General features: G+C 43.3%; 15 protein-coding genes across 15 annotated transcripts; 6 read left to right on the top strand and 9 right to left on the bottom strand.

Annotated features, from left to right (window-relative positions):
- Positions 1-17,834: 17,834 nt before the first annotated feature.
- LY79DRAFT_529392 (uncharacterized protein) lies at positions 17,835-18,960 on the bottom strand (the record flags this gene model as incomplete). The annotated part of the gene is made up of 3 exons (XM_060556109.1): positions 17,835-17,985; positions 18,106-18,582; positions 18,647-18,960. The coding sequence occupies 3 exons, from the start codon at positions 18,958-18,960 to the stop codon at positions 17,835-17,837; spliced, it is 942 nt and encodes a 313-aa protein (XP_060407337.1).
- A 1,624-nt stretch (positions 18,961-20,584) lies between these two features.
- Positions 20,585-21,905, bottom strand: LY79DRAFT_572699 (uncharacterized protein). The gene is made up of 3 exons (XM_060559396.1): positions 21,639-21,905; positions 21,242-21,546; positions 20,585-21,113 (listed from the first exon to the last, which is right to left on the bottom strand). The coding sequence occupies exons 2-3, from the start codon at positions 21,530-21,532 to the stop codon at positions 20,973-20,975; spliced, it is 432 nt and encodes a 143-aa protein (XP_060407336.1). The 5' UTR covers positions 21,533-21,546; positions 21,639-21,905; the 3' UTR covers positions 20,585-20,972.
- On the top strand, positions 21,753-22,676 carry LY79DRAFT_681804 (uncharacterized protein; the record flags this gene model as incomplete). The annotated part of the gene is made up of 2 exons (XM_060564574.1): positions 21,753-22,218; positions 22,401-22,676. Coding segments are annotated over exons 1-2 (522 nt in total), but the record flags the coding sequence as incomplete, so codon positions are not given.
- A 36-nt stretch (positions 22,677-22,712) lies between these two features.
- LY79DRAFT_654136 (uncharacterized protein) lies at positions 22,713-23,680 on the top strand (the record flags this gene model as incomplete). Its single annotated transcript, XM_060562634.1, has 1 exon — positions 22,713-23,680. One exon carries the CDS (start codon positions 22,713-22,715, stop codon positions 23,568-23,570), a length of 858 nt encoding a protein of 285 aa, XP_060407334.1. The 3' UTR covers positions 23,571-23,680.
- Positions 23,681-23,838: 158 nt separating this feature from the next.
- LY79DRAFT_644358 (uncharacterized protein) lies at positions 23,839-25,012 on the top strand (the record flags this gene model as incomplete). The annotated part of the gene is made up of 5 exons (XM_060562418.1): positions 23,839-24,164; positions 24,302-24,399; positions 24,514-24,567; positions 24,677-24,704; positions 24,845-25,012. The coding sequence occupies exons 1-5, from the start codon at positions 23,949-23,951 to the stop codon at positions 25,010-25,012; spliced, it is 564 nt and encodes a 187-aa protein (XP_060407333.1). The 5' UTR covers positions 23,839-23,948.
- Positions 25,013-25,569: 557 nt separating this feature from the next.
- On the bottom strand, positions 25,570-27,089 carry LY79DRAFT_572697 (uncharacterized protein). Its single transcript, XM_060559395.1, has one exon. It carries the CDS (start codon positions 26,996-26,998, stop codon positions 25,892-25,894), a length of 1,107 nt encoding a protein of 368 aa, XP_060407332.1. The 5' UTR covers positions 26,999-27,089; the 3' UTR covers positions 25,570-25,891.
- A 2,527-nt stretch (positions 27,090-29,616) lies between these two features.
- Positions 29,617-31,584, bottom strand: LY79DRAFT_112421 (uncharacterized protein). The gene is made up of 3 exons (XM_060550712.1): positions 31,386-31,584; positions 30,730-31,319; positions 29,617-30,628 (listed from the first exon to the last, which is right to left on the bottom strand). The coding sequence occupies exons 1-3, from the start codon at positions 31,407-31,409 to the stop codon at positions 29,914-29,916; spliced, it is 1,329 nt and encodes a 442-aa protein (XP_060407331.1). The 5' UTR covers positions 31,410-31,584; the 3' UTR covers positions 29,617-29,913.
- Positions 31,585-33,073: 1,489 nt separating this feature from the next.
- On the bottom strand, positions 33,074-34,875 carry LY79DRAFT_708193 (uncharacterized protein; the record flags this gene model as incomplete). The annotated part of the gene is made up of 2 exons (XM_060565072.1): positions 33,074-34,134; positions 34,191-34,875. The coding sequence occupies 2 exons, from the start codon at positions 34,873-34,875 to the stop codon at positions 33,074-33,076; spliced, it is 1,746 nt and encodes a 581-aa protein (XP_060407330.1).
- A 1,143-nt stretch (positions 34,876-36,018) lies between these two features.
- On the bottom strand, positions 36,019-36,804 carry LY79DRAFT_572680 (uncharacterized protein). The gene has a single exon (XM_060559394.1). It carries the CDS (start codon positions 36,622-36,624, stop codon positions 36,289-36,291), a length of 336 nt encoding a protein of 111 aa, XP_060407329.1. The 5' UTR covers positions 36,625-36,804; the 3' UTR covers positions 36,019-36,288.
- A 669-nt stretch (positions 36,805-37,473) lies between these two features.
- LY79DRAFT_595092 (uncharacterized protein) lies at positions 37,474-38,610 on the top strand (the record flags this gene model as incomplete). Its single annotated transcript, XM_060561749.1, has 1 exon — positions 37,474-38,610. The coding sequence occupies one exon, from the start codon at positions 37,474-37,476 to the stop codon at positions 38,608-38,610; it is 1,137 nt and encodes a 378-aa protein (XP_060407328.1).
- A 137-nt stretch (positions 38,611-38,747) lies between these two features.
- Positions 38,748-39,545, bottom strand: LY79DRAFT_595091 (uncharacterized protein; the record flags this gene model as incomplete). Its single annotated transcript, XM_060561748.1, has 2 exons — positions 38,748-39,307; positions 39,416-39,545. The coding sequence occupies 2 exons, from the start codon at positions 39,543-39,545 to the stop codon at positions 38,748-38,750; spliced, it is 690 nt and encodes a 229-aa protein (XP_060407327.1).
- A 470-nt stretch (positions 39,546-40,015) lies between these two features.
- On the bottom strand, positions 40,016-40,626 carry LY79DRAFT_674942 (uncharacterized protein; the record flags this gene model as incomplete). The annotated part of the gene is made up of 2 exons (XM_060564381.1): positions 40,016-40,389; positions 40,500-40,626. The coding sequence occupies 2 exons, from the start codon at positions 40,624-40,626 to the stop codon at positions 40,016-40,018; spliced, it is 501 nt and encodes a 166-aa protein (XP_060407326.1).
- Positions 40,627-41,313: 687 nt separating this feature from the next.
- Positions 41,314-42,383, top strand: LY79DRAFT_572675 (uncharacterized protein). The gene has a single exon (XM_060559393.1). The coding sequence runs from the start codon at positions 41,539-41,541 to the stop codon at positions 42,256-42,258; it is 720 nt and encodes a 239-aa protein (XP_060407325.1). The 5' UTR covers positions 41,314-41,538; the 3' UTR covers positions 42,259-42,383.
- Positions 42,384-44,232: 1,849 nt separating this feature from the next.
- On the top strand, positions 44,233-47,008 carry LY79DRAFT_112329 (uncharacterized protein). The gene is made up of 2 exons (XM_060550711.1): positions 44,233-45,260; positions 45,343-47,008. The coding sequence occupies exons 1-2, from the start codon at positions 44,529-44,531 to the stop codon at positions 46,867-46,869; spliced, it is 2,259 nt and encodes a 752-aa protein (XP_060407324.1). The 5' UTR covers positions 44,233-44,528; the 3' UTR covers positions 46,870-47,008.
- A 5,436-nt stretch (positions 47,009-52,444) lies between these two features.
- Positions 52,445-53,718, bottom strand: LY79DRAFT_572672 (uncharacterized protein). Its single transcript, XM_060559392.1, has 5 exons — positions 53,370-53,718; positions 53,175-53,287; positions 53,050-53,109; positions 52,608-52,988; positions 52,445-52,511 (listed from the first exon to the last, which is right to left on the bottom strand). The coding sequence occupies exons 1-5, from the start codon at positions 53,466-53,468 to the stop codon at positions 52,457-52,459; spliced, it is 708 nt and encodes a 235-aa protein (XP_060407323.1). The 5' UTR covers positions 53,469-53,718; the 3' UTR covers positions 52,445-52,456.
- Between the last annotated feature and the right edge of the window lie 5,010 nt (positions 53,719-58,728).

The raw sequence follows: 58,728 nt of genomic DNA, 5'->3' as shown, positions 1-58,728 counted from the left end.
GGATTTGTAGGCAATAAGTTAGTTATTTAACTAACTAACCTATAATAATTATCCTTCTTTTCTTTATGTATAATAGAGAACTACAGTTACCTCTATTATTTATTAATTACTACTAATATATATATTTAACTATATTAACCTATCCCTTAGTGTTACTAATGATAATAAATATAAGTTAATACTAAGTTAATTAATATATTATATAATAAGTATAATTTATTAATATATTTAACTATACTAAAGTTATTATAAATAACTATCTATATAATAAGTAATAATATTATAACTTACTTTATAATAACTAACTAAAGTATAACTATTAATATAATAATTAACTATAATATAACTATTAATAATATAACTAACTATATAATAAGTAACTTTAAAATAACTTATAATATAATAAATAACTAAATTATAACTAACTATAAAATAACTAATAATAGTAGTATTAAGATAGTTTATTATAACTAATATAGTATATAGTCTTATATACTAAGTAAAATATAAGTAAAAGTAAAAATTATATAACTAATTAAGAAAAAAGTAAAAATAGACTATTTTTTACTACTCTAAATAGTATATATACTTGTCTTACTATAAGTAAATAACTTATAAACAAGTATATTAATTATATATTATAACTATAGAATATAAATATATACTATAACTATTAGTATAAGCTATTTCTAGAAGATATAACTATATACTATACCTATAAACTATTTATATAAACTATAACTATAAAGTATAACTATAAAGTATACTTATAAAGTTTAATTAATAATAACTATTAAATATAACTATAATCTATAACTATAATCTATAACTATAAACTATAACTATAGAGTATAACTTTAAAGTATAACTATAGTCTATAACTAGAAATAATAAGTATAATAGTATAAAAATAAACTTATAGATATAAAAGTATACTTATATAAGTTATAGTTTATAGTTATATATAAGTATACTTATTATAAGTATAATAAATAATTATATAGTCTATAGTTATATAAAGATAATAATAATTTTATAAGTTATTTATATAATATAATTATATATATTAATACTATAAACTTAATTAATATTTATATAATTAATACTTAATATATATATTAATTCTCTTAAGTGTTATATACTATATATACCTATAAGACTTCTTTTCTAAGTACTTCTTTTTTTTATTAGTATATTATATTAAGTATTTGGTAAGTAATAGGCACTTAGCCTATACTAATTAACTAGGTATAGCCTATAATACTATATAACTTTATAAAATTATAACTTTAATTTTATAAAGAACTTTAGTATAACTTATTTATAGTAGTATATAATATATAATATAACTATATATAATTTATAATATACTTTAGGTTTTATACTTTATAAAGTATAACTTATAAGCTATAACTTATAAGTATAATATAAAATATTTATATTTAATTATATTATTTAATTATACTTAGTAAAGTAGTTTAAATTATAAATACTATAATACTTAAGATCTTTAGATGTATAGCTTTTTACTTTTTAATTCTTAAGGTTTTATTATACTTATTAATACTACTATATTATTGGTAAATTATACTTATTACTAACTAGAAATTAGTTTTTTCTATAGATATAGTCTTTTTTTTTAAAGAATATATAAGAATAGTAAAATATAAATACTTTTAAATATTTTACTCTTATACTATATAATATAATACTATAATATAAGATAAAGATATTATAATAAGTAAATATTATTTTATATATTTAATTATACTTTAATATAGTAATTAATAAATAGTAAAGAATATAGTACTTATTAAGACTTTAAAGTAACTAATCTAATAGTTTTTATTATTACTACACTTAGTCTATAACTTATACTAATATATTATATAATAAAATATTATTAGTAATACTATAGAATATAGTATTAGTTAGAACTACTATAACTAATAAAAAAGTAATATAGATAAGGTTTTAAACTATAATATTAAAGAAGTAAAGTAATATTATATTACTAGTATTATTTTAAATACTCTTTATAGTAATAATCTAAAGAGTCCTAGTATTAGTAACTAAGTAACTAAGAGTAAATAGTAATATAACTACTTTTATATATATATATAAAGAAGTAATAGTATTAGTATTAATAAAATATTTTTTAATATATAAATATATATATAAACCTAGTAATATATATTTTTACTTATATATTATTAGACTACTATATAGATATATATAAAAAGAATTAATCTTGTAATTTTTCTTTGTATTTTGTATAATATACAAAATATAATACATGTATTTATATTTGTATTGTATTAAGTATAGGAAAAAATACAAATATAAATATATGTATTGTATTATACTAGAAAGAAAATACAAATACATGTATTATATTTGTATTATATTTGTATTATATTTTGTTAATCCTCTAATAATAACTAACTATATAATAACTAATATTATAATAACTAATATTATAATAACTAAGTATAATAAAATTAATAATAATATAACTTACTATATTATAACTAACTTTAAAATAGCTAACTATATAATAACTAAATATATTATAACTCACTATAAAAAAAACTAATAATAAGTGTAGTATTAAAATAGTATATTTAAAATCTTATATATTATATAGTATTCTATATAAAATAAAGTATAAGTAGAACTAAAAGTAAAATAGATAATAATAATAAAAGTAAAGATAAACTATTTTTTACTACTTTAAATAGTATATATACTTATCTTACTATAAATAGATACCTTATAAGAGATATATTAATTATATATTATAACTATAGAATATAAGTATAAACCATAACTATTAGAATACACTATTTTTAATAAATATACTTATAGAATAGAACTATAAAGTATAACTATAAAGTTTAATATAAATTAACTATAAGCTAGGACTATAAACTATAAACTATAGCCTATTATTATAAACTATAACTATAAAGTATAATTATAGTGTTTAACTATAAATAATAAGTATAAATATATAAGAATAAACTTCTAAATATAAAACTATACTTATATAAGTTATAGTCTATAGTTATATTTAAGTTTATTTACTTTTAGTATGGTATATAACTATATAGTCTATAGTTAATTAGTTATATAAAGATAATAATAATTTTATAAGTTACTTATATAATAGGTCTATATATACTAATATTATATACTAATTAAGTATTTACTTATTTAATACTTAATATATTTATTAATATCTTTAAATAATATATACTAAATATAACTATAAGACGTCTTTATTAAGTACTTTTTTATTTAATTAGTATACTATACTAAGTATTTATATATTATAATATATATTATATAGCTTAATAATGTATACTATAGTTATAAGCTTTATAACTTTATAAGATTATAACTTAAATATTATAAAGAACTTAAGTATAACTAATTTATAGTAGTAAATTATATATAGTATAGCTATATATAACTTATATTATACTTTAGGTTATATATATTAGAAAGTATAACTTATAAGCTATAACTTATAAGTATAAGATATAATATATATATTTAATAATAGAAATTAATAAGGATGCTCCTAGAATTAATATAGAGACGCTTTAGCCTTATAGATACTCTACTATTTACCTTTCTAATTAGTCTAAAAAAACAGTATCTCTTTATAAAGGCAGTAAAGATAATTACACTAATATAGCTCTTTTACTATTCTATTCTACTATTAACTAATTTATCTATATAGTTATAGAAAATAGGCTTTATAAGGAGGTCTTTTTATAGCTATAGAAAATAGACTTAACAAGAAGGGCCTTTTTTATAGCTATTAAAATAACCCTCTTATAAAGCCTATTTCCTATAGCTATAAAAATAACCCCCTTATTAAGCTTACTTTCTATAGCTATAAAAAAACCTTCCTTATTAAGCCTACTTCTTATAGCTCTAAAGGTTATCTTTTTTACTAGGTATAATAGAATTTATAGTAATAGCTATAGGTCTTAGTAATAGGTTACTAAACCTCTAGTGCTTTACTTTACTATCTAGTTTTCTAGTAGTAAAGCCATTATTATCTAGGCTTTATAAGCTTAAGTCTTATAATACACTAATACTTACTATTTAAGCCTTACCTAGTTAAGTGCTTATAGCTATTATCTTATAATTCTTAAGCTTTTATCTCTCTTAAGTAACTAGTATAAGTAAAATAGATTAAAATAATAGTAAATATACTAATTACTTATTAACTTATTATTAATATATAGCTAGTATAAATAAGCTATAGCTATTTATAGCTAAGTACTTAATATACTTAATTAAGAGTAAAGACTAACTACTATTATTAAAAAGGTTTATATAAGGATATAATAAAGAAAAAGTATAAGAAAGGTTACTATTATAAGGCCTAGATATACTAGACTTACAAATAGTTAGTAATAATATCTTTATTAATAAATAGTTATAAAGTAGTTAAAGTATTAGTATAATTATATAAAGTTAAAAAGTTTTAGACCTTATATAAGTAATAATATTATATTTCTAAGAAACTATAAAGACTATAGTTAAAAAGTACTAAAAAGAATAAAGGTATTATAAATGCCTCTTATAAAAGCTTACTAACTAACTAGTATAGTAATCTAGTAAAAAGAAATATAAGAAGCCTTTATTTTATAACTATAGACTTCTAAGGAAAAAATCTATAAGTATTTAAGTAGTAAATTAGATTAATACTATAAAGGTAGCTAATAGGCTTTATCTAAAGAGTACTATAAAGTAATAAATTAAATAAGCTTTATTAAAAGTATTTTTATAATTATAAATATAATAGTATAACTATAAAAAGAAGCTTACTAAACCTTTAGTCTAAAATAACTTTTTAATATTTATTTACTAAAAGTATATTAACCTAAAGGCCTAGAAGTAAAACTACTAGTAAAAGCTATAAAAAATATAAATATATAATAGCTAGACCTTATTATAGTACTTTACTAAGTAGTTAGTAATATACTATAACCTTAGTATAGAAGATATAAAGGACTTAAAAGCTAAGGCCTACTAGTACTTCTTTAGGTTACTTTACTTATTATAAAATAAAATAATTTAGTAAAAAGTACTTATTCTCTATATTAAGAATATAGCCTATAAAGCTAATTATTTATAGTTACTAAAGAACTAAAAATTTAGTAAAAGATTATAAAAAGATAGTAAAAAGTGCTTTATAACTACTAATAAGTACTTATAAAGGCCTATACTTTAGTAAAAGAACTAAAAAAGAAAGACCTTAAGAGACTTTAGGCTAGTAGACCTAATATACTACTAGTTAAAAAAGAACTAGTATAGTAACTAGTTATATAGTAGTTAGTTACTAAAAAGTTAACTAAAGTTTAAGTACTATTTTATTTATAACTAAAAGAAGTATTTTATAACTATATACCTAAAAAGAAAGTTTAATAGTATAAGTAATAGTAGGCTATTTAATTATTAACTAAATTAAGAAGCTACTATAGTATAGTATATTATAATAAGCCTAAGAATTTAAAAGCTTAACTTTTTAGAAAATAAGTAAGTATAAGTAATATACTTAACTAACTTATACCTTAGATAATAAAGGTACTTATTAAAATAACTATAACTAGTATAGTAATTATCTTATAAAAGGATATTAAAAAAGTTATAAAAGTATTAATAAATATATACTCTAAGGTTAAAGTATTAAAGAAATATAATATAAATATAATATAAATATAATATATGTATTTATATTTTTTTTCTAGTATAATATAATATATATATTTGTATTTATATTTTTTTAAGGCACTATATAATATAAATACAAATATATATATTATATTAGGAATTAATATATAGGCATAAGGAATTAATATATAGGCATAAGTCTTACATAGGCATAAGATATATACTCTCTAATTAGTCTAAAAAACAAATGTTAGTATAACTAAATTCTACTAGACCTATATAAGGTAGCCCTCCTTTTCCTATTCCTTCTTATAATATTTCTCTTTATAATAAAGTTAATTTATTTAACCTTAGGTTTATCTATAGTATTTACTTACTATAGCTTTATAATATATTCTATAGTATAAAATATAACTATTTTACCTTCTTACTATAGGTTATATCTTAAGAGAGTAACTAGTAATTAATTATAACTTACTACTATTATCTAGCTACTTATTATTATTTTTTCTCTCTAAAAGTAGTTATCTTAGTGTTAGCTAGTTCTATAAAGCTAGTAATCCTAAGGGGCAGTATAACCTTATAACTAAGCTTCTATTAAGCTTACTATAAGATATATAACTTTTTTTATACTATAAACTATATTACCTTAGTATAAAACTAATACTCTACCTTACTTACTATTTCCTTAAAAGGATAATAAAAACTTAGTAAACTATTTTTCTTTAACTTTCTCTAGAGTATAACCTTTCTCTTTTTATAAGTAGTCCTAATAACCTCTTTATTTTACTATATAGTAGTTTAATAGTACTTTTAACCTTATTTAATAGGTTATTAAGATTAATTAGTAGCTAATAATAGTACTTCTTTAATAATAAAAGTATATTTATTAATAGTAAGAATAATAAAGTTCTTAAGCTAATCTACTACCTTATTTACTACCTTAATAATAACTTTCTTCTTAAAGTAAAGCTTTTTTTAAACTATAGTCTTTTACTATACCTAAAGTAATAGATCTTCCTCTTCTCTTATAAGTAAAATCCTAAATCTACTAATTCCTAGTAATCTAGAATAAACCTTTAATACTCTTTTTAATTAAGTTAATACTTTTATAAAGGCTAATAGATTTAGTATTATAAAGTAATATAAATATTAATACTATAGCTAAATTATATAATATACTATTTAATATAATTAGTTTAGTAAGCCTAGGCCTATAAAAGGTACTAGTATTTAATAGTATAAGTCTTAAAAGAATAGCTATAAATAGTAAGTAATTATAGAAGCTCTTTAAGAAAGGTAATAGCTATTATATTATTATTTAGACTCTTAGTATAGTTAGTATAACTATAGTCTTAGCCTTAGGGCATCTATATATTCTTCTTATTATTGGGTAACTTAGCCTATAATAGACACTATTAATATAATAAGCTAATAAGTTAGTATCTAGGTATATAATATATACACTATTATTTAAGAGTAGTTCCTAGATTCCTTATTTACTTAGTAAGATATCTATAACACTAGAGCTTATATTAACTAAAAAAAGCTAGATAAGTATTTACTTACTATAGCTTTAATTAAGCTATTTAATAAGTAAGATATCCTATATATAGTAAAGTAGGCAAAGGATAAGCTAGACTAACTTATTAGCCTTGTCTAGACCTTTCTCTACTGTCTTTTGTTATATATAAAAACAATACTATTAATTATATAGTAGTAACTAATGCCTTATATTACTATATAATACACCTTCTTAGATTATAGAAGGCTTTCTATAGTCTAACTACTATTATAGACTTACTGCTTTTTTAGTCTTACTACTATTATAGTCTTACTAGTAATCTACTTACTAAGCTAATAGGGGTAGTTTTTATAGTTTCTGCCTTAGGGGAGAATTAAACCCCTAGGGTCTATAATACTTAGACGCTAGCTAAGGGCTATACTATTAAAGTATATAGTATAAACTAGGCTTATAACTATTATATATAAAAACAATACTATTAATTATATAGTAGTAACTAACGCCTTATATTACTATATAATATCTTTAAATATAGAAGTAATTCCTTAAAGTAATTAGTTTTAATAATACCTATAACACTAATTACTTTAAACTCTTACTCTTTTAGGCTACTAGATAGATCTACCTTAGGTCTATTTATAATACTATATTTAGCCTTATTAATAATAAAAGGCTAAAGGGTTTCTAGTTTCTTTTAGTAAGTATTTACTAACTTATAAACTAACACTTAGTCTATTACCTTACTATTATTATTATAGACTATAATAAATAAATAAAAGTTATACTAAATAAGTAGTTCCTAGGTATTTAGTAATAACTTTATATTTACTATATTAACTTTAATATTATACTTAAGGCTAAGTAAAAGTAGCTTAAAGACTATACTTATAGTAGTAATAGTAGTAGGTCTAATAATAAGGCCTATTAGCTAATAATATAAGTAATAGCCTAGCTTAGTAATAAGGACTAGGCCTATATTACTATACTAGTAAATAAGCCTTTACCTTATATATATTATAAAGTCCTAATAATATAGAAGCTTATTATTTTTACTAAGACTAAGTATACCTTTAAGAAAGCTTAAACTAAGCTTTATAAAGAGTTTATTAACTAATACCTAATCCTCTAGTACCTATATATAATATACTTACCCTTAAGAGTATAGTAGGCTTATTACTTTATTTAAAAATACTAGAATCTAGTGTTTAAGTTACCTCTAGTATAAAATTAAGTAATAATAATATTAAAGGTTATTTCTTAAATAGTCTTAGTTACTTATATTAACTTATTAATATTATATAAGATATAATTAATAACTAGAAGCTATACTTTAAGTAAATATATATAGAAGATAAAGTCTTTTAACATTAGAAGTATATAGGTCTTTACCTTAAGCTCTTTAGTAAACTTTATATACTACTTTTCTTAAAGTGTTTAGTATTAATTAAAAAGTAATACTAGCTAGTAAAAAAGGTAATACCTTTTAGTAAAAGACTATTCTTAGACCTTATTAGAAAATATAGTTTAAACTATACTATTTTAACTAAGCTTAGTATTTTATACTATTATAAGATTTTTACTAAAATACTTAATTTAGTAGCTTTTAGTAAGTAAAAAGTATACCTTTAGTAATATCTTTAAAAAATATCTTCTTTTAATTTATACTACTAAATCCTTAATCTAAAGATTATAGTATTCCTTTATAGTAAGCTAAAGAATATAGTATAGCTTATTTTATTATAACTATTTTTACTAAAAGAGAGCTACTTAACTAACTAAACCTATACTTTTAGTAAAAGCTAAAGTATAAGAAGTAAAAAGTAAGGTTATTTACCTAAAAGTAAAAATAAGTTAATACTAGCTAGGTTTATATAAGAGGAAAATTAACTAAGTTAAAGCTAGATTTTAACCTTATCTTAGTAATAAATAAAAAGCTAGTCTAGTGTTCTTAGTAGTAAAAGAATAATAAAGAATTATATAAATAAATAGCTACTTTAGCCTAGTATTTAAAGGATATAAAGTTAGTAAAAAATAGTTAGTAGTAATAATAAATCCTTATAGCTATATTATAAAAAAGTAGCTAAGTAGTAAGTATTTTAAATATAAAAAAGGTTACTTTTCTTAGGGTAAATAAGAAATAGGTATAGTAAGAGGGCTAACCTTTATAGCTATAAGAAGTAGGCTTAGTAAAAAGATTAACCTTTATAGCTATAGAAAGTAGGCCTAGTAAAAGAAGTAACCTTTATAGCTATAGAAAGTAGGCTTAATAGGGGGGCTTTTTTATAGCTATAAAAAGTAGGCCTAGTAAAAGGGGTAACCTTTATAGCTATAGGAAGTAGGCTTAATAAGAGGGCACTTTTTATAGCTATAAAGTAGGCTTAATAAGGGGGCTATTTTTATAGCTATAAAGATAGTGCTTCTTATAGAGGCTATTTCTTATAGCTATAAAAAGAACCCTCTTATAGAGCCTATTTCCTATAGCTATATAGGTTAATTAGTTAATAGTAGAAAATAATAGTAGAATAGTAGTGTTAGTGTAATTGCCCTTATTACCTTTATAAGAATATACTTTTTTTTTAAACTAATTAAAGGAATAGAAACCTTATGCCTATATAAGACTTATACCTATATATTAATTCCTTATGCCTATATATTAATTTCTATTATATTTTATATATTATATAAAATATAAAGAAAAAATATAAAATTAATTCTTTTAATATATATCTATATTATAGTCTAATAATAGATAAGTAAAACTATATTAGTAGTTATATATATATATTTATAAATAGTAATATATATTTTATTAATACTATTACTATTACTTCTCTATATATATATAAAAGTAGTTATATTATTACTTACTCTTAGTTACTTAGTTACTAATACTAAGACTTCTTTAATTATTACTATAAACAGTATTTAGAATAATATTAATAATATAATATTTCTTTACTTTTTTAATATAATAGTTTAAAACCTTATCTATATTACTTTCTTCTTAGTTATAGTAGTTATAACTAATACTATACTTTATAGTATTACTAATAGTATTTTATTATATAATATACTAGTATAAGTAATAGTTTAACTTTAATTTAATATAATATACTATATTAATACTATAACTATTATATATATAAAAGGTAATTATATTATTATTTACTATTAGTTATATAGTTATTACTCTTAAGACTTTTAACTTTAATATTATTATTATAGTACTAGTAAAAAGGTCCTAGAGTAGTAGTTATATACACCTGCCTACTTAAGTGTAGTTATTCTAATACCTTCTAGTCTTAGAATTCTATATCCTTTTACGTAGATACTATAGTAGAATATACACAGGAAGAATACATCAGCAGTATAATCACCACTAGAGTAGCCTAGCTACTAGCACATAACATTATTCTAAGACTACCCTACGGTCACAGGTTTAATTCCCCCTTATGTTACAGCAAGTAGGCTTTTGCCTAGGCTAATAGCCCTAGGGCTAGGGGATATAGGCTTAAGTAAGCAAAGGTCTTAGTAAAGCTAGCTAGGGACTAGGGTATACACTATAGACAGCGCGCTAGTGTAGTAAAGGCAAAGATAGTGTTATAGCGCTAGTAGGAAGGTCCTAGAGCAGTAGTTATATGTACCTGCCTACTTAAGTGTAGTTATTCTAAGACCTTCTAGTCTTAGAATTCTATATCCTTTTATATAGATGCTATAGTAGAATACGCATAGGAAGGATACGTTAGTAGTGTAACTACTACTAGAGTAGCCTAGCTACTAGTATATAATATTATAAAGTAATTAAGATAATATAAGTAGTATAATATTTTCTACTTCTTTAATATAATAAGTAAAACCTTTATTTTAATCTAAATTCTTTTTTTTTTAGTTATAGTAATTATAACTAATACTATATTTTATAGTATTACTAATAATATTTTATTATATAATATATTAGTATAAGTTATAGACTAAGTTTAGTATAATATAATAATAAAAACTATTAGATTAGTTACTTTAAAGTCTTAATAAGTACTATTTTCTTTATAATTAATTAACTATTATATTAAAGTATAATTAAATATATAAAATAATAGTTACTTATTAGAATATCTTTATCTTATATTATAGTATTATATTATATAGTATAAGAATAAAATATCTTAAAAGTGTTAATTTTTTATTATTCTTATATATTCTTATAAAAAAAGACTATATATAAAGAAAAAAGTAATAACTAGTTAGTAATAAGTATAATTTACTAATAATATAGTAGTATCTATAAGTATAATAAAACCTTAAGAATTAAAAAGTAAAAAGCTATAAATCTAAAGATCTTAAATATTATAGTATTTATAATTTAAACTACTTTACTAAGTATAATTAAATAGTATTATTAAATATAAAAACTATATATTATACTAATAAGTTATAGCTTATAAGTTATACTTTATAAAGTATATAACCTAGAGTATAATATAAATTATATATAGTTATATTATATATTATATACTACTATAAATAAGTTATACTAAAGTTCTTTATAAAATTAAAGTTATAATTTTATAAAGTTATATAGTGTTATAGGCTATACCTAGTTAATTAGTATAGGCTAAGTGCTTATTATTTACCTTTATAAGTGCTACTAGACAATAAGTAAAGGACTTATTATTATATACCTTTTAACTATCTAGCTAGATAGCTTAATTAGTAGTACTTACTATTATATCTACCTAATAGGTAGGCCCTATATAATAGGACACTAAAGGCTAAGATTTACTAGTAGCTAAACTACACCTACACTAGTAGGCCTATTCCTTTATATATAGCTTATAACTATAATATATACCTATTAGTTATATAAAGTATATTATAATATATAAATACTTAATATAATATACTAATAAAAGAAAAAAGTACTTAGAAAAGAAGTCTTATAGGTATATATAGTATATAACACTTAAGAGAATTAATATATATATTAAGTATTAATTATGTAAATATTAATTAAGTTTATAGTATTAATATATATAATTATATTATATAAATAACTTATAAAATTATTATTATCTTTATATAACTATAGACTATATAATTATTTACTATACTTATAATAAGTATACTTATATATAACTATAAACTATAACTTATATAAGTATACTTTTATATCTATAAGTTTATTTTTATACTATTATACTTATTATTTCTAGTTATAGACTATAGTTATACTTTAAAGTTATACTCTATAGTTATAGTTTATAGTTATAGATTATAGTTATAGATTATAGTTATATTTTATAGTTATTATTAATTAAACTTTATAAGTATACTTTATAGTTATACTTTATAGTTATAGTTTATATAAATAGTTTATAGGTATAGTATATAGTTATATTTTCTAGAAATAGCTTATACTAATAGTTATAGTATATATTTATATTCTATAGTTATAATATATAATTAATATACTTATTTATAAGGTATTAACTTATAGTAAGACAAGTATATATACTATTTAGAGTAGTAAAAAATAGTCTATTTTTACTTTTTTCTTAATTATTTATTTTATTTTTACTTCTACTTATATTCTACTTAATATATAAGACTATATACTTTATTAGTTATAATAAACTATATTAATACTACTATTATTAGTTATTTTATAGTTAGTTAAAATTTAGTTATTTATTATATTATAAGTTATTTTAAAGTTACTTAATATATAGTTAGTTATATTATTAATAGTTATATTATAGTTAGTTATTATATAGTTAGTTATACTTTAGTTAGTTATTATAAAGTAAGTTATAATATTAATAGTTATTATATAAATAGTTATTTATAATAACTTTAGTATAGTTAAATATATTAATAAATTATCTATATAATACTATATATTAATTAATTTAGTATTAACTTATATTTATTATTTATATTATACTTAATAGTTATTACTAAATCTTAGTTTTTAAGTATATAGTATTTTAAGTAAAATATATAAATAATACTATACTATAAGTAAAAATTAAGTAATATTATGTATAATTAATTTACTAATTTTAATTATTTTTATTTTTTATGTTGTATAGTTGTATATTATATAGAATATAATATAAATATAATATAATATAAATATAAATACATATATTATCTTTTATATATAATATAATATAAATATATATATTGTATTTATATTTTATTATATTATAATTATATTATATTTTTATATTATATTATATTTTGTATTTTTTTTAAACTCTCTAGTTATATCTATAGTTAAAGTCTTTACTAAAGACTTTTAGGACTTTTTAATTAATAAGGCTAAAGTATAAGTAAAAATATAGGTAGTAATTTAGTAAGCTCTTTAGCCTAATAAATTTATAACTATTAATATTAGAAATCTTAATTCTATAGCGCTAAGGTATTAACCTTAGCTTTATTCTTAGACCTATAGTAGTAGTTATAACTATAGTTTAAAATATTAAAGTTATAAAAAAAATATAAATATAGCTAAGGTAGTAGTAATAGTTATAACTATAGTTTTTACTAAGGCTATTAAGGCTTTTAATATTAATACTATAATTACTTTTATACTAAGGGTACTTATTAGTTTTATAAAGTAATAAATTATATTATTACTAATTATAAGTATACTTATTACTATATTACTTATAGTATTTATTACTATAAGACCTTTTACTAGTATTTTAGAGAAATAAATAATTCTAAGACCTTTATAAAGGTTAGTATTCTTAATAAAGAATATAATAAAAGGTAGCTAGATAATAAGACTATTTTCTATTATATCTTAACTTATCTAAAGTCCTTTAAATACCTTATTAATATAGTTTACTATATAGTATAAGAAATCTTCCTAGACTTAAAAAGAGAGGTTTAAGCCTATTAAGCCTACTTTACTATATAACCTTTATTAAATAGGTCTATAAATCTTAACCTTATAAAAAAGGTTACTTTTATAAATAACTATTTAAAGTCCTTCTCTTTCTTTACTACTATAACCTAGGCTAAGAATCTATATACTACTAAGAAGATAAAGACACCTACCTATAGGTAAAAGTATTATAATATATAATACTAGTATAAGCCTTAACTTATTAACTTACTTAATATCTAGTTTTCTAATCCCTTAGCTACTAATTAAGTTATTAAGCTTAATAATAATAAAAAGGTCTAGGACCTTTCTTTACCTATAGCTAAAGACCTTTACTTAACTAATAATACACTAGTAAAAAGATTTATATCTTAAGGTAGTTAAAACATTATATTAAAGCTTCTTTATAAGTAGACTAATAATAAAATATTAGTTCTAGAGATCTTTCTAATGCATAAAGACGTCGAGGAACGTGTTAGCAGCAGCGCAGTAAGCCTGACCCCATTGCCCGACGATGCCGCTATGGGAGGAACACAGGATAAAAAAGTCCAAGTCGGAGAGCAACGCTCATGCAAATTCTACGTGCCCTGTGGGTAGCACAGCCGTTGTCTAGTCTGAAAACGTCATCTGACTTGTCGAAACGTCCTGTAGGCAGCGACAGAGATTAGTAATCGCCCTTCGGTCTAAGTGAAATATAGTATGGTTTCTTACCTTACGCACCATAGCCAGGTTGATAACTCCAGCGATCAGACGTGCCGCCGTCCTCACAGCCCTTTCTACATCTACAGCGTTACATACGCTCCCTTCTACCAGCTAAACCTCGCAGTCTTGCTAGGCAAGCTTCTCTAAGAAGTCTCGATGCCCAGCACCAGCTTTGGCAGATCAAGACAGGAAAAGCAGGTGACGGGCACCGTGCTCATCCATCCAAGTTGAAACAGCCAAGCCCAGGCCACCAAGGCCGCCGACCAACAGATAGCTCTAATCAGGACACAAAAAGGGCGTTAGCTTAGTCTTGACGCACTGTATAATACAGTGGTCTACCGGCATTCTAAATACAATCTTGCTAATATAACGTCTAGTCTTGATAAAGTTGAATACGTCCTACACCCTATTAGCTCTAAAGGTATCTGCTATTATTATAGGACAAAGGACACCTAACTAAATCTAGGTTATATAACGTTATAGGGCCCTAGACTAAGGTAAGTATATATAATGTATAAGAGAAATAGCTAAGTTATTGTTTATAAGATTAGGCCTAGAAGTCACTTACTATATAGCTTTCTTAGGATAAATATAAAAGATCTACTATAAATTAAAGCTAGTAAAAGTCTAGTTAGCTTTAAAAAGCTCTATTGCTAGCTTTAATTGTTAACAAAAATCTTATTTTCTAATCTTAATTATAGTTCTAAAATTGGCAACGCACTTCTACAACGCGCGTAGAAGGTCCCTAGATAAAGAATAATATTAACGCCTCTGTTATTAGTTATACACATAAAATAGCCTAGGAATAAAGTGTCTTAGGAGCTAAAGATATATAAGCTTAGGATGCTATAATTCTTAATAAGATGCTAAGTCTTGTCTTTACTACTGACAGTAAAGTATATCTTTATTTAAGTTAGAAATTAAAGTGTAATAATTAAAGGTATAAAACAAAAATAAAACTAGAAGCCTTTAATTAGAGAATAAGGAGTTAAATAATTAAATTTTATAAAGGAGTATAGAGAGGCTAGAGTAGAGTAAATATAAACCTTAGCACTAATCCTTTATGTAATTTAAATAGCTACTAGGCTAATACTACTGTAGGCAGAATAAATAAGAATTATCTATTATTAATAAAACATCTAGGAATTAGTAAATCTAGCTTTATAACTAAGTGTTTAGTAGTATAGCCTTACCTGTTCCTTTCTTAAGTTTACTTAATTAATAAGCGCTATTAATGTAGTTATATAAACAGAGGGCAATATAGCCCCCTCTTCAGGGGTCAAGTTGTTGTTAATCCTGATATATAAGGATTATTGTAGTAAGATATATATTAATATAAAGTACCTACTTAAAAGGTAAATTACCTAGTCTTTAATTAAGTAATCCTAGACTCTAGGGCCTATACCTACAATTACGCTGCAAGCTTCTGTACTAATTTCCTAGAGGACTATACTTAAGAACACTGAGAGAGATAACCAAGTCCTATAACTAGTGTTAGCACAACTTAGATCCTTAAAATAGATAGTAGGTAAAGATACCCTAAAATTCAAGCCTTTATTGTTTTAGTCTACACTAACACCTGACCTTTGCCTAGATCCTGTGGGTTCTTGTCGCTCTATCGGATTGTATGCAGTAGACCTGATGTCTTGAGGACTAGCTGCTTCTACGAATGCTTGCTGTAACTATTATTTGCAAAAGAATCTGGCATTGTTTGCTAGTGAAGTCAAGGTATAAACACCTTACTATTAACAATTGCCTATATATAGTCCAGGTCTATTGAATGGATCTCTGACTTGACTGACTGGGTGAAGGAGAGAACCTTTACTAGAAAATCAGTTGTGATAGATTTTAGTGTGTGTAGTTGAGGGAGCATCGGGTGCTCTGCGTTTGGAGGTGGGGATATTGCCGCATGTTGCGTTTGCGCTAGTATTGGCAGTGAGGCAAGGATTGGTGACGGGGGCTTTATGTGATGGGATGTGGCGGAATGTAATGGGATGCAGTAGAGCACAACATGTGTAATGTAGTCTCTTGACTCTTTACTAAAGCCTTGCTTACGTAGGTGCTGCCTCTTGTACTTAATAGAACTTATATATTACGTATTTCGTTATCTTATATAAAGTAAGTACCTCTTTTATCCTATGAGTCCTACACCCCACATGCGATTTCAATGTTGGAGATGGCAGATCTGCGCTGGAGGGTTTGTTAGTACCTTGACCATGGATGTGAACAGGAATGCATCTAGCCTTCCCTGAACGGCTTTCCCTGGGAGAGGTTGCGCCCTCTGGTCCAAGGCGGTCAAGTGCAGTGATGATATTATTCAAGATAATAGCTTGTGCCGTTATGTCCACACCATGTCTGCCTATAATAGCAGCTGGTTGGGTCTGAGTGCGTATTATTCCAGTAATCTTGATAATAGGCGGGAGGGTTGAGAGACCTCCATCTGTTGATGGTTCTGGAGGGCTGGGAAGAAAACCGAGGGACCAGCTTGGAGGGAATTTGGAAAGCTGTAGAGGAGTAGAAATCAAGTTGGTCACGAGGTGCGGGTCGTTCTTCAAATAGATGGCGGAGAACAGATGAGAATGATGCTAAGAGTCTCGAAGAGAGCTGCTCCCTCTTACTTCTTGTTGCAGATAACATCATAGCGTCGCTACCTTAGCATTCTGACCAAGAGAACGTGGTGCGTAGTTCGCCACTTCGCCTAGGTGGATGCCGCCTCACAAAGGCCAGCGACGTAGTTAGTGGAAGGTTATTAGGGCGTAAAGTCTTGGACAAGACATCGCTCAAGGGCCAGCCGCGGTCTACAAGCAGGATCAAAGGATGTGAGGACCATCCTCATTGAGACGTTCCGAGCGGAATGGCAGTGTTTCCTGCAGTCGGCATCCCACACAAGCTGTAACTTCTGCTAACGTACTCATCTAGACACCAGGCCAAGGTTACTAATAAACTAGAAAAGATGGCTGTAGATGCTCCAAATACAAGGGTTCTAGGAGCAGTAACTGCTATTACTAACATTGAATAGTATCAAGAGGCGAGGATCCATTTTCGAAACCAAGGCCAGTATGTTTGCTTGGACCACAACACAAGATGCTCAAGGAAAGCTGCGATTTGGTGGATACCAAGTGTCGAGTTTGTGTCTCCGAAGCGCTTCCCCAACCAAAGAATCTGCCACTCGCTGGGTTAGCTTTGGCCGCCAAAATATGGGTATGAAAGTTCTTGCCCCGGATAAGGCAGGAGAAAACGCACCGTACGAGAAGACATAGTCCGCTCTGGCTGATTGAAAGAGTCCCCAGACTGGCTGGATTCTAGAAGCTCGGGAGACGTGGCGACGTAGATCCAGTCATGGCCTTGGATGACGACCCCTGGGAGCGCCCCCAGCTCCGACAATGCTAGCTGAACGTTTCTCTCGACATCATCTACTGTGGGAGAGCGAATGCCTTGTTGCACAAGTCGCTCGGGGGCTGTTCGGCGCAGCTCGTGACGGAGCATTTTCCATTGTGAAGCCTGCCAGACGCCAATCTGCAGCATTGCCCCATCCAAGTCGTGCCCGGGTCTCTTGGTCTCCAGACCGACGGAGATGGGGTGGGGACAAAGGGCACCGTACGATGTGTGGTTCAGGCTCGAACTCGGTAGCCTTTGGCGCAAAGCCAGCACCTTGCTAGTGATGCCGACCATTGTCGCATCGGCTGCAGGATCGAGGTAGATGCAGAAGTCAACTCGTTTTGCTGGTATGCCAGCCGGCACGTAGTCCTTGATGATGGAAGCGGTGGTGCTGCAGGGCAATGCCAGTCAGACAAAGATCAAAGGTCAAAGAGAGGGGACAAGACGAAGCTTACCACAAACTAAAGTCACAAAGATGTGCACCATGCTCCTCGGGATCATCCCCCCGCAAAACACTGGTCAAGAGAAGATTGTGAACTTCGGTATTCCAGACGGGCTCATCATGATCCTTCTCAAAGCAGCGGCGAGCATTATTTGCAATTCGTTGGGCTTCAATAGGCGTTAGCCTGCTTGCGGGTTGACCTGCCGAGGCAAAGACGCCGTCGTCGAGATCAAAGTCACGGAGAAATGACTCTAAAGAAGGGAGATCTCGACTGGCAGACGACAGGATGTTTCTGCAACGCTCGAGCGAGAGTATAGTAGAAAGCATGCCCTGCGTGGCGATGGGATGGGCGGGGTTGGTAGGAGGGCCAGAGAACTGGCGCTTAACAATTCCCTCGTTTCCCAGAGGGAGCTTGATGAACTTGATACGAGCAGACGACGATGACGTTCCAGACACTGAGTCGGAGCGGCGACTAGCAGTGGATGACTTGGTCGGCGAAGAGACTGGAGAAGTTTGGTAGCTTGATGGTCGTCCCCCCAAGTGTGCTGCCCTGGGCGTCATGTCGACATCTCGTTCGTAGTCATCGGGTACATCACTGTCGTCGGTGATATGAACTGTTCTTCGCTTCTTGGCAGGCGTTGTGCTCGACTGGGATTCCATCCAATGATGCTCGGGATTTGCTGAACGATGTGTCTCGTAGGGATCGGTGGGATGGAGAGAGTCGAGATGGAGTCGGCGACGCTTGCAGCTAGGGTGATGATGGAAGTCGGCAAGGACTTTGTGGTAGAACTGGACAGACGATCTCTCCAAGGGATCGAAGGTTCGATCGGGGAGTATAGTGGGCTGTTCGGGATCGTAGATTTGAACGAGGTCTCGGTCTTGAGCGGGTTCGTCGTGTGAGGCGTGATCGCGGTCGCATTCGCAGTGACAGTCAGGGGTACAGTCGTCTGTTAGTGATTCCGCCCAGGAAGCAATGGAATCCCACATAGCCAGCAAATGTTTGTAGGCAGTCGTCTTTGCAAGCAGTGACAAGGCAGAATGTGGTGAAGTGACATGTTGGATGTGGACTGATGATGCATGCAAACGAATGGAGGTAGGACGTCCGTTGCCTGAGTAACAAAAGAGGCTGATTGGGAGGCACTGGTCAGTGCTCAGCACGAGCTGACGTAAGTACTCGCATATGGTCTGTGCTGAACCCTCACCAGCCACGCGGGCAGCCAGCCACAGGCCACAGCCACGCCTTCTCGTGTGCTGAAGTCAACCTACACCTAGTGGCGCTGTCAGAGACGTGGCGCTTCCGCCGTTGTCATCCTCAAGTGGGTATGATCATGTACACGAGTCATTCGTCCATTTCGTTACCTTAAACGTTCATCCTGAGCCACTTTTATCTGTTTCTCTCTGTTCTACCATACGCCACCAGCTGGGATAGATGGCGGACGCATGGCGTAGCCTTGGGTGCACAAAGCACACCAATGAGATTGGCTAAAGGCGGCAGGTGTTGATCAAACACATGGCTTACCGGTACTAGGTATGTCGGTAGTACCGTATCCTCTGACTTAACTGAAAAACCGCACAGACCGCAGGCTGCTGAAAAGGGGCTGGCGTGGTGGCAGAAACAGGGATCTAGATGTGGCAAATACAGGGAGTCATTTACGTCAGCAGTAAGTTAGGCGGCAAGGGTTAGGGTTACATGGGTGGGTGTGTGTAGAAATAGATTGACCGCTTTCTATAAGGGGTCTAGCGTATGGTCTATGCGGTTTTTCAGTTAAGTCAGAGGATACGGTAGGTAGAGCCCAGCCACATGGCCCCACTCCTTTCGCGAACGATTTTGGTGCAAAGCGTTCGTCAGAGAGGCTCCGTGCGCAATCCATGAGCCACATGATCAGGGGAACATCAGTACCTAGCTAGGTACCTAGGTACCTAGGCGAGGACCGGTACCTCATGCCATAACATCATCTTGTGTTGTGCGTGCAATGAGGTGCGTCTGGCTGCTGCAACCGACCAAGATTGTCATCAAGCGATTCTGGAAGTGCCTGAACATTCCATTCCAGCGTCGTCTTTACGCCTCGGCCGCACAAATTTTCAATTCCACCTACACTCTAACAATGCCCTGTTGCCCTTTAATCTTGGAATTGATCAGCCTCATACATCTGCTCGGGCCGCTCGATTGACACCTGCATCCCATCTGTGTCGGATATGCCATAAAACACGAGAACCACAATGCCAGATTTCACAGTCAATACAACGGAGCGACGCAGACCCAAGCCATTGAAGAGAGGCCTCCCGACCCACCAAGCGACACGACTTCCTCGTCGTTCTGCAAGACCAATGGCTGCATGCTAGACTGAAACGGCCATGGCCGCGACGTGGGCTATAGGACGATCCATGTGTTCTGCAACGTCCGTGATGGCGAGGGGGCCTTGAGACGTCGACAGGAATGCCACAAGCTTCATTGCTTCGTCTTTGGTCCATAGATTGACCTATGCGTGGAAGGTAAGTCAGCTTCTTCCCTCAATGTCATGTGTGGTTTTTCGGTGCAGCAAGGTTTTCTTTGTTCTTTGTGTCTTGGAAGGACTCCCATGGGATGCATGTTATGGGAATGGCTTACTGGCTCGGGGGGAGGAGTAGCGGGAAGCGAATGATTGTCGTCGTCTGCGTTGTCGTTGTTGTTGTCGTTGGGTGCCTGGGATTGGGACCTGCTTTGGCAGAAATGGTATGAGCTAGGCGGCCGGCTGCCAGCTCTCAGCTGGGATTCTGCGTCGGCTCCGAGGAGCGGTGACTGTGAATCGATTCCAAAGGAAGGCGAGCGTGATGTTCCGATGTTGGACAGGCGGATGGGAGGAGAGCTGTAGGCAATAGCAGATAATGACGGCGGAGGCGGGGGCGGGGGTGACGACATCCTTTAGTTGTTGTCTAGAAGATGGCTGTTAGTCTATGTAAGTAGATGAAAGAGTCTATGTGTGTCTGAATGGACGGTTCGAGAGAATCGGCGCATGTATACTCACATTGACTGGGAGGGTGAGTCTTGGTGATGTTGGCGGGATGCGACTTGGAAGGTGAGTGAGTGTTGCGACGAGTGAGTGGTGAGCTGAGTGAGTGAGAGGTCAGCTAGGGTTGAGTCAAGAAGGAAGTGAGTGAGTGAGCCGGTGAGTGAGGTTTGGCCGAACAGGACATGCAGCCACGTGATGAGGCCTGCCTTCCTGAAATGTCAAGTTGTTGGCTGCTGAGTGAGGGCGGGCTAGGATACATAGTACGCACTAAATTCTACGCACGGTAGAAACCTCTGATGCCGTCCTCTTTCTACGCCCTCGTCCTGGGCAAGTGTAGCTTCCCTATTTCATGAAAGTCGGCCAGCAGAAGAAGAACCAACCTCCCCCGCCAGTGTCCGCCGTTGTCCGTTTTCTTTTCCCGTTTTTCGTTTTCTTTTTCTTCGTGTCGTCCTCCCGTCTGTCCGGTTTCGTCTGTTCTGTTCTGTTCGGTTACGCCTTGTCTCTTTGGTTCTGTCGGTCCGTCTGTTGTGTTTGTATCTCTCCCTTCTTCAAGATGAGTGGGAACGGTCGTCTCCCAACCGAGGGCGGAATGAATGTAAGCGTTGCTTTAGTCATTGAATATTGCCGACGTCCTGCATTATGGATCTCAACTTGCTCTATCTCAATCCATGTCTGGCTTCAATGCGCATCTAGCTGTTTGATATATGAACGCTGCATTCTTTCTGAAAACTAAAAGCTATTGTGATACCCAAACATGGATCTGATCATGCTTTCTAGGACTACATCAACGAGTACCCGTTCCTCCAGCACCCGACCACGGCCAATGAAAACCAATGGGCAGCAGGGGCAGCAGCAGCAGCCATCTCGGGGCACCAGGCGGCCGCCCTCATTCACCACACGCGGAACCACGCCCACGGAATCACCCAGTCCCTGAAAGAGCAGGGCGTCACGCCCACAAAGTCGCAGAACCAGGTCCAGGTACACCTGGCATTCCTGAGGGACGCCTACGAGAACGCCCAGTGGCACCACCCGTCCTATCCCCCGACCCAGAGCCCCCCACCCGTGGACGTCTTGACGCCACTGGTCACAATGACCAACCTCTGCCGCCAGCACGCGCCGGGGCAGTCCCCGTACCATCTCCTCTGGGGCCCCCAGGGCTCCGTTCTCCAGGCAATCCGAGCCCGCCCCCATGGCCGCCTCACAAGGGCGACGGCCTCTGACGGCCTCCGGCGCCTGCGCCAAGCTTTCCAGCTGCCGGAGCCACCGAGCCGCCGTCGCAAGACCCTGGCTGCCGCCGTCGCTGCCGCCATCGCCAGCACCACCACGCCCGACCCTGAGGTCCCCCGCGGGGCTTCTATGGCGGTCCCAGCTTTGGGTGAAGTCTCTCCCCCTCTCCCATTGTCCCCGAGGCCCGCCGCCGAGAAGAAGGAGAAGCCAGCCGCCGCCGCCCGTCGTCAGACCCCCTCCCCCCCTCCCATGCCCGAGGACGGCAACGAGTCCGATGACAGCGCCACCGGCATTGTCATGCAGCTCTTCTCGCGGCCCAACCTCCCCCTGGCGCCATCATCGCGCAAGTTCAAGGCCATCAGGGCCGAGGGGCTGGCCGCCCACACAAATGAAGAGAAGAAGCGCAAAGCCGCTAAAACCCGCCAGTTAAATAAGGAGAAGAAGGAAGCCGCCATGCTGGCTAAGAAGAAGGGGGAAGAAGAAGAAGAAGAAGAAGAAGAAGAAGAAGAAGAAGAAGAAGAAGAAGAAGAAGACGAAGAAAAAAGCCTGGATCTTGAGACCAAGAAAGAGATCGCCGATGACATTGCCACAGCGGCCGCAAGGGCTGCATCTAGGGTGGCCAAGAGGAAATGGGGCCATCTGCTTCAACCAACGCGCCGAGGGGTCGTGACCCGGCGGGTCAAGGCCAAGGCTAATGAGGCCGTGATGAAGACCATTTAATATTTTTAAATGTGTTCTTCTGGCTGTTCTTTCTCTGTTCTGGGGCTTTTCTTTTCTTGAAGGATGTTGAAGTTTGTGCTGGGGTGGTGGTTTTTTTTTTTTTTTGAGGCTGGGAGCGAGCTTGTTGTTGCTGGTTTTATTTGCTTTAATACTTTTTATTTACTTATTATTTTCTGCTTCTAATTGATATACCTGGCTCTGGCAAGAAGATGATAGAGCGTAAAGCACAGTGACTAAGAAGAAAGCCGTTCTCCGCAATCTTAAGGTAGGTAGATTCTCCAAGGTTACCAGTCAGTTTTATTGCTTTCTTCTACTTTCGACTCCCATAATCTTTCTCGTCTATTCATCTATTTGCCAACAACCATCCCACCCTCCGCCATGGCCAGTAACCCAAAAGACCAGTCCCAACCCCGTCGACGACGAACTACAGAGGACAGAGTTCGGAATGCATTGAACAACGGCGTGACGCCTTCCTTTTTCCGCTGGGTCATGCAGGCGCACCCCCGGTCCGGCCTCCTACCTGACGATGCTACGATGGATTCAAAAGATGCGACAGACATCGAGACCTCCCAAGATATTCGTGGCACCAGGGCTGTGAGTCATTCCTCGGGCATGATCAGACCCTAGAAGTCCTGTTCTATTTCTTCCTCCATTTCTATTCTTCACAACATGCCTTTTTCTTTTCTTCCCCTCGTTCTACAAGCTTATACTAACAGAATATATGGTTACAGGACCACCCCTTTGATATACCAGATGACGAGGATGAAGAATGGCAACAAGGCTTGACTGCTAGCGACCTGGAGGGTGCCAAAAAGGACATTCTTCCGAGGTTCGCCCCCGAACAGTGGTTGGACGACGGTGCAATCACACTCCTTCTCCAGGAGGTAGTCAAGAGCAACAACCGTTGCGGTATCTTCAATACATACCAACAAGCTTCAATTAGCTATAATGCGAACGACCCCAACAAGCTCTATCGGACCAAGCGCCGGATGGACTTGTTTGACAAGCCTATGTTCGCTGCGCCGCTGTGCCAAGACAACCACTGGGTCCTGTTTGTCTGCTTTCTTCCCGGGGGCGAGGTCCATTACTATGACTCCTTGTACAAGGATAGTTACAAGGAACGCGCGTGGCAGAGTATGCGCCGATTGCTGGATCTCGTCTTTGACGGAAGCATTAATTTCTCCCCTCCCGTGGTGAAGCATGTAAGGATACCCCACAATCCACAACTAACAAAATGTATCTATGCGTTACTGACAAAATGATGTCTTATATAGGCCCCTCAGCAGCGAAACGGTTATGACTGTGGTCTCCATGTTATCCGCAACGCCGAGATGGCTACGCGCCCCGCCGGCGTCGACGCCGACCTCCCCGCCCCACCCGTTGAGCCGGACTTGCTCCGAGCGCACTACCGCAAGATGGTCGAGGACATGACCGTTGGTTGAACGATGTCTCTTGTTTCTGCGCGTATCTTTTGTTATCTTAGATACGATGGACGTAGCCGATGCGTCAATAGTTGTCTTTGCTTTTTTGTTTTCTTTCTTCCTTTTTGTTCTACGAGTTGTTCTGCTGCCCTGACTAGAGAGTCAGTGGCCGAATGAAACAAAGTCATTCACTATCGTTTTCTGACCCGACCCTGGATGCGTGACAGCATCTTATTATCTGTGTGCTCAAGCACATAACAACTTCTCCCTCTACTTATTTTTTGTCATAATGCACTTATTTAGTCACAAAAAGTCATAGGGAAAACGGTTTAACTATCTACGTTCTAGGCTACCTATTTAGGCTTATAGATATATATGTCTAAATCGTAGATCTAGGCGGTAGGTCTAGATTAACAGGATGTTCTAGCACTAGTCAGATCCCTCAAAGGCTACGCGAGGTCGTGAAGGCATTGCGACATTTTTCTTAGCACACACTGTTAGTATAGGGCGGCGTATGCTTTTCCTACTTGTAAAAGTGACTCTATGACAATGCACGAATTGCCAGGACAATTGTTTGGACGAAGAAAGCGCTTCCGACAAGCAAAAATGATATTTTGGTGAGTTACTCCACTTGTCATGACCTGTCTGCCTTGGACTGCCTAACACTGCGACAGAGGCTTCGATTGGTGTACTGATGTTGCTAATCTTCGCGGTTGCTCTCATTGGAGCGCGTTTAGTAGTTCAAAAACTCCGAAAGCAAATCCCGTTGCAGAAAAATGCTTGATAGAGACTATCTGTGTATAGGTAACATGACCCATTGTGACGCCAGACCTCCCTTCAGCACTTAGGTAGAGTCCAAATTCAGCAAGAAGCAGCCACAGGATGTTGTCAGACTACGAGTTACTGACAACTCGGGTTTCTAGAGAACCTAGCCTCTAGCGCAGCCAGACGTCTACTCAGCATCCGTCTCTCTGGCACATTACCCACTGCCATGGTGTATTCCTTCACAGTGATGGAGAAGGAATCTTCCCAGTCGATTGTGGCCGGATGAAAGTGAGAAGAGTATTGAAAAGCTTGATCTGAATCGAGCAGGTGGTCCAGGAAGGGCAGCAGAGCGTTGGCGCTAGCAACCATTAGAGCGGTAATGCCGTGCGTGCCGTGTTGCCCAGTGGCCCAGTCGGCGCCCCAATCGACTAGAAGCGCTGCTGTATCGAGTTGGCGGTGGGCTAAGGCGATGTGTAAGGCTGGCGCCCACGGTAGATCGGTTGTGGCCTGCACCGGCCTGTTCTGGAAGTGGACCTTGAGATGTTGTGTGGGACAAACGCAAGGTTGGATGGCGGGAAGATTGATGGGGTCCATGCCGCCTCCAACAGAGAGTTCTTTGCCCAAATGTGGCCATAGAACCGATTGCGTCAAGGCGGCGAGGTTCCGGCGTTTGAGAAGCCAACGGACGACTTGGGTGTTGCCATTGCGGGCAGCGACGTGAAGCGGAGCCTCCAGGGCATGCCCGACGGCGAGATTGGGAGGCCAGGGCCAGTGATGGCGGCAGGCGGTGCTGGGGACGAGGAAGTAGGACCAGATGTGCTTGGGTTCAAGGTATCGAACTCGGGAAAGGAGCTTTGTTGCTAGACGCGGCGGCTGCAGGGCTGCCCACAACACCACAGGGGCCGCGGCGTCCCTGATCTCTTGTTCGCAACGGCCTAGATGATTACTGATGACATGGTCAGCTATGCAGAGGCCTGATTCTTTGTCTGACTGTGTCTCCGCCCCTGATTGCTCTTGGCTTGTGACGGTATTCGTGTTCTCAAAGAGGCCAGGACCGCCGTAGACAAGAAACCCAGGGTCTCGGATTCTGCGACTATCGTGATCAATCGCGAGGCGGAGCATGCGTGGTGTTGTCAAGGTCGAAACAGCTTTTGAGGTGAGGCAGAGGGCCCTCATCGTTGCAAAATCATCGGTCTCGTGTACAATCAACCGGAAGATGTCGCAGGGGAAAACGGGCCCCATGGTTGGTTGAGTTGGGCCAAGCGAACTGACAATTGGCAGAAGCGGATGAAGATTTCAATCAAGGAATAAGCAAAAGGATGGGAATCAGAAGTTGAGGAAGGTGGTCGTCTGTTTACAACTTTCCTTCAACTGTTGGCGAGGTCCACGTGACCTCCTCTAGCTCGGTACGGTCAGCCAGCATACTAACACCACCACTGCCACTAACACCACCACGACTACAAACACCACCACTACTACAGTGAAATGTAGGAAGTCTGGGCTCACCTATTGAAGATGGCACATTGTGTGGTGAGCCCAGACTTCTTACATGTCACTGTACTAACACCACCACCGCCACTAACACCAGACTTTTTCCTCTATACACATCACAGATACCAGAATCATGGCGATTTCTTACCCGCCGTAGTCAGGAAGGTATTGCGCTACTATGGGCTAGTAATTGTACACTTGGAGCGAGACGGGACGCCATGCGGGCGGGATATGTCACATTCCAGCTGACATAAGTTAGGCGATTGCACAGAGGGTTCAGGGTCTCAGTGCACTCCCACTACCATGCATGGTACCTCAGCCAATGAGTGGCCCCACCATTCTTATCGATTGTGTTGCCCAGAACTAGGCAGAGCGAAGCCACAGCTCGGGCCACAAGACCCACTTCTTTCGCGAACGATTTTGGTGCAAAGCGACCGTCAAAGAGGCTAGTGCTGGCTCCCTGAGTGTGGCGTGGCCCTTGGTGGCTTGTGTCCAATGCATGTCTGGGTTGTTGTACACTTGGCTGGCATGATCCCCCACAGCTGGTGGCGGATAAAGTACCTACTAGGTACCCGCCGCCCCCACTACGGACGGAAGTAGTGAGTCCCCTCGTCGCGTCGCGCGCACTCCTGCCCTTAGTGTCGTCAAACGCGAACGACTCCACACGCGTTGTAACCGAGCAGATAAGTCAGTACACATGGATGATGGTCTTTTCGCCTGCGACGGCATCGCTGTCAGAATGGAGACTGTGTTGTCTTGTTGAGCCCAATCGTCTCGCCGACAAAAGTCCTAGGCAACATTGCATCGCTTGCTGACATACATAAAACGTCAGAACATGATGTCTGAGCAGATTGGCACAGCGAAGCCGGCACAACCAGGCCTAGTTGACCGCGAAGCCTGCGCGCGCATGCTCTGGTACAAGCACCAGCGCCTACTGCGTGATGAACCCGCTTCTTTAGTTCATGCTGCCCTGGCAGAGATTGACCCGGGCTTTCACTACCTCGAGCGCCTTGGGTGGGAGCCTCGGAACGGGGACGCGAAGGACGGCGAGTGGCTATCAAGTTGGGATAAGAATGGGGGCTTAAGTACGTGGTTGAACAGGAACTTGAAAAGATGGAGGCTGGATTGGCTCGAGAAGGAGGCCCAAAAGGGTGCAGCGGACAAGAAGACGGCGGGCAGTCTTGGAGAGGGTGACGACGATGACAACAACCATGACGACGACAGCAACGGCAAGGATGATGGCAGCGACAACAATGACGAACAAGACCAGGACCAAGCCGTAATTCGGAGTGGGACCATCACCAAGCCAGCAAGCAGACATGGAGATCAAGAGCTTCCTGGCGGCTCTACGCCCGGCGTCAAGGATGACCGTCCTGAAGATACCTCGCCATTAGGGGTCGGGAACAACCAACAACAACAACCACAACCCAAACCCAAGCTCGAATGCCAAGGGGAAGGGGAAGGCAGATGCGCAAATGCCAATCCAAGAGGAACCATCATCCTACCCGCCACCACAAGCCAAGTACAGTGGATTTTACCACTGGTATCGGACCGTGCATCGTCCAGCAAAGAAGGCCGGGTCCGGCAGCAAAACTAAGCGCAGCAGATAGACGGGGGCGAGCAGCCCAGGAAGCTCTCATGATGCGAGAGCAATAGTTTTGGTAGATGGATGGTGTTGACAAGACTGGCAGGCAGAGAGGGTCCTCACCGTCATGTACATGTGTAGCCCACGCCGGGGGCTTGGCTAATAGCGGTTCCTTTTGTAGCTTCGCAGAGGGGCGCAATCAAACAACCAGTCACGTTGCAGATAGATGCGATAAGTGTCAAAAGTGTCATGTCTTGGGCTAATCCATCGGCCCATGACGGCATGATGACGGCTCTGTCTTGGTGGAATTGCGGCTTGCCGCTCACCAGTCGGGGAACTCACTGGGTGAGGCACTGAGGCGAGGTATCGCGAACGCAGCCAAGTGCCAACAGCCATACCACTAGGTGCACCAGCTAACCATCTTGACAGTATATCATTATTGGTTCGACTCTGGGTTTGTCTTCGCTCGATTGGGTTTATGGTGAGCCTCGTTTGGCGAGCACATTGGAATACTGGAAGATGACAATCATGGTTAGCAAATGTGTCTTGATTGGCTCTCGAGTGCGGTGATGCAACAAGGGGAACACAGCTAGGGAGGTTAACAATGGTTGGTATGCACCAACAGACGGAGAACCAAAGATTGGTGCGAACGGAAAACAGCTAGGGTGCTGCTGCTGCTTCTGCTTCTGCTTCTGCTCGAGTTTCCATTCAAGGACAAAACGGCGGGGAGAAATGGACAAGAGAAACAAGGGGGAGGAAACAACAAGAGGGTGCGACAATAAGAGATTAAGAGAAGATGAGAAGGGAACAAGATAAGAGACTGTAGGTACACTACCTACCCGGGTATTCACTGTGGATTCTCGGTGGACCCACGGAGGATCGGCCGCGAATTACCCGGTGATTGGTTGTCGGTGTTAAGGCCACTAACGCCGATAGTCAATCGCGATGGTCAACATCACAACATATGCATAGACATAGAAAAAGACTTGTAGCCAAGACAACGCTGCATCTTTACATCTCTCTTTCTCATACACATACAGACACACTAAGCCGCAAGAGCACCATTGAGAAAGACTAGAATCTAAGGGTCCTTTAGCATCAAACGCTTGAACAGAGAATCAGCCTCGAGCACGTGACGTCTCGCCTGAAGCTGCCACTCGAGAGCGAGCTGGACGTCGCTGTACTCTGTAAGCCCTGCGTCGCTCTCTTCAGCGCGAGCCGCTTGGGTGTTGTTGTTGTTGTTGTTGTTGTTGTTATTGTTGGACGTAGTCGCCGACGCTGCCGTTTGATGGGTCGCGGCGACGCAGCCACCACCGCCGCCATAATGATCAACAGGGACGAAAGTGCTGTTGTAGGTAACGCCTGACATGACGCTTGAACCGCCACCGCCCAGTTGCTCCACGACAGTGCTGTTGCTACACGTCTGATGGGACATGGCGCTGCTAATACCCAATCTTGAAGCTGGCGAGGCGCTCGGCGAGCATTGCGTCGATTGCCTTGGCTCTACCTGGGTGGCTTCTGCCATCCTTTTGCGGTCCCTGTCGGTCTCGGGCCGCATCCTTGCCTGGTGCTGCTGTAGAAACGGCGGAGCGCCGGCCAGGTGAGCGCTTGGAGACGCCATGGGCGGCGATCCGCGGCTGCCGTGGTGAATCAGACTGCCAGGTCCGCTGCCCGACACGATGTGTGGGTTGGCGTCTCTGGTTCTTCTTGTCCACAGCAGAGACGCGCGTTCGTCCTTGTCGTGTCGGAGAGGGAGTGGATATATGGGCGTGCTGGGTGTCGAAGAAGGGTCGAGCCTGTCCTAGGTGTGAGTATAGGCTGTAGAGAAGAAAGCATAAGCCATACTGAAGGGAGAGCGGCGGAAAAGGAATGAGGTGCCCACACAAGCGCAACATACCTAGTCGCAGCGACCGAGCTGCGAGACCCGGTCTGGGGAGGGGTGACGAGCCCCTGAGCAATGGCAACTGATTCGGCCAGGCGACGGCCTGTCGGCGTGAGGGGGGCAGGGATCGAGGGCAGTAAGGTAGGGAGAGGCGGCGGAAAGCGGGCGTCGACATTGGCCGTGTTCCGTTTGCCCAAGATGCGGAGCCAATCCTGGACTGTGTCGACACTGCCAAACCAGATGGCGGTGATTTCAGGATTCCATTGGTAACGCTGGAAGGAGGAGGAGCTTCCAGGGAGGAGATGAGGCAGAACGACGCGGTTGTCAACAACCCATTTCTGGGCAGTATGGCGGACCTTGTTGCGGAACTGGGGAAGAATGACAGTATCAAACAGACCGGAGGAGGGGTCGGAGAAGGGGCCCATGTGGCAGAGAGGACGGAGGTATGGGAGCACGTGGCTATCGAACATTCGGTCGTTAACCTCGTCTGGCAGGACTCGGAGCTTCCAGAGATGGAAGAGGATCGTGGCGCGCACAAGGAGACACCAGCCGACGGCTCGGTTCCTGTTGTTGGCGTAGAAGGAAACGGGAACGCAGCAGACTTCCTGTTTGCTCCCCACGGGTTAGTCTATTGAGCTCGAACGTAATGGCGGGGTAGAGTGGGCAATGACTTGAGCCGTATTTGTGGTGCACATGATTGCAGTGGAGTGGATTGAGATGTGTCGACTGAGTGAGATTGACGGAGGAAAGAAGGGCGGTGGCGGCGACGGCGGCGGCTGGATCAGATCGACAGCGAGGAGCGACAACGGTGGAAGAGCAGAAGAGAAGGTGACGAGGTTCAGGATAGTAGAAGGTAGGGTCGACAGGCTGTTCTTGTCAATCGGTAGCTAACAGGTAGGTCAGCGTTGAGCATTGCGTGGGACATGTGTTTGTGTTATAGACATAATGAAGAAGGTGGGCAACAGAGAGAGAAGATAAGGTCAAAAGGTTGGGCGTTCTATGGGATACGTGGTTCATGTTGGTTCTGCCTACCGCATCATTCAGTTGTTGGCGTCATGACAGCGGTATGATGCAGATGTTCCATGCACCACGGGTTCATGTTGTAGACATGACGAAGAACGTGGACGAAGGAGAAAAGATGAGGTCAAAAGGGTTGGTGTTCTGTGGGGTGCGTGGTTCATGTAGCGGCGAATGAAGGTGGCAGGCTGCCTGCCGCATCGCTTGGTTGGCGATCATGGTTCATGCAATCTTGGGATGAACAGGCGGGGTTGGCGTCATGACAGCGGTATAGTGCAGATTTTCCATGCACCAAAGGTTCATGTTGTAGACATGACAAAGAAGGATGAGTGGTTCATGTAGCGGTGAATGAAGGCAGCAGACTGCCTGCTGGCTGCATTGCTTCGTTGGCGATCATGGTTCATGCATGCAGTCTTGGGATGAACAGGTGGGATTGAATGTTATTTGTCAGTGAGTGTTTGTCTGTTTGACGGGGGATGTATGGATAGGCAGAAACCATGACGCAGTCAGTGGGCTCGGCACCTGATTAACTAGTATTTCCGAGACTTGCAGCCGTAATCAACGTACCTCCGTAGACCATCACCACCACCACCGCCACATCACATGGGGTTCATGTAGCCATATGGGTTTCTGTGTTGAGATACAGTTCCATAAATTGACGGCCAACTCCCTGATCTCAGTTCCTTCCCATTACTGTCAGCCCAGGCGTTTCCTCATCTTCCTTCTTTCCTTTCCAGGAACAAGCTCTTCATCTCCTTTCTCCCTCTCCAGGGAAGAGGAACAAACCAAATACGTAGTGAGACTTCTCTCACTGCATCTGATGCCTAGAACGATGAACTCTCATCACGTCTGACCCTCTATCGGGCAGGCAGTCTCACCATGTAATTCTTTGTATTGGCTGATGATCTCTCGTCACATGAAGCATGCCTTCTCAAATGCCTCCGTCTCTCTGTCTGACCATATCCAAGGATCCAGACCTGCCTCTGTTCACGTTTCCCGATGATTTCTCATCATCTTGAAACAGAGTCTGACCATACTCTTGTCATTCCCTCTTCAGGGATGGCTCACGAGACTCTTCTCACGATAGCTCTCCGGGTAATAGACCCTCAACGACGAATTCTCGTCGGTCCGTGGCCCATTGGCGTGCCATTCCATGATGCATGGATCACGCCGAAAGGGGTGAGGGGTGTGTGCGTGTTCCTCCCACAGCCTACAGGGGAAACGAGGATCAAGGACATGTACACACATGGGCCCCGCCGTCGTTGTTATCCGCTGGCGTGCACGATTTCATCGGGCCAAAGTCGGCTCAAGCAAGCAGACGCCCATTGCTTGCAAGTCTGCCTCACGACCGCGGGGCTGTCCGTCTTGTCGCCGTGGTGGAAACCACCCTTGTGCTCGAGGCGGCGAACAACCACTCGCTGTGAGTACAGGAAGGTGTTGTTGCTCCCGTCTCCTCGTCAAGCACGCGCTCCTGAGCAAACGCTTCTTCCTTCTGTGTCTTCTCGTTGTCGTCGTCGCCCTCCTCCTCATCCTCCTCCCGACCAGCTCCGAGAGGCCATATCCTGGCCACCCACTCCCATTTGGTCTTTGCCCTTCTCTCCATTGCCCGCAGGCGTCGCTTCAACGGTGTGTCAACAGAGATCTGCTGCAATCCAGAGGCCCCCATTCTTGAATCCCACAAGGCCACCTGCAACCTTGACTCCCTTGTGCGACGGATTACTTGTGACACTTGGCGTATTAGCACTCTGGGCTCAGCAAAGTCCCAGTCCAACCTTTTTCCTGTTACTGCTGCTGCTGCTACTTCTTCTAGGCGCTGAATCGAGGCAGCCATCTTCTCCTGTGCCGTCTGAACTCCAAAGAGTGCTTCATTCACAAGGCCTCGTACAATATCGCGGCGGGGTATCATCTCTCGTTGAAGGCGCTTGACGTGGAAGGCAACGTCCTCACTCCACCACGTCGCCTTTCCCTCAGCAATAGCAACACCGCCCTCCAGCAGATTATTAAGGGCAATATTTTCGAGCAACTGGGTTTGATGGAGAAGCTGCTCTAGCATTGTGAGCTGTTCTGCTAATGCCGTAAGCCATTGCTGTGACGGTTCAAATGCAGCTAAAAACACTGAGGCGAGTGCCTCGGCTGATACTTTGGGCGAAAGCGGCGACGGCGACGGCGACGGCGACGACGATGACGATGGCGATAACGATGACGACGTCGATGTGGATTTAGTTGAGGCCATTTCGTCGAGGTCGATAAGAAGCAGAAGCAGGTCTGACTCGAGTTCGAGGTCGTCGTTGGCAGCAAAGGAATGGATCAAGCTGGTAGCCTCTTTCGCCTGAGTGGCAAGCTTGACAAAAGCCTGTCGGGTAGTGGTGCTTGTCGGTCCGTAACTAGCAAGGCTAGACAGCTCTGCGACGGTATCCGAGTAGAAGAGGATTTGCTGGGGAGGCCACCAAATGGCACACCTAGAGGAGGAGGAGGAGTTTGAGGGGGGCCGGCAGCTGCTGGAGCATCATGATGGAGGAGTTTGAGGGGAAGAAGTCGGTGTAAAAGGAGCTCGTAGTACGAAAGCATCTGGCTTGTGTTGATCAGCCGAGTGTGAGATTTGGTAAATAGATGGTGGAAGTGGTGGTATTGGGGATTCTTGTATAGGAACGAGGGGCCCAAGGGAACAAGGACAGAGAGGAAGATGAGGGTGAGAAGCAGGACAATAAGCAGCAGTCGGAGAGTGATGAGGGGCGGCGGCGGATGCTGACGGGGAGGAGGCGTGTGGCCGGGGAGCAATATCATGTCAGGGGCAGAGTATATTGAGGGCTGGGGGACATGTATAGAGGCAACGCAGAGCGACTGGCCAGTGCAGCGATCGGGGTGGTCGGGGTCATGATCATCGTCGAGGCCGTCGGTATCAGGACCTTGACAGAGGGAGACGTGGCCGGGTCGGTGGAAGTGCAGCGTGTACGAGGAGGTGGTGGTGGTGGTGGTGGTGGTGGTGTCGCGCCGTAGCCATTCGTCATGGAAGCAGAGGGAAATGTCGTGCTGTTGCGGGGTGGGACGAGAGAAGAGAAAGCTGAGGGAGAGACGGTAGAAGGAGGGATGCTCATGGGGCGAATCGCCGTTGGATGGGTCGCGGCCGGTGTTGCGTGCGGCCATCGTCGTCGTCGTCGTCGTCGTCGTCGTCGTCGTCGTCGTCGTCGTCGTCGTCGTCGTCGTCGTCCGGACTGGTGAGGATGTATGTAGATGGGACAATGGGGTCGAGTTCATCAAACATGGCTTTTTTTCCTCTTCATATCACTGGGCGGCAAAAGGTTTCAAGGACACGTCTCTCCGCGTGCTCGTGGCAGGCAGAGGCACGGCGCTCCTGCGAGTTTGGTTTGTTTGCCTCTGCATCACAATCAACCCAGCAACCGGGTGGATCGCCAAGGAAGAATAATCATATCAAAGTCATGGCCAAACAGTGCAGCGTTCGACCACCCGACTGTTTTCTTTGGCTCTTTCTTCTTCTTATTTTGTCTTTTTCTCTTAGAATTCTTTTTGGTTTTATTTTTCCAATTCCTGGTGGTTGTCATCATGCTGTTCGTTGAATTCTCTGACAGTAAGCCAGCTGTTTGTTCCGTAACAACATACTGTGAAGACGTCACATGAGAGCGTAATTTCATCACGTATTCCATCGCACATCAATTTTCTCGGCATTCGACAGAGTCTCCATTCTCCCAGCTTGCAGTGCATCTCCAGATTGCTCTTGGTATGAAAATCAATTGATTTTGGTGGGCCCGTCCACCAAGCCACTGAAATGGTGGCAGCAATTTGGGCGTGGTTGTGGCGGTGGTGGTACGTACACGACGGGTGCGTACACCACCTATGTACGGATACTGTAGCCCACTTTGGAGCGCCCAGAGCTCCCTAAGCTAGGTACTGGTGGTGAGGGTTCTTCCTTGAAATAGTGGGGATAACTCTTATCTTATCGGTGTTTTCGCAGAGAAAAGATGTTCCTTTCCCATAGTCACTAAAGTCATCCCAAAGCGGGTGTCAACGCAACAAACTGTATAATCCGACCGGCCTAACTGGTTTGCCGGCGCCAGCAAGGCCAATGTCACGATGCACTTATTTGGTCATGGAATGTCATAAGAAGACGGCTTAACGATCTACGTTCTAGACTGCCTGTTGGGGCGCGTAAATATACGTGTCGGTAAGGTGGATCCGGGCGGTGAATCCGGATTAATAGATGTTCCGGCACCGGTCGGATCCATCAAAGGCTGCGCGATGTCGTGAAGGCATCGCGACAGCCAATCAATCCGTCTACAACGGTCACAACACCTTTCAGGCGTTCCATCACACGTCGATTCTCTCAAGCAGCAACAGGGTCTCCATCTTCGCAGCTTGCAATGCATTACTAGATTGCTGCTGTCAAGTGCGTATGTACCAGTTCAATAAAGCACGTCTGGTGGCTGTGACCGTACTAATGACTGCACTCGTTTCCATAATGGCATCTCATTGTAATGCTCCAAACAAACAAACGAAAGTAATGTTGATCAATGCCTACATATCCCCACCACGATTCCGTATTCACTTCCCCCCTCGAAGCGCGTACTGTCTCAACCACCAGAGCCGCTTAATCTCCATCTCGTGGCGCAGAGCCTCCTGCAACGCCCTCTCCTGAGCACACAATAGCTCCCCCATCTTGTCATCGATCTCCCCTATCGAGGTAAACTCGGAGCCAGCAATCGCTGCTTTTTGATCGTTAAACCCGGCGACTGTAACCGGTCGCTGTTCTCGTTCTCGAGGACGTCGCCCGTCAAGCTGGGCCCGGAAGTAGTCGGCGTGCTGGTTACACGTCTCGATGACGCGTCGACGTGTCGCTTGGTCCGCCGTGTTCAGGTCGAGGTTGCTGAGGCCGTCCATGTCAAGGATGGAGCCATCGTTGCGACGGGACGAGAGACCGACGGAGGAGGAGGGGCCATTATCTCGTTCTGTTTCAACCAACCCCAGTCTGTTAGTTCTTGGCACACAAAAGAAGACGACGTCAAGCGCTCGCTCTCACGATTGTTCCCACCACTACTACCACCACCACCGCCGCCGCCGCCATTGCCGTTGCCATATCCATCACCATGGCCGACCGCAGCGCCCACCCCGATTTCGTTGCGCGCCCTATCGGCCTGCTTCTGCTCGTTGCGTGCGAGGAGATAACGCCAGTGCTGGCGTGTCTCTTGGGTCTCGGCGTTGGCACTGTCTCCTGGTTTCGCAAGCTCGGCTCGGATGTGGTCGGCCATCTGTTCGTCGATGGTGCTCCCCGTGGCTCGCGAGCCGGTCATCGACGGGGGGCTGGACCCGGTGAATCCGCCAGGGACATGGGGCTCGCTCATGTCGATGATGGATAGCTGTCGGTCGTACGTATAGGCAGAGAGGGACTGGTAATTCGGAAACTGCGTGACGGGTTGAAGAATGGAATGAATCCCGTCGGTCGTATGTACAATAGGGAAGAGAAGGGAAGAGAAGGGGAGAGAAGGTGCGAGAGGGAAGAGAAGCGGGGGCTGCAAGAAGCCGTTTGTAATTTGCCGTTCGCCGTTTGTCGTCTTGCTTTTATGAAAACTCTTCACCTTTGCTTGCTTGCTTGCTTCATTCCGCCCTTCAGCTCGGTGGTCAAGTGAGCGCCCATCATACCTCATTCTGTCTCTTCCGTCTTTCACCACCACCATGTGTCCTTCGAATAACGCAACGCGCCTCTGCGACCAACCCATCAAACATCTCTCCATGGCTGACAACCCACGCCTAATCTTTGGCGCCTCGTGTAACAAGGCCATATACCAACATATCATCCGCCACCGTCTCCGCTCTAGTGAGTGTGTATGGAAGGGAGTTGACCAGCTCAAGGCGAAGATGTACCTTGTCCGTGCTGACGGCTCATCCTGGGGCGCCGCCTTTGACCAGGTTGCTCTCCCGCGACTTGCCAACGCCCTCAAGAGTCGCCACCGTATACTCGTCAAGGTTGGTGCTGCGTCCGAGGGCGACGCGCCTTGGGCCCCGTGGGTTGACGGCCTCCTCCACCCAGACTGGTCGGGCATCGCGGCGCATATCTCCCAAGAGGTCGGCGAGGCCTTGCTCGAGAATCTGCCGCAACGACAAGACGCACACCAGCAACCCCAGCCCCAACAACAACAACAACAACAACAGCCCGAGCGACGGGCATCTCACCACGACGTCTCGGCCGTCATCCCGCCCTCCGCAATCGTCGAACCCTCCGTCCTTCTCGAGCCCGATGACTCGGTATCCGTAGCAGGCGCCCGTCTACATCATGACCGCCACCGCCGCCGCCGTGCCGGCACCCGCTCCATCGGCGAGATACAAGACGATCTGGTCTTTGGCGCTCGGCGCCTCTTCGACTGTACAAAGCAGATCAACCGTTTGCAGTTCGACAGGCCACCGCCGTCGCCGCCGCCGCCGCCGGCGCCGCCACCGCAACCATACAGCCAGCCTCGTCCGAGACCAATACAAGATGGTGATGTCGTGGCGGCGGCGGCAGGCGTAGACACGGACGGGCGCAAGGGCGATGGCGATGGTGACGGCTCATGGAAACATGCAGTCATCCTGGCGCGCGTGTCCCGCTGGCGCCTTGTCAAACGACTCATCAGCCTTGAGAGGGAGCTCGACCGAGCCTGGCGCAACACTCTGCTCGGTCCCGCGGTGAACGATGGCATGCCGCCCTCCAGTCTCGTGGGCGGCATCTGGCTCCACTTCCTCGGTGCTGGCGAGGAGCGCCTCCTCCTGAGGTCTGCTGCTGATACAAATCGCCATGATAACGGCGGCCTGGGTCCGGATGTCGAGAGCATTGCTGCTCTGGCGGTTGACGACAACGGGTTCGATATCATTGTGGAGGACTATTGTGACTGACGCTTCTCTTGCCTTGTCGGCCAGCCGATAGAACAAGACAGTACTTCAACAGAAGCCAATTAGTTCCATGCCCCCTAAACTTTGGATGGTTTTCACCTCTTAGCCTAGTTTCGAGCGGGCAGCCAGCCTCTGATCATTCATTGCCCCATCCCGTGCTCCCTCTGCTTCTTGCGCCGCTCTCGCTTCATATGCTCCAGACATTCGCCAATCTCCTCCAGGCTGAAAACGCCCGTCTCCTCCTCCACTTTCTGAGAGTCCAGTTCATGCCCCCTTGGCAATCCCCGCTGACCATAGCCGTGCTTGTCTCCCTGACGGGTGTCGTCTTCGCGAGTACTACTCTGGTGGCCAGCGTTCACCGCCTGCGAGAAGGGCAAGTGGAAAGGCCAGGCGGAGCGGTTAGAGATGGCGTTCTTGGTGCCGCCACGCCTATCATCTCCGTGTTTCGAGCCCGCGGTGCACACAGTTGCTGGGTGCGCCTCTTGGGGGTCGGTATCGGAGTCGGCTCCCATCTCTGTTTCCCTGCCCCGATCTGCGCCTCGTCTCTCATGGAACTTGATCCTTTCGCCATCCTTCTCATCCTCGTTCCCGTCGTTATCATCACTATCACCACAACCATCATCACCATCTTCTTCCACCTTTTCCTCTTCCTCTTCCCCTTTCTCGTTCTCATCCTCTCCATTTCCGTTGATTGGCTGCGCTTGAGCTCGGTCACTCGGTATATCATCCTGGAGATCTTTTTTCGTTAGCCTCTTGGGAACAGCCGAACCAAACGCGCGAGCAATAACGGAAAGCAAGAGGGCCATACTCATAGTAGTACAATCTCGGCGTTCAGGCAGGTCTTTCCAGACCTGCTTGGACAGAAGCGACCGTAATGACCTTTCTGTCGAAACCCAGTTCTGGGGCCACGGCTCCTCGTCTTCGCTCAGCCTCGACATGTTGGGCGAGAGCACCCGAGCGCGTGCCAGGTCGGCTTCCGTGATCACCTTTGAATACTCGTGAGGGGGGTCTTGCGCGTGGAAGCGCTGGAGCTGGCGCGCCCGCAGCTTCCACACATCCGGGAGGGGCTTTGAGGCAGACATATCTAGACCGAGATATTAACGTCGTTCTTGTTGGATGAATATCGTGGTCGATCCCAGGCATCAAGAGTGCCAGGTTGCTCGGGACCCCCCTACTTAGATGACAGCCATCCTCATGACATATACTTGTTTGTTTTCTCACGTGCATCTCCTCCAACAAGACAGCGTGCATTCTCTGTCTGGTATGAAACACCCATTATCTTGTCTCCCCTGTCTTTTGCTCTTCAGTCATTTTCTGTTGACGACAAGATTCTTCCAGCCATGTCCGTGCTGTCCCTGTTGAAACAGTCCCGACATTGATCAACCCGACCCAGCCCCTCCTTAATCTTTCACCGTTTGTGTCCGTTGTTGATGAGAGCCGCCCAGTGCCGGCCGCAGATGGATCTCAAAGAGACTGGTCGGTCTGACGCCTGAAGCAAAGGGTCTAGAACCATCTCATTGTAGTGGGCACGCGCCTGGGGATCCGTCAGGAGCAGTTTGATAATGGCCACAACAAGTATGTCCTTCTCGGTAATAGCTGCGCTTGATCTGGCCTTGTTCTTGTTGACGTATGTAGCCCAGGCTGTCCAGAGCCTCTGTTCAATAATTGCACTAGATGATGACGGTGATGGGTTGGTGACGCCGATAAACTCGTATAGCGTTTGCACCTCAGATGACATGGTGTATGCTTGGACCCTGTGGTGGATGGAGCAGATCTGCTCGTCTACGCCTGTCAACCAACCCCCTTCCACCCCGACGGGAAGGGGGCCTTTGTCAGATTCTGGCTGCTACTCATGATGGGCTCGTACTCTGCTATCATCACTTTTCACTTACTCAGTTGCTTTGACGTCTCGACCACGGTGGCCTTAGGTAGCTGCTGGGTCATTGGCCAAGTGGCCCTGAGAACGAAACCGAGCACGGCCACAGCCGGTACGGCGACAAAGGGAACCCAATTGACCATGGCGTCAGGGGAGCCAAGCGAAACACGGCTGTTGATGGATGGACCGGTCGGCAATCCTCTCGCAAGGTCGGTCTGGCAATGGAACGGGCGGGTGTCGCTGAGATGTTGCTCTTCTATCCTGTTCTCTCGGGGTTCCCTCGTTGCTTATTTATGTTGGCTGTGTGCTCTCCCTGTTCAAAGGAGAGAACCCCGTGCCGTTGTCATTTGTTGATCATTCATCGTCACCCCGTCTTCCACACGCAGGAAAACAAACTCATTGCCATGGAAACATTGCCGCCGCCGCCGCCGCCGCCGCCCGACCCGTCTCGGCGCCCTTCATCCAAGAATGACCGCAGCAACCGCGGCAACGAAAGCCGCAACAACCGAGATGATCGGGATGACCGAGACATCACAGCAACATCCATGGCTGCATCCAAAACCCTGCTGAGAAGACGGGTTCAGAAACAACAGCAAAGAGAACAACAACAGCAACAACAACAACAACGACAAGAGCACCGATCCGATCAGCAGAGGCAGTGGAAGAAGCCACGCAAGCATGAAGACACATCCCGGCAGCCTCCCGAGACGAAAGCACCCCAGCGACATGGTCAAGGCCCAGTAATTGTTGTTCTGCAAAGTATCTCCCGTCTTCTGAGGGGCGTGTGGCTTGTGGTGCGCTGGCTGTTTGCCCACCTAAAGCTCGTCGTCATCGCTTTTGCCGTCATCGCTGTCCTGTGCTTGGTCGGAAACCAGGCGTCGTCGTCGTCGTCTTCGTCGTCTCCACGTTCGTCCGCCTTCCGGCACAGAGAGGTGCTGTCATCCGTCATACCCAGCTTCCCATCCTTCTCGGACGGGATCAGCGACACGGCAGTCGTTGTGGCTGATGTGATTAAGGGTGACTCCGACTACGCCCTGTACATCACACCATCAGTGATGCCGGCCCGTAATGTGCTTGATAACGTTGACTCGGCAATCCGGGCCTTTTCACAACGTCTCGTCCAGGAACAAACGCAGTACCTCAGACTCATTCACCGGACGGAAAACTCTCCAGCGTTGGGTCAGCCGTTGCGCAGCGCCTGGCCGTGGACATACTCGCGACGACAGGCCCAGGCTAGAGATACAGCCCTAGGGCAGGGACGACAGCTAGGCAGGCTTATTGAAACAGCCCTCAGCTCACGTAACACGCTTGTGAAGACGCTTAGAAGCAAGCAGACGTTACAGGCCACGCTACATGTCTCCCGTAACACATGTAACTGGGCCAAGATGCTAGAGAATAAGCCTCAAATCGTCGCCGGCTTCGTCGACAGGCTAACAACAATTGAGCCAGCCAAGGCGGATGGACCGCTGGCCAGTCATGACGTCCAGGTCCGGGACCTTACAACTACCGAGGTTTCGCGAGCAAGGGTGCTATGCTCCGGTTCCAACGTCATGGCCAGCTCATGGAAGCGGTTGGAGGAGCACGTAGTCCAGCGGGATGTTGAGGACCTTATGTCTGCGAGAGGTCAGGTGCAACATTTGCTGGAGCAGGTTGCTAATGACTCCAACGATCTTGACCCGGATGAGCTGAACGAGTGGGAGGCCCGCTTGGTGGATATCGCCGTCGCACTTTTGAAGAGCATGCGCCAAGTCTACGGGAGGTACTCAGAAGTTTGATTTGCAAGAAAGGCGTCCACTTTCAGAAGGATGTTCATGGAAAGACGGGGGACGTATGAGCCGCGGCGGGGTTCAGAAACAAAACGATGATGCGTTTGTCACTCACTCATGGTACGGAGTATGTATGATGATGTATGTTTGGGAGAAGAAGCGGGAATCGTTGCGCGGGGCAACACGCACGGCCCATGTCTGCGCGACAGCACGTGATTTGCTCGCTTTCCCAGATGATAAAATCTGAGTCAGCATGTGGGGGTCCAGACCCAGCTGGAGTGGGTGCAGCTGATGTAAGCAAGCCTCTCCCACTCCTTCTCACGGGCCACATTGGTCAGTCAGTCAGTCAGCCTCCGTCCATGGCAGCTGTATCACGACAATGAATGCTGATGACCCCGTCTTCACCTTGCGAGTAAGCTATACCTGGCGTCTTCTTCCCAGTACGGGAAGCAGTTGTTTTGCCGCCGCGCTGTTTCCCTAGCACAATGAACACGTGCCTCCACAAGCACGCTAGTAGATGAATATACTACCAATGCATGCGCTGTTTGTCCCGGTTTCACGATAATTAGACGCCAGTGTTGAATCACTTTGCACCGGGTGTCAGTCCATCACATCGGCCATTTTCTTCTGAAGCCAGCTGCGTCGCTCCACACGGGTCTCGTCAGTATCAGCAGCAGCCATGCAGCTCCTCTCTTTCTGTCGGCGGTCGGCATCATCTGAGCGCTCTACCTCGTCTTCTACTGCACGTCGCTTGGTGGGCCTTTTGCGCTGTGCAGCCTGTTTAATAACCACGTCGTCGAGGCATCATCTCTCGCCCGTAACTACCCTCAGCCAGGCACTATACCGTCCTCGGGGACGACTCTTCAAGACTTGTCAAACAAAGCATCAATTAATAGCGGCCACCACCTGACGACGCATTGCATACCCGCGTCTAGACCGCGTGCCTGGAGGAAGATGGCATAGAGCTGGAGGCGCCGTCGTCTGGCGTTTTCAAGACCTCAAGTCCCCGAGACCAGCTAGCGCGCTGCACACCTCAATCGGTTCAGCAGACACGGCCACCAACCAACCTTTGCTGGTTCCAGCCCAGCGGCCTATGCGCATTTGATAAGGGTCGAGCTGCGAGTTGTTCCCTTCGCTTGCGACGCTGCTCTTGGGACCTGCGCCTGCCACTGCTGTTCTGCTTGAGGAGCGCTCCAAACCCGTCCAAAGTTTGGACTCTTAGGTATTGGCGAACATTCCTTGCTTCATTATATCCCGCCAGCAACCATGGGTAGGTTACGTAGACTCGAATATCGCCAACGTGGATAGCCCGGCGGAGGGCTTTTGTATCCGTACACGCGGGGCGGCGAATCCACCGTGGGCAGTTGTGAATAGCTTCAATTGACGGCGACGGCAAGTTGAGCAGTGGGGCACCAATTCCCTATGGCTTGTAGTGAGTGCATCGGAAGGTGCGCCAACCTGGTTGTTGCAGTGGCAGCTGTGGAAGTAGAGCCACGGGAGAGCAAGATCGTGAAAAAGTCCGAGCTTGCTCCAGATGCAGCCGGAGTAGGTGGGGCCGTAGGGGAGAGAGAGCAAGTGTGTGTCCTGGTCACGGAGTGGGTCGGTGGCGTCGAGGCTGTGGTGGGATCTGCAGCACAGGACCGGGATCAGCAGGAACGGCTACACCTTAATTTGAGCGCCTTCTGAGAACCATGATCCTCTGGCGTTTGTTTGTTTGCCTTTTTGCTAGGACCAGGAACCCTCACTTCCTTCCTCTCCTCTCCATAGCTATGCCCAGCTGGCTCCGCAGGTACGTAGTTCTCTCCTCTCCTAGGCCCCCTTAGCTTCAGAAGTCCAATCTTGCCTGGTAACGTACCTAGGTGCCTGCCCCGCTGGGCCTGGACCGCCTCTCATTTCTCCTCTCTCATCTTTATTGACTTGACCACCTTATCCTTCTTTCCTCCCATCTTCTCTCCGCTTTCTCCACCCGATCGGCCCATTACGAATATCTCATGCGTGCGAATCGCTCAATTCATTGAAACAGAAGCAGATCAAATCAGGCAATACGGTGGTCCAAGCAATTCATCCCTTAAGCAACTCGGCGTGTCGTGTTAGGTGCGCTGGCTGTCACGAGAAGGTACGTACGGGGTGAGGTGGGTGATGTGGTCGGCAGCGGCAGGCACGCGACAACGCGGTGGTGGTGTGGGTCTAGACACACACACACACACACACACACACACACACACACAGGGAGCAAGCTCGTGCTTTTTCGTGGGCCTGCTCGTTCCCATTTGCCTTTCATGTCTCGTTACGTCGTTGCCCTCCATCTCTTCCTCTACACCCTCACCCTCTCAAAGCTCTGCTGCGCCCGAGAAACATGGCGCCGACCCACCACCTCCACCATCCCCCCAACTTCAACATCCGCCACATCCCTCCGAAAAAGCGTCAGCCAGCTGGACATATCATCTTCATCCAACACAGACATGTCGTCGTCTGGAGTCAGAACCCCCCAGGAGATCATCAATACGTTTTGCAAGAAGCTCGAGGCGGCCATTGCAAGCAAAAACACCATCCTGCCCTCCCTTGAAGAGTACGAGGCTCTACTCACGTCCGAACCGTATTTCTACAACGTGTGCGATGCCAGAAGGGCCATTCCTCTCGAGATTACGAAGCACGCCGTGCAACTCCTGCCGCCGACCGGTCCTTTCTCCGTCACCTCTCGAAACACCGCCAGTCTGCTCCGCAAGGTCGCAAAGAATTGGGGCCTCAGTCCCAAGCATATCCTCTTCGCCGTCGCCTTCGACCTTGTTGGCCAAGGCGAGACCTTTTTCCGCTCGCTGCGGGACCTTTCTGCAATCAGCCCCGACTGGTCCTCTTCCATCACTCTCCTTTGCCGTCTCGCGAATCAACGCCGAACCGAAGCCCGTCAGAGTAGGCGACCCGGCGTCCACACCTCTGGGTCCGGCATCTCCTGCCAGGACATCAAACTCGCTATTGCCTTCTTGCGCCCCCAGACGACGCCTCAATCCCCGGTAATGAACCTCACCCCCTTTCTTGTCCAAGCTACCTTATTCTATCTCTCTGGCTGAGCAAGACTGACATGATTTTTTCAAGCCTACAAACGGGTCTAGGTCCCGCGAGGTTTCCATCCCGCCGAGAATCAGCCTCCCCGACCCTGCAATTCCTTCCGACCCTCTCGACGTTCCCGAGGCTGGCAATACTCCCAAGCCCAAGAGGTATATAGAGCCTGCAAGCCCTTCTGACTTTGTCGACATTGTTGAGCCTGTCGACGCCCCCGATCTCAAGTCTATCGGGCCTGCGAGTTCCCCCCATAAGCCTGCAAGTCCTTTCGAGTGTGGCAGTACTCCGGCACCCAATAGTCCCTTCGGGTCTGGCATTCCCGACACCGATAGCAACTCGAACCGACACTTACCCCTAGACAACACCATCCTCTCCGAGCCCGAGGACCCTACCCAGCCCAACAACCCCCGAAAGCCCAGCAGTCCTTCCGCATCGCGAAGCCTTTCTCCCGAGGCCGGCAGGGCAGACGCCTCACCATCCGGTCCAGACCTCTTGGAACCCCTCGATCCCGGCAACACAAGTTATTACGACAACGCTGACACGGGGAGTGATATACCAATGGACTTGGAGGATCCGTACCTACCCCAGGACGACGACAGTGTTGTCCTACCCCTGAACCCTTCACCTCCGCCCACCTCTGCCGGCATCTCACAGTGCAGCAACCAAGCCCAGCCGGCTAGCCAGCGTCGTCTCAGTCAGAACGTGACGCTTTACAGACCCAGCAAGAGACCAATGCAAGCCCACACATCCGAGAAGCTCACATCGGCCATGGCAAAAAGGTCTCGTCTTGGGCCAGAGGCTGATATTCTCGACGAAGGCCGAATGATCGAGGGCAGATGGCTCAATGATACGTTGGGCAGGGTCTGCACGTGTACGGGCGCATACCTGGTCGATTCTCTAGAATCTGCAAGCATGGTCTCCAGCGACTACGTGGCCAAGTCGGCCATCCGCCAGGCCATAGGTAGCAAAACTCCCATTCTGTTACCTATATTTGCCCGAAACCACTGGGCTCTTGTCGTGATCGAGCGCGGCCGTATTGCTATGCAGGACCCAAAGCTGTCTTCTGTCTTGCTCTACGACTCATTGCCCTCTGTTGGCATCCGGGCCGACGCATCAGCTCAGGCTGCGGCCTTTGTCAGGCACTACCTCCCTGGCACCCCAGACTATCTATACAGCAACCCTATTCCAATGTTTAGTCCTGAACAGACAAACGGCATCGACTGTGGTGTCTTTGTGTTTGCCTTCGGGATGCATGCCGTCGCCAGATGGCCACTCAGGGCCCAGCTGGATCCGAGGCTGTGGCGACGGATCATGGCAGCTCTAGCCTTTGTGGATGTGGCCACTTGGCAAACCATTGTCCCTGAGCAATCCAAAGGGCCACAGCCACCGCCACCTCTGACGCTATCTACGCGTGGCAATGAGGCTGGCACCGAAGCCGACAACCCACTTCAGATACTCAAGGCGGCAACCCAGGCAGTCAATGACTGGCACAGGGCACTCAAGGTCGAGGTCCAGGATTACTACAACAGGGAGTCAGCAAAGCTGCAGGAGGTACTCTAGGATGTTAGCACTGCCGCTGGCGTCCTTCTGTCTGTGTCTGAACAGACGGCCCACTACATGCGCCAGACGAACCGCGACCGCCTCGACGCAGAATCGCCCGAGTTACCCAGGAGGAACACCAGCGCACGTGAGGAACGGGACATGCGTGAGGCCGGGCGAACATTCGAGTCGATCAAATCAACTCTGGAGCACCTCGATGATTTGACGGGGCAACTGGCGGGTGCGATGAGGTCCTTCGAGTCGCAGAAGAGGGGTGTCAGGGAATGTGAGCCTGGCCCTTACGTCGCAGTACAATTATAGGCCGGCAAAACATGACATGGAACAATCTGTCCCAGGCCTCGGAACAATTTTTCATTGCCAGTATGGCTTCCTAGACGAGCATTATGTAAGGTATAGAGGGATGGGGGTAGCTGTCGACTGCCTCTATTGTGCGAATTAAATCCACGAGACACCATCTCAGCCAACATTGATGTTTCTCTTGTCTTGTCAGTATCGCTGCCGGGTGTGTTCATTATACAAATATAGTTGGATGGCGAGGGTTGGCAAACCTAACAAGGTCAAACAACCGCCTCTATCACCAAACCGTTCCCTATAATGCTGCTTGTCCGCCGACTCGAATCAGCCGTAGCACATCATGATTTCAAATCGCTACCCACTGGTGCTGCAGTCAACGCCGTCTGCAGACCTTGGCCCTTACAACGGCCTCGACCTCAAACTTGACCCCACGAGCCGACACACCCGGTATCGTCCCCAATAGCCATGGCTTTCAGTTTGCCGCAAACTGTGTCATCTACTCCTTCACTGTCCCGCGTCTCTCCGCTTGGATACTCTTGTACCGCCGTCCGTCCGGCCATGATCGATCGCGACGCGCTTGAAGCAGAAGCGGACCTGGCTCCATCCTCTCCACAAACAACGCAGGGCCTCGCAATCCGCCTCCACTATGACTTCTCTGACGACGCCTCGAATCCAATTATTATTGAACTCTTACGCTCCTGCTTATCAGAACCTTCTTGTGTTGGCTAGCCTTGGGATTCTCTTGACATGACCACACTGCCTGGCCACATATACTACGTCGGCCATAGTATTAATCTGACCTAGTGACCCCAGAGTTGCCGTCTGCGATCTGTTGTTAAAGTTGATTTTCTGGTTTTGGTCCCTAGCTTCCTGGTTTACTTTTGACTCTCGTCTCTGCTGCTTTGCTGACGATTGGCTTGATAGGACGGGCCGATAATAGTGATAGGGCAAAGATAGCCCATTGGATTCAGCCGTACTATCGAAACAAACGCCTCATCTGAGATGACAGCCACACAGTCAGGCAGAGTAGCGGGTAGCTGGGATCACCGTTCAATGGCAGGTCCCGACGGCAACAGGAAAAGACCTAGCAGATAGAGGTTTCAATAATACCCGTGTCTTGGACTTGAATGAGCCATACACATGGGCCCAGGGCAACTGGAGTAATCAAGATGCGCTTGAATACGCCTTGAAAGGGAGCGATTCTCGCGAGCGTCATGCCTCGAGACAACAGAACCTTGTAGAACAAGTACCTGTTCAAACAAACTGTCTCTAGCAGGCTTTTGGTGGGATATGGGTGGCTCTGTCCATCCACTGCAATCACCAGTAGATAATCTTGATACTGGACATGGCGCGGAATGCCATGGCTGTTGCCAACTTGCTTCCCGCGTGGCAACATGAAGCTTATGTAGACAGCAGGTTGCAGTGGTGGTTCCTTTACTTCGGTATGTTAAGTTTGTTAAGTCACTGCAGCAGTACTGCTAACCTGTTATGCATTGTCTACGTTTTGTATTAGTTGGCAGTGCTGAACCGGACAAAGATATGTGCTTGGCAAGGCCCGGAGATCAGGGGCAAGATGTGCGGCGTTGGCCATGGACAGGGCTTCGGTGCAACCTGCCGACCCTGATTGATTAGCAAGGGTCTTCTGGCTGATAATGACATTCAGGTAGATCCCAAGCCAACCGAGGAAATGAACATAGGCCCGACGCCGAGGGCTTGGTCGACCGAGGACTTCGCCAACGGCAGTAACCACGTGTTCGTTCCTTGAAGCGTTGAACCAAACGGACGGAAGCTGGTACAAAGACATATATGTCCGAGGTCTCGGATATGCCAGGAAACGGGGCACCAATGTCCAGGTCAGCTTTCGCTTCAAGGGAGCTTCAGGGGGTATTCCGAGAAGACGCGCGAGTTCCTAGAGAGGAGAGAAGCATGCGGTGTGATTAATAGATGTATAGATGTGATTGAACGCAAATTATCAAATAGGCAAGCGATTGATCCCAAACGCAAGTGCGCAGCATCTCGCATATGTTTTTCCGTATTCTTTAGACTGCAGGATGCCGTCAATATTGTAGCATGCAGACATGGCCGATTCCTTCAAGATTTGGTCTTTATCTCTCACCACCTATTGAACAACTTGCCGCCCTCAGTTGTAGCCTCTAGCAGCCCTACGACCTATACACATGTTCTATCGTAAACAGGAGGCTCATCCCAGCACTCTTCTTCCACTTGCTAATATCAACCATATTCGAATTTAGCACCTATTCCACCTTTCTCAGCACCTGAGCCCGATATCCTCTGGCGGTTCCGAGCTCCATGCCATCACCTGCCCCTCTCACATCTCTCGGCCTCTCGGCTCATCTGTGGATGAACTTCGCTAGCTCAACATCCTTCCAATACTCCATGGTTATGCCACGCTCTTGGGCCAGTTGGGAGCCCGGTTCTAATTCGTAACCAAGCCCACATGCTAGACTCATTATGCCAAGTATTATACAAGGACTTCATCACACAGTAGCATAGTCCCTCCATTCACACAGAGATTTCCCGGGATAACATATCCGTCGCTAACTTCAGCAACCAAACAATTTATCCAGCGGTGAGGTCCCACTTGGTTCCTTCATTCCTTCATCCCCACCTCCAACAACCCCCATCTAAGACCTCTCTCTGCCTGCCTCACCATAGCCCATCGCCACCTTTCTACAGCCATTTACTATAGGCAATACTACCCAGCTGCCGTTCAGCAACACCTATCGGCCGCCATAATCTCAAGTCTAGCAAGCAAAGACCCAGGCCACCGATTAAGCCCCCACACGTCCGTCTGCGCCACGAATACAACCACGTGGCTGAACCCTGACCTTTCAACCTCATCAAACGCGCAGGCCATCGGACACGCTGATGAGTCAAGCTTCTACGTACGCAAAAGAGGCCACATGCACCTACAAAATGCTGAATTGATGTAAGACACCTGTCACGGCGCACGTCATAAGATAAAAGCTGACAATTAAAGAGAGCGAGGAAAGCAAAGGCTTCGGCAAACTTCTAATTCAATTCAACTCGTCTCACTACTCATCTAACTCCTCACTCAGCGTAACTCATCTCACTCCTCACCTCATTCAACTCACAAAGCCATTGAACTCAAAGTATCCAGGTGATAGATGGTCTTCTCGACTATCGCTCAAAGGGCAGGTGAAGTAATAAGCAAATCATCTACGCGTTTAGACTAAGAACTTCTAAGTAGCTTTTATTTCTTAAATTATTTCTTCTTTTCCTTATTTACTAGCAGACTTTTTATTTTATTACTTACTTAAGTTTATTTTCTAATTGTTTTTCTTTTTACCCTTTTATCTAGTTATCTTAGTTATTATCTTTATTTACTTATATATAATCTAGACTTACTTATCTCTAAATAAGTTAAAGTTAGTAACTTCTACAGACATATAAGCTTTTAATATATTATTACTATTTTCTATCCCTTTACCTAAATAGTAGCTCAGAAATAGTATTTTCTACTATTATATATATAATAGCTACATAGTAATAATATATCTATATTAGACTTTTATCTCTAGCACTAAGGCTTATACTCTCTATAAAACATTATTATCGTAGTCCTTTTTATAAACTACTTAATAACTAGTAAAAAAACTACTACTAGGGCTAGCTTATAGGCCTAATTACTATTATATTATCTAGTAGTAGACCTATATATCTACTTATTTTTCTAGATATAAGCTAAGGGTCTAGGGTATTACTTTACTAGGATTAGTAGAACCTTCTCTTAGCCTTACTATACACTATTATTTCAACTATTATCTTCTTTTACTATAGACTTACTATATAGTCCTAAATAGCCTTATACTAGTTTTATAATGCCTACTAGCTTAGGTAGATTACTAAGCTAGCCTATAGGCATAGAGTCTAAGTGCATATACCTGGTTTCTGCCCCCCTCTTGCTTTATTAACAAGGACTATAGGCTGACTAACAAGAGCATCAGCACATTTTGGACACCAAGGCAGGTCCTTCAGACAGCAGAGTCTTAGCGGAAACTTGGAATTGCCCCCAAACCAAGGCGGCCAATCTTTTGATGGCGTGGAATGCAGCCTATCCTTAGACACTTGGAGGAACGAGTACATTGGTTGGGGAACGCCTCTTGTTAGCTATGAACCGTCTCCACCAATCACGGCAGGTCGGCTTGTAAATTGAAGCTCTTTATGGATTGATCTAGGCTGTGCCTGCGCGGGATGACGCCTTGAAGTTGCTTTGCGAAGCTGATGATTGCTGCCGTGCTGTGACACCGACGCAGGAAGCACAAACCTCGCCACTTCTTACGCAAAAAGTTTAGTCGTCGTCGTCGTTCTCGCCAGAGGCCAAGTCGCTCCTCAGCTCCACCTTCCGAGGTGCCTTTTAAATGCAAGCGTTGGAATCGCAGCTCTCGTTCCGAATCTTGAGGCATCAGGAACCTAATGGCTGCCGGGAGGGGCTGACTTGTAGGGGGTCCTCTCAGTAGTGGATGGTGCATTGGAAAAAACGGCTTGCGAGGTTAGACATAAGGATATGATTTAAGCTGAGCTCCCCTATATCCTGCTGGCAATCATTATGTCTACGTATTTTCTTCATTTGCAGGTGATGTCAGGCCAGTATACATCTTTTTGACTTCGCACTTCTTGTCTCTTCGTTTAGTGAAGAGAAAACTCAGTCTACGCTACACAATTCATCATCACTAGCACCAACCACAACTATTTATACATAAACAAAAGTCTAACAAGATTATCTGATTCTCTCATCTTCCTACACTGTGTTACGTTGCAAACAACAGTGCTATTAACACCTTCTCTTCCTTGTCTGACTGAAAAGACGTGTTAGACGCAGCAACTCAAGACTTTTTTTAACACAGTCCAAAACCTCACGCTACTTAGGACATTGGTTGACCGCCTTGTGGAAGGGGCCTTGGTACCATCTCGAGGCGCTAACCAGACAGACTGCAAATATAGGTATCCCATGGCTCGTCAGGACGTCATTGTTGTTGGTGAAGCTTGGTAACTGTGTTCACCAGACGTAGAAGGGCTTCGGGATCAGACGCGCCAGACGCTTTGAGTGCCTAACCTGATTCCCCGTCGAGATAGAGACGGGTTATACGGCCAGGGTCTTCATGTGCCAAAATCACCAAGACGTGCAAGTCCAGGGAGCTGAAAAGCTCTCTTGTCTAATCAATTCTGTATAACATGGGGAAGACATATCTTCTGAGCTGCGTACACATCTAAACTAAGTTTCCCGACAAATGGTTCTTAGGCCCTGTGTTTACCCTTCTCCTGAGATGCCACACATCCAAGGCTTCTGGGCCGTCCATACACGCCTTTGCCAATTAGCAATCAGCCTTGAAAGAATTTTCTGCACGAAGAAAGCAAGGTGACCCGGCTAGGGCTTCCCAGCAGGAAGAGGGCCCGCTTACATTTCGTAGGTTCCGGTAGCAGCAGAAGGCACTTTGGCACTAACGGTACCTGTGGCTGATGATGCACGTGCAACACTTAGGCTAAGCTGAATAAAGCCCTCTTCCTGCAAAGTAGTCTTGACCGGATCCGTCAACGGCTGCGTGTGCTTGTGCGAGGCCAAAGCTAGCATATGCATCTGGTGGGCTTGGGGCTGCTGGTGATGGACCTGGAGCTGCATCAACCAACCCCCGGGGTGGAGGGCCAAGAAAGCCTTTCGGTACAGCCACTTCAGATCATCTGTATCGCTCTGTGTTGTCAAGAGATGGATTGTGGCAGCTGTGCCATCACCACATGCCTTGACTTGGCAACTTGCTGCGATAAAGTCGATGGACGTGCGTTTCCTAGCGCTATCTTAGCCATAATAAGCAGTGGCGGGTTAAAAAAAGAGAAACGAGAGAATACTTTTGCTGCCAGTAAACACAGGCCTGTAAGGTAGATAGGTCATCAGCGGCCTCAGAGGTTCTAGGGGCGGAGGCGGTAGGTCTAGATTAGCACACAGTCCATGTTTTGACTATGAAGAACCATACAAATCGTTAGCAGACGGTGATACGACTCCCGGGAGCTTAAGTGTGCCATTCTCAAATGCGTCCAAGAAAGTGTTGTGAATATCCTGCAGCCGGGAACGTTCGGCCTGCTCATCCTGTAACGTAACGTGTCACTCACAACGTTTGTTAAGACTAGTTGATAGAAGAATGCAGAATTAGGTAAAACAACAGACTTACGATTCCTTGTGGAACAAGGGGCACCCACACGCGATGCGCCAGGTAGTTGGGATGATTCTGATTTGCGACGCGCGGCGCTCGGCGCAACGGAGGCGACATTAGTTATTAGCAGCGAACTTTCGAAAGGTCTGGTTGGTCAATCCGATGTTCAAGACAGAGTACAATGTGTACGTGCAACCAACAGTTGGTGCGAGATTGGTGGGAAAAGAGAGACAAGAAACAGTTGGCCTCGTCTGAAGCTGTCCGCCAGGAGATATAGGGAGGGGGCAAGAAAAATTCCAGCACCTGGAGAAAGAAAGTGGAAGAGAAAAACAGAGGGCAGATCGCTGTGGCTGACGTTATTGAAGCAAACAAACTTACAGAAAGAGAAGAAGCAAGCAAACAAAGATAGAGAGACGATAACAGGCTGCACGTGTAATTGGGGGGAATTAACGCTTGTAACGCCTAGCGTCCCAGCTTGCCCTTGCACCCATGACTTTTTGGACATGGGTGTTGTGATGGTGTGTGGGGGTCTAATCGAGCCTAATTACTCTCCTGGAGGATTCTTGTACCTGAACTAGTGTACCTTCTTTGACATAGGATGCGATAAATGGGAGGCCGACTCACGATGCATTCGAATCTGGGCGCGCACAAGATTAGATACCTAGGAACTTGGCCACTAGGTACGTACCTACACCCAGGCGGGCCGCGTGGGTCCCGGCTACTCCCGGAGTGGCCCGGTCGCAACCGCACCGCCACATCGCCACACCGCCGCCATAAGCAAGCCTCCATGGCCTCTTCATGGAAATAACAAGGCAGTCGGGTGACGGAAAAAAAGATAAAAAAAAAGATGACCGGTTGCCATATGCTAGTGCCAAGGAAAAAGCGGCCATGTCATTATTACTCGAGTGCTTAGAGTGTAAACTAGGTCTCTGTTACATGGGACAAGAATTTGTGGTTGCTCTCTTGATTAAAATGGCGTTAATAAAAAAGAGGAAAAGAGGGCCACATTGATAGAGGATGCGATAGTGACAGGCCGAGACGCAAGGCGGTAGTGTGTGGTGGAGTTGTAATGAAGTGAGCTGTAATGGAGATGGGGGGGAGAGCCCGGGGGGATGAGGTAAAAATAAACACCTGCCAAAAGGGACAATGTAAGCTTTCAACTGGAAGAAGAACCTATCCATATTCTTTCTTTCTCCCATCGTACCGGCATACGCTTCACTTGTTACAGAAAGAGAGTCTGGCAGTTCCTCTCTCTTAGTACTATGCCGCGGGGTTTCCGGCGTTTGTTGAAAAAGGCCGAGGTTGGACAGACGCTGAAACGACATGTAGCAGGAGACGGCAGATTTAACCAGAACAAGTTTGAGAACAGACTGACGTGGGGTTATTAGAAAGGTTGGTACTGTTAGGCGAGAGTTTTCGAATGATGGAGATATCCGGTGGGTATGGATGGTCATATGAGAGAGTCACTGAGTCGTTCGGTCCTTCTCTCGCGCCGATTCTAGGGAGCCTATGGCAACGGCAACGACAAAAACGACGTCCAAGTTCAAGAAAAAACAAGTTCGGGATATTTCCACAATTGATATAGTGCAAGCTTGCTTCTGTCTGCACGCTTATCTGTCTGTCTGTACGCGGCTGGTTATTTCCGCTCTCGTCTTTTAGAGGTGGCAACGCTCTTATACTTTTTATACCACGCAGCCATGCGACATTTGATCCGGGGCTGGACTATTAGATAATCCGGCTGTCCCATATCTGGCAACCCGGATCCACCACGACAATACCTATATCTACGTGTCAGACCAGGCAGTCTCACACGAAAATAAATCAAGCCGTTTTCCTATGACTTTTCCTACCCGAAAAAGTGCCTCGTGACATTTTAAAAGATTCTTTTTCAATAGATTCGGTTGGTTCAACTGGTTTTATTTATAACACAGTTAACTATATTCAAGCTTAGACTGCCGTACTCCGAAAGAAGGGAGAGGATCTCTTCCTCCCACGCAGCTGCTCAGATCGTGATGGAAACGGGGACGGGCTTTGCTTTTCTTGGGATCAGACCATAATTTGTATTCTATATTTTGTTGAGATACTCGATCGCTTCCGTTCGCTATCTATTGATTTCAGCAAAATTCCCCAAGCCAGCCAGGCATAATAATTTCAACATGTGTTGTCGATTGTAACTTAGACGTCAAAAACAGATTGAGAGAGAACAACGCGCCGCCCGCCGAAAGTACAAACAACAGGGCTTGCAATGACAGGTGCAGCAGAAGCATTAGTCTCACGTTCCGCCACTGACCCCTTCCCAGTCCTAGCCCACGGATGGGGGACTTGGATGGGCTAGAAAACACGGTGGTACTTTTGGAGGTTCTAGGCCACGGGAGTAGATGATGAGAATTTGGTGATGACGTCCTGTGCTGTAGGTTGAAAGAAGGCGATGGCGGGAGAGAGACGAAGTTGTTGGGTTAGATGAAGATTTGGAGGCTGTGATAGACGATGATAGGATCACGAGACTGAGGAAGAAGTCGAAGAGGAAGAAGACAAAGATAAAGAAAATAAAGACGAAGTGTGAAATTGTCCCTGTCGGTGAGAGAGACGTTAATCCTCCTCTAGCATTCGCTTCACACCGTCTCATGGCTCTGTCTCCTTGTGGATAGTGTGATGCTACATCGGGAAGTACCAGGCGCGGGGCGTCGGAGGAGAGCACGGAATTGTGCCGCGAGTGGACTGAAGGCCTATTATAATTGCTAGGATAGGCTGACATTGGGGTCAGATTTGGCAAGCGGTGGCGGCCGCGGCTCTGGCGGAGGAAGATAAATGAAGCGAAAAGATGATGATCTGGGTTGTGGGTGTGTGTCTAAGATGAACTGACAACGGCGATAGCCACTGAGGAAGACATAATGTCAGCTAAGGAGAAATAAAAAGAGATATAAGTACTGCCATTCATTGCCGCCACGCGTGAGGACCTGTACCTGGGTAGGGTTGTGATATGCCGGCCAGATAGGAGCTGTCTAAGAACGATGCGTCGCAAACAACAACAAGTAAAGGTGTTAGTTCTGAAGGAAACTGAGTCTGGTCTGTTTGCCGAGGTGCGTTTGGAGAAGCTCAGGATGCGGGCGCTTTATACACAGCGGGTTTGGAAGCTCTATGTACTTATCGGGATGGGTTGTAGGTCTGTTTCTCAGAACTGTTAGTGACAACTATTCATGAAGTGGACACTGCTTAAAGATATCTGTAAAGTTGCCTCTAGCCGGGCAACTGGTTAGTGGCTTCCAGGTGATTAGTAGTGGGTGTACACCTGTGTCAATTTCACTAGGCCTTGTCTGCCTGTAGAAGAGGCCACCGACAAGCTGATGATTGAATGGAATAGCATCAATAGCGTAGATGAAACGGCAAAGCTTTGTTAGGAAGATGGGGAGGTGGAGAGATGTGTTAACGGCGGGTAGAGAGGGAGGGACTTGTTGGCTCTGAGGGGCCAGGCAGTGAATGAATGGATGAATAAATGACGCGGGAGGCTGGAACCTGCGTTGCATATGTTGTGCTGCGATGTATCGGTCGATAATGCAAAGTTCTGGAAGCTTTGTTGGCTGTTTGTTTGTCTGGTGATCGGAAAAACACAAAAGAATACAGCCAACGAGACGCGTCTCTCTTTAGCAGCGAAGAGAAGTGTTACGAGTTAAAGAACCCATCAGGGCCCATGAAAACAGGGTTTCAAAAGGCTTAATTCTATAAAAGTTAAGTAGATAAAGAGTTCCCCTATATAGGTGTGTGGAATATGCGAGTAATAACTGAAACACCACCTCATAACGCACATGATAGACCTTATGTGAGTTGCGGGTCATATGGGTTGAAGCTATCGTGACAGGAAAGTAGCACCAAGACGCCCATCACATTGCTGTCGCTTTCACTTCATGCCTTTCCGCCTCGCTAGTCCATGCTATATCTTACTTCTCAATCACGACAGGTATTCTTTAGCCCGTTCCACCTAGGCCATTGTGAAGGCATCATGTATATCGTTTGACTGCAGCCAAGGTTCACAGCAATCAAGAGCAAAAGCGAGACCTCATGCAACAAGAAACCCCGTCCCGACCGATGGCGATGTTAGGCTGCTTAATTCCCTTTGCACCACCATTATGTTGGCTTGATTTAACGCCGTGTCTTGAGTTGAATTACTATATAGGTCTAATCCTAGTCTTTTTTGTTCCTTATGATTGATCAAGGCTGATGTTAGAATATGGATTGGCCAATGGGCAATACCGCAATGACTAGGGTGCCGAGGTACGGGCATCCCATTCCTATCGAGCTGCTAGGTAGCCCTCTTTACTTCTCCTTTCCCCCTTCTTTAGGTAACGATGCGTATTAGAAGACTTCTGCTTTAACCTGCCGAAAGGCCCTCTATACAAGTATGTGACCTGTGATACTAACAGCTGGGGCTGCTGATACAGTCTGTTATAGTTCTCAGTCTTCTAGAGGGCCCCTTGACGCAAAGTTGAACATATTATGTCGTGTTTCTTTGAAGAAAAATGCCTGATAAGGGGATACTTAGCAGGAGGATATATAGCTTTTTGTAGGAAACCGCTTGGTAACAGCCTGAATCTTACTGACATTAAACTTACAAATAGACGACTCCTAGCCTCTTGTATTCTCTATGTCTGTGAGTTATGACCGTCTGGAGCTTAGATTCCTTTCACTTAAAATGCTGATGTTCTGCTTTTGGATCCACGGTATTGCTAATCTACGGCAGACAGGGGGAGGGTAGGTTTATGACGCCACAGGATAGGCGGGTAGCTAGATATATAGGGTAATACGTTCTAGGCTTACCTGCTGTCTAAGGTATTAAGAGACTGTGATAAACCGCAGCGTCTTGTTATCTAAGAGAAAAGTAGTTTACTTATTAAGAAACTATATATAGACTAGAGAAGCAGTAGAAATACCTTTTCTATATAGTCTAAATAGGTAGTATACTATATCTTGTGGCAGCACTACTAGTACTAGCTATATAAAGCTATTTTACCTTTATAATATACCCTCTTAGCTTTAAGATATCTTAAAGGTAGCTCTATATATAGATTTAGAATTATTAAATAAAAAAAAATAAAGTAATTATTATATAATAAAGGTTATTATAACTAAAATATTATAATAAAGTAAATAGAAAAAAGGTTTAAAAAGGACCTTTTAAATAAGGGTTTTTACTTTATTAACTATACTTTTTTTATTATTCTTAAGAAAAGTATAATAGCTTTAGGTTTTTTAATATAAAATAACTTTCTTTTTTTTTAAAATCTTTTTCTCTTTTTTTAACTTAATAATAAATTAAATAAGTAAGTTAGTTTTTTTGTTTACTTAGTGCTTTAATTCTAAGGTATATATTAGCTAATTTTTT

This window comes from Colletotrichum navitas (genome assembly GCF_030913465.1).
Source record: "Colletotrichum navitas strain CBS 125086 chromosome Unknown LY79scaffold_161, whole genome shotgun sequence".
NCBI lineage: Eukaryota > Fungi > Ascomycota > Sordariomycetes > Glomerellales > Glomerellaceae > Colletotrichum > Colletotrichum navitas.
Note: the sequence above shows the minus strand (reverse complement) of the source record. Positions and strands in the feature narration are given on the sequence as shown.

What these genes read in the sequence shown, in the direction of transcription:
- LY79DRAFT_572697 (XM_060559395.1), bottom strand. Translation starts at nt 26,998, where the DNA reads ATGGGGCCCGTTTTCCCCTGCGACATCTTCCGGTTGATTGTACACGAG.
- LY79DRAFT_572680 (XM_060559394.1), bottom strand. Translation starts at nt 36,624, where the DNA reads ATGGACGGCCTCAGCAACCTCGACCTGAACACGGCGGACCAAGCGACA.
- LY79DRAFT_572672 (XM_060559392.1), bottom strand. Translation starts at nt 53,468, where the DNA reads ATGTCGCCTCCGTTGCGCCGAGCGCCGCGCGTCGCAAATCAGAATCAT. An exon ending in CCCTTGTTCCACAAGGAATC is followed by an intron (nt 53,288 to 53,369) that starts GTAAGTCTGTTG and finishes GTTACGTTACAG; the next exon opens with GATGAGCAGGCCGAACGTTC. An exon ending in TGTGTTTACTGGCAGCAAAA is followed by an intron (nt 52,989 to 53,049) that starts GTATTCTCTCGT and finishes AGATAGCGCTAG; the next exon opens with GAAACGCACGTCCATCGACT.
- LY79DRAFT_572699 (XM_060559396.1), bottom strand. Translation starts at nt 21,532, where the DNA reads ATGTCGTCACCCCCGCCCCCGCCTCCGCCGTCATTATCTGCTATTGCC. An exon ending in CTACTCCTCCCCCCGAGCCA is followed by an intron (nt 21,114 to 21,241) that starts GTAAGCCATTCC and finishes TTCCACGCATAG; the next exon opens with GTCAATCTATGGACCAAAGA.
- LY79DRAFT_112329 (XM_060550711.1), top strand. Translation starts at nt 44,529, where the DNA reads ATGTCTCGTTACGTCGTTGCCCTCCATCTCTTCCTCTACACCCTCACC. An exon ending in AGACGACGCCTCAATCCCCG is followed by an intron (nt 45,261 to 45,342) that starts GTAATGAACCTC and finishes GATTTTTTCAAG; the next exon opens with CCTACAAACGGGTCTAGGTC.
- LY79DRAFT_112421 (XM_060550712.1), bottom strand. Translation starts at nt 31,409, where the DNA reads ATGTGCACCACAAATACGGCTCAA. An exon ending in GCACCACAAATACGGCTCAA is followed by an intron (nt 31,320 to 31,385) that starts GTCATTGCCCAC and finishes GGGAGCAAACAG; the next exon opens with GAAGTCTGCTGCGTTCCCGT. An exon ending in AGCTCGGTCGCTGCGACTAG is followed by an intron (nt 30,629 to 30,729) that starts GTATGTTGCGCT and finishes CACCTAGGACAG; the next exon opens with GCTCGACCCTTCTTCGACAC.
- LY79DRAFT_572675 (XM_060559393.1), top strand. Translation starts at nt 41,539, where the DNA reads ATGCCGGCCCGTAATGTGCTTGATAACGTTGACTCGGCAATCCGGGCC.